This window comes from Hippoglossus hippoglossus, chromosome 7, assembly GCF_009819705.1.
Source record: "Hippoglossus hippoglossus isolate fHipHip1 chromosome 7, fHipHip1.pri, whole genome shotgun sequence".
Taxonomy (NCBI): domain Eukaryota; kingdom Metazoa; phylum Chordata; class Actinopteri; order Pleuronectiformes; family Pleuronectidae; genus Hippoglossus; species Hippoglossus hippoglossus.
The window spans coordinates 1,788,446-1,839,104 of record NC_047157.1 but is presented as its reverse complement, the minus strand read 5'-3'; the positions used below and the strand labels follow the sequence as shown (position 1 = coordinate 1,839,104).

The 50,659-nt window shown below is 41.3% G+C and overlaps 4 protein-coding genes and 1 long non-coding RNA gene across 8 annotated transcripts; 4 read left to right on the top strand and 1 right to left on the bottom strand.

Annotated features, from left to right (window-relative positions):
* Positions 1-2,068: 2,068 nt before the first annotated feature.
* On the top strand, positions 2,069-9,518 carry renbp (renin binding protein). Of its 3 annotated transcripts, XR_004614506.1 has the most exons (12): positions 2,081-2,179; positions 3,914-4,019; positions 4,153-4,228; positions 4,319-4,394; positions 4,811-4,989; positions 5,582-5,809; positions 6,533-6,614; positions 6,744-6,919; positions 7,028-7,159; positions 7,458-7,545; positions 8,693-8,846; positions 9,156-9,518. XR_004614506.1 is itself a non-coding variant. In XM_034591474.1 (11 exons), exons 2-11 carry the CDS (start codon positions 3,919-3,921, stop codon positions 8,764-8,766), a joined length of 1,212 nt encoding a protein of 403 aa, XP_034447365.1. In that variant the 5' UTR covers positions 2,069-2,179; positions 3,914-3,918; the 3' UTR covers positions 8,767-9,518. The 3 variants fall into 3 exon arrangements, 2 of the variants coding, with proteins under 2 accessions (XP_034447365.1, XP_034447366.1); XM_034591474.1 differs by having other exon boundaries at positions 2,069-2,179; positions 8,693-9,518; XM_034591475.1 differs by having other exon boundaries at positions 2,115-2,178; positions 3,907-4,019; positions 8,693-9,518.
* An 8,364-nt stretch (positions 9,519-17,882) lies between these two features.
* Positions 17,883-25,691, top strand: lrif1 (ligand dependent nuclear receptor interacting factor 1). 2 transcript variants are annotated; one of them, XM_034591401.1, is made up of 3 exons: positions 17,883-18,398; positions 21,608-23,147; positions 24,609-25,691. In XM_034591401.1, exons 1-3 carry the CDS (start codon positions 18,361-18,363, stop codon positions 25,473-25,475), a joined length of 2,445 nt encoding a protein of 814 aa, XP_034447292.1. In that variant the 5' UTR covers positions 17,883-18,360; the 3' UTR covers positions 25,476-25,691. The 2 variants fall into 2 exon arrangements, with proteins under 2 accessions (XP_034447292.1, XP_034447293.1); XM_034591402.1 differs by having other exon boundaries at positions 17,886-18,398; positions 23,067-23,147.
* On the bottom strand, positions 19,175-37,219 carry LOC117765189. Its single transcript, XR_004614516.1, has 5 exons — positions 36,810-37,219; positions 34,767-34,771; positions 28,230-28,235; positions 24,367-24,379; positions 19,175-19,185 (listed from the first exon to the last, which is right to left on the bottom strand). It is a non-coding gene; the product is annotated as an uncharacterized LOC117765189 (long non-coding RNA).
* Positions 31,864-36,595, top strand: LOC117765157. The gene is made up of 4 exons (XM_034591483.1): positions 31,864-31,948; positions 33,612-34,133; positions 35,465-35,535; positions 35,626-36,595. Exons 1-4 carry the CDS (start codon positions 31,940-31,942, stop codon positions 35,960-35,962), a joined length of 939 nt encoding a protein of 312 aa, XP_034447374.1. The 5' UTR covers positions 31,864-31,939; the 3' UTR covers positions 35,963-36,595.
* A 1,054-nt stretch (positions 37,220-38,273) lies between the features above and the next one.
* Positions 38,274-45,224, top strand: LOC117765172 (insulin-like growth factor I). The gene is made up of 4 exons (XM_034591518.1): positions 38,274-39,224; positions 41,157-41,283; positions 43,821-44,008; positions 44,518-45,224. Exons 1-4 carry the CDS (start codon positions 39,180-39,182, stop codon positions 44,707-44,709), a joined length of 552 nt encoding a protein of 183 aa, XP_034447409.1. The 5' UTR covers positions 38,274-39,179; the 3' UTR covers positions 44,710-45,224.
* Positions 45,225-50,659: the final 5,435 nt, after the last annotated feature.

The following is a 50,659-nucleotide window of genomic DNA, read 5'->3' as shown; positions in this document are numbered from 1 at the left end:
TTTGCAATTACTAGTCAATACAAACATATGTGTAGTGGTCAAAAGTTTGGGGTGACAGTTGAATGCCAATCGGGTTCACCACATATATCCAGAATAAACGGGAAGGGAGGCTGATGATTCCAGAAATAGACAATGTATTCAAGTCTGACACATGATTTCAAAAGACTGATCAAACAGCACAGGATCATGTGCAAAGTATGGAGTACTGGCCTGTACTTGATATAAATAACAGATTAAAGAGAGAAGTTAAAGGCTCCAGACCCAATTTAACAAAGCTAAATTATCATGTGTAAAACGAGCACAGCACACTTTAAGAATCCCAACACTGGTGTGATTGCACCAGAGGGTTATCACTGCAAGCGATATCATACAATGTAATAACAGAAGAGGATCTCTAGTTTACGGAGCCAATAACTCACCAATATTCAAGCCATTACACCAGGACTGCACAGTACCCGTCAACCATATTGCACGTTGCCCATAGAACAGAACAAAATAAAATAAAACAAAGAAACCAGAAATCAAACAAATTAATCAAAAAGAAAACTAATTCGAAACAAGGCCAAATAATCTAAATGAAATCTTAATGTGGGAAAAAACAGTGACCATAAATATCCTGCCTGAAGGCAGCCCTATGAAACAGACAAGGTCACACAATTATTAAACAAGGTTATCAAAATGTTTCAAAACATTAACAAACATAAAATACATTGTAGTGGAAAATTGCACTGACCAGTGTCTAAGGTATTGGAAATCCCCCTGACCAGGTGTCTAACTGCTGTGATACTGTCTACCTGACAGGATGGAACCCTTATTTGGTGGTGTCTCACTGCTATGACCTTGATCAACAGGGTGCATGCCCTTATTTGGTGATGTTTTTCTTCCAACTGCTACAGCGGACGGACAGACACAGATGATCTCATGTCTTTCATGTCTTTTTTCATATTATGTTTTATCAAACGCCTCTTTGTATAAGTTCTGGCTTTTGTGAACTTGCGGCCATTACATATAGACCTATTTTCATGTGCCATGACTGTGCGCATTTGGTATCTGGGTGACAGGATGTGCATCAGGAAACAGGGAGATTGAGATGTACTGTGTGTGTTGGCGGCGGAAATCGACTTAACCAACCAGACACTTCCCTTATCCTTCCCTTCAAGGAGAGAGGCCACCGCACAACAGTGTAGTGTCACTGAGGGCTGACTGTTCGAGTCTCAGAGAGAGAGAGGGGAGGGAGGGGTGGAAGCTGTCACAAGGTAAATCTGTAAACTATCTATGCCCCCTTTTCAAGTAAATATTTAATTTCATAGGATAAAGCTACTTAAAGGACAGGATAGAAGTATAAATCTATGTCTGGTTATCCGGCCGCTAACACATCCAGTACATCGATATCAGTAATTTAAGTAAAGAACAGTGTCAGGTTGGTTATGTTCGGTTCCAGCAGTTGACACAGGTTTATCATCCCCTCTGATGAGAATCTATATCTTTCGCTAAGACACTTATCAGAGTAGGTCAAAGGATTTTCAGAGACTGCGGACCCTTGTCCTCCTCAGAGACTCTCCTCTCCACACCAGCTCCACGGGATCCTCGAAGAATGCTGATGTCAGGTTTCAAAGGAATTGATTGGTCAGTGGGCAGAGCTTTTATACTGCTTGATCTCTCATCTGCAACTTCACCTGCTCCGGAGCAGGATAGCGTTCAGCATGAGTTACCATGGTGATTTACCCTGATAAGAAGTGAACGGGCTTCGTAGGACCGGAAACCCAAAATGTACCCTGAAGTTACCCCCATACGCGCAAATCCTGCTTCGTAGTACAGAGCCCTGGTTGACTTATCTGTTTGTGTAATAGCCTTCACGTTTTCTTTTTTTTTAAGTGAGAATAATAAATGTTTGTCCTCTCACATTTCCTGGTAAATTAAATAACGGGCTAAGCCTTGTGCCTGTCTACAGATGGATTTAGTTGCGTAGGAACCATAGACTGTAAATAAAGAAGTAGGAACAGCGAGTCACTTCCTCCTCCACAGCCGGAGCTCACTGGTCATGTGATCAAAACTGAGCCGACGGGCTGAGACGCTGTGTGTGTGTGTGTTTAGACAGTGTGTGTGGTGTGTGTGTTTAGACAGTGTGTGTGGAGAGACACTGCGCGTGTGGACACTGAGGGTCTGCAGGGATCTGGAGGTAAGAGCATTTGAATGGTGAGGTTGTTCAAACTGTGTTACTGCTGCAGACTGTGAACACTGTGGAAACACGGAACTGCTGCTGCTCACACGACAACACAACAAGCGGGGAGTTGTCGCTTTTTAACCAGACCAAGAAAACAAGAAACGTCTCGTCTTCGGTCGGACTAATGTCTAAAAGAGAACATGGCGAGTTTGCTAACTTTGAACAACAGAATTTTAGGGCAAGCACGAGACACGGTGTTCCTGTTTGTGTGTGAATGCGAGTTGAGCCGTTTTCAAAACAGAATAAAGAAGAACGATTAAAACGCAAAAATGTGTTTCTCAAGTAAAAACACTAAAATACGTTATTTAAAGTTAAGTAGAGGCTTCTTTTGATTTATTGGGAAGCTACGGTGAACAAGGAACAAGTGAACTGTCAGAGGTGTGTGTGTGTGTACGTGCGCGCGCGTGTGTGTGTTCGTGTACGTGTACTTGTTTTTCAAGAAAATAGACTATCAACCTTTAGCTTTTATTGTAAATCGTAGCCTTTGCGTTGGGAACCACGTGACTGGAAACTACAAGAACCTTTGTCAATATAATATTCAAATTTATCCCCATATATTTTTGTTTATTGATTTTTTTATATCGATGAACATAAGGGCATTTTGTATCATCCAGCTCCAAAGAGAGAAACGAAGATACCACTCCTTAAAAGAGATACACTTCTTTTGTTTAGATTTGTTCCCTCTTTAGGACCTTTTCCAGCATAAACACTGACATTGGACTGGTGTGAGTCCTGGTTAGGTTAGGGTTATGGTTAGGTATGAAGTGGTCATGGTTTAAATTAGGATTAGGTATGACGTTTTCACGGATGAAGTTAGGATTAGTTATGAAGTGGTTAAGGTTAGGAGTCAGAGGTGATTCACAGTTAGGGTTAGGGGTTAGTATGTGTGAAGGCAAGTTTGATCATATTGCAATTTGCACCATTCAAAGTGCTGTACAGAGGAACAGAATAATTAAAACGTTTTAAAAGAACTACATGAAAACATTCTAGGATAAAAGACTAAAGTAAAACAAATAAAATAAATGGTCAGATATTAAAAAGAGGTTGTGATGTATTGGGATCTGTGGCAAACGATAGTGTTTCATGGCCTTCTGGAAAAGAACTGAAGTTTGATCCACAGGGAGCAGAGAAACTAAAAGCTGCTTCACTTTAGCTCAGTGTGGATTCTGGGAACACTGGGCAAACCTGTCCCACATGACCTGAGGGTCTAGATGTTAAGTATAATAAACCCTAAATATGATAATAATTGGCCAACCTCAATGCAAATCTGAGTCGAGTCCTACTTTTACAATTTTATTTTAAAGTGGGTACTTGTTTTTGATGTATTGTCTGGAGGGTAGAGTTAGGATCTGCATACAGATGTCAATGTAACATCTAACAACACTTTTCAATCACTGTCACTATGTGGCACAGAGGATAGACCTATGAGGGTAAACTTTGATATTTTAATATAATTTGAGATACCCTATATTATGACAGGCAACTGTCTTTAAGCTGTTGTTTTTGCATTTACTTACAAGGCAACTCTGGTTGTGAATAATAATATGCTAAATTTACCATTTGATTCCCAGTCTCTGTTCTTTTTCCATAAAATGCTGAGTATTCTCCGAACTAAGGCAAAAGCAAACCATGGAATCTCACATACGATAATGTTCACCACAAACTGATTCCCCTGTTTTTTGCTGAAAGGAACAATGTCTGCCCTGAAGCTGGAGGAGAGTCGACAGCGGATTCGCACAGAACTTGATACTGTCGTGGACTTTTGGCTCAAATACTCTCATGACACTGTACATGGGTACTGTATAAATTAATATATTGCCTGCTCATATCTTTCTAAAGTGCAATAAACCTGAATACCAAGCAATAATATACAACAGTTTACAGTCTGTATCCTTGTGGTGAACTTTTTTCTCCAATTTCTGTTTTAGGGGGTTCTTCACTTGCATTGGGAGGGATGGAAAGGTTTATGATGAGCTTAAGTACGTCTGGCTGCAGGGTAGGCAGGTAAGTTTGGATACTTGCAGTGTAAAACAAACAATCCTCTCTATGGATTGTGGTCAGTTCTGTGATTGAAGTGGCTGGTTTATTTCATAGGTGTGGATGTATTGCCGCCTGTACCGAACCATGGATCGCTTCCGCAAGCCTGAAATCCTTGAAGCAGCCAAAGCTGGTAAGTAGAAACGTTAAGGCTAGTTCTGCTAATTGAACCTATTTAGTCAGAGCAGGTGAAAATCTGATTCAGAAAAGCACAAAAAAGATATGCGCATTAAAATGTCTGGACCTATTTTCTTAATTTAAATCCAGGTGACTGTGTCTGTTTCATTTGGTCGCCTGTCAATTCTGTCATATTCCCTTTGTGCATACCTGTGTGGTTTTTCACTGTCGGCTACTTCACAACGTCATTCAAGTTTTTGGATTGAGATAGCCCTCGCGACAGAAAATTACATTATTCTTATTATTTTGTTTTTAAGGTAGAAGAAGTCATCAGTGTCAGAAATTCATGTCTGAGAATACCTTTATACTCATCGCTAATACCAATTGTGTCTAATCAAAAGCTAATGTTACATTGTTGTGTTTGCATCTTAGGAGGAGTGTTCCTCAGGAGGTTTGCTCGTGTGTCCAGCAGCAGTGGTCAATGGAAATGTGCCTTCTGCTTAACAAGAGATGGTAAAGTGGTCAAAATTCAGAGGACTATATTCAGTGAGTGTTTCTACATCATGGCCATGGATGAACTGAGCAGAGTCACTGGTGACAAGGACATGCAGGTATGAATAAAAAATACTACTATTTATTTATTCGTATATGTGGTTTTTATACGTATGTGTCTCACATTTTTGATCATGCCACTGTTTAATCTAATCTTACATCTTATATAGAAAGATGTACTTTTCCCTCTACATAACAAGCTAGTTTCAGTATGTGACCAATTAAATGGTCATACCTCTTCAGTCTTAATATAGCAATGGACCAAAAACTGAAAAAAGTAAGTAAGAGTAATGCCCTATTTGCATACGCTGTGAATAAGTTAAAACAATTCTGAAAGCCCATTTTCACAGATTCAGCATAAGCTAAAATTTATTTTAACAAATAAAGCAGTAATTATGCAAAAAGCCTATACTAAAGTTCAAGGTAATCCATCCTGTAGTTGCTAAGGCTACCTACCTCCGTAAAACTACGTTTTCGTTTGAAAACGCATCAAATCTGCTACAGATACGCCTGGCGTCCACACTTCTCCAGAGTTATAGAGCTGCCAGAAACTGTACTTAGCTCTGCTCTGTAGAAACCAGGCATTCAAGTTCAAAGTTTGATAAGAAAACTACAGTTAAACGCATGTCAACTCCTCTGCTGTGTTCATAGCTGGAGGTTGAACAGATGATGGAACAGTTGATCTACTGGGTTCGAGTGGACTCCTCAGGCTTGGGCAGGCCCCAGCATCCTGGAGATGTTCCTACCAACAGCATGGCCATTCCCATGATGCTCTTGTGCCTTGTGCAACAGCTCACGGAAGGCCGGGGTCAGGCAGTGGTTCAGAAGTACAGAGAACTGGGCAGCTGGTGTGTACAGCAGATTCTACAGCACATACAGGTATGGACGCATAGGTCAGGCTTGATGCTGTCTGGTCAAAATGACTTGTCAGAATTATGTATTTACAACCAGGGCATTTTGTGACTGCTTAATGAACAAACCAGTTTCAGGTCAGTTAGTTTATGGTGTACATTCACATAAAGCTTTAAATAATTTTTTAATAAAATAAAATTTGATTGATTGATTTTGCACATTCTTGCAAAATAGGTGGTACTCAACGTAGTTACTATTCAAACTGTGAACCTTCTTGCTGTGATAACCACTGTGCCGTACTCTCAGTATACTGCAAATATCATTACTTCTCAGCAATGAAATGTAAATGAGCTTCAGGGGTTTAAGTAGTCGTAAGCACGACATGGAATTACTGCATTTAGCTCTGATGTGGAGACTTCAGTTAAACAAAGTTTTCACCTGAATCCACTCGTATCATGTCACGGTCAAATGTGGTAATATTCTTAAAAGAAAATTACACTTTTATTACAATTTTATTTTCATGGCACCGGCCGTACTTTACTCAAATAATTTCAGCGATCTCTTAACAGGTTGTAAGTTAACACCCATGTTAGTCAAACAAAGGACACACTGAGCAAGGTTATGTTGTAGGGCTTTGGTGCTTTGTTTATTATTATTATTATTAATAATGTCCGGGTGATTTGGTTACAGTTTCACTTTGTAGCAGAAGATTCTCCCATTGATATGCTGTAATGTCTTTTCTTGGTACAGAGAGACGGCACAGCTATTTTAGAGAATGTGTCAGTGGATGCAGCAGAACTGCCAGGTTGCCAGGGCCGACTTCAGAACCCAGGTAAACACTGGACTGCTGACCAGTCAGCCAGATAAGAGCACAGAGAGTGCACGAGACAGCTGTTCTTATTTGCCTAACTCAACATTTTCCCTTTTGGCCATCCCCACATGCTAACCCGTGCTGACTCAGGCCATGCCCTGGAAGCAGGCTGGTTCCTGCTTCAATACAGTGCAGAGTGGGCGGATGAAGAACTCCAGAAGACCGCCATTAACAAGTTTGTGGAGCTGCCTTACCAGTATGGATGGGATAAAGAGCACAGTGGTCTCTTCTATTTCCTGGATGTGGATGGTTACTGTCCCACACAGGTGAATCAGTCATTTCAAGTAAACACATGATAGGATTTTTTAGACAGGTGATGCTTTTGCATTTTGCTTGTAATCATAGATTAAATAGGTGCTTGTGTGTCTGACCAGTTGGAGTGGAGTATGAAGCTGTGGTGGCCTCACTGTGAGGCCCTCATTGCCTTCCTGATGGCCTACAGTCAAACCAAGAAGCCCGAGCTGCTGGACAGATTCTCTCAAGTTTACGAATATACCTTCAGTCATGTGAGTGTACACTACAGTGCCAATGAGGCACAGTAGGACAACTGCACCATTTTTTATTACTAGTTTTAAGATATTCAGCATTTTGGAAAATGCTTATTCTCATTTATGTGAGTGAGATGTTTCTGATTAATCTCATTTCTGTGACGATGACCTGACTAACTTATTTTCATTTAAGATGGAAGCGATCTATCAGAAATGATCTCTGTCCATACTATCACAGCTGAAAACACTTTCTGTATCTGTATATTTGAATACACTGTAATATATCGTACATGTGCCTGATTTTGTTTCTCTGCAGTTTCCTGATGCTAAGAGCGGGGAGTGGTTTGGCTATTTGACACAAGAAGGGGAGGTGGCACTGGATTTCAAAGGAGGCCCGTTTAAAGGTGAGATTGTCATTTAGATGAAGAATAGACTGAATGCCAGAAAGTGACTAATTAAATTAAAACCATGAATGGAATTGTTTTTAAGCTAGCTACAAAGAAGTTCTGTCCTCTGTCAGGTTGGAGTTCTGTATGAATACAATACTTTTTAATTCAGAGTTTAATTCATTGTTGAATTAAGTTCAACAATGAATGAGTTGATCTGTGGCCACATTCTTTTAGCCAGTGTGAACATCAATCTCTGAGGGCATGCACAACTGATGCACCAAACGGGCGGAGGATAAGTGAGGCAGCAATGATGCGTATTCATAAGTATATCTCTGGCCTTTATGTCTTGCAAGACAACTGAGGCTATGATTTGGTCAACTACTTTTCAACAAAAACAGCACCCCCTGCTGCATATCTGCTGTAGATGCATTGCCACTGCTATAGTACTGCACCGTGCTAAAACCACAAATGGACGACTAGTCTACAGAATGCACTGTGTTAACGAATGGTTTTGATCATCAACGAGAGGAAAAGTCTGAAACTCCTAGCTGTTACTAGTATAGCACATGTGGCTCTTCGCCCAAGTTGCAATGCTGTATAACAAAGGTTCCAGGTTTTGACAAGGAGGAATAATGTGTGTGCTATTAAACATAGTAGTTCTTCAGGGAATCAGGGGCACTTTTCTCAAAAGGTTTTTGCACCATTTTGCTGCGGTTTCTGGGCTGAAATATTTAAATTTCAGTTTAACTGTAGTTAAAGTTTTAAAGTAAAAAAACTTGTTTCACCAATTATTATATTATTTTGTTAAGCTCTATGACACCATTAGATCATTGATACTGAAGCAGCTGTGTAAGCAGCAAGTGAAGCTACAGTAAAATAAATTAAAAACAGTTTTATATATTGTGAGAGCTTCTTTCTCCCTTTGATTTGTCTTGAGTTACGGCCTGGATGAATTGGATGTTCTCTTAACTAGGGAACAAAATAGGCTTGTTTATTTTATTAATACGTTTATTAATACAATAACGAGCAACTAAGGGCAAAATATTGAAATCTACATGGGTTAAACTTGGTGCCTCAGCCTCTGGGCCCCAGATGTTTTACAGTACAGCTGACGCCCCAGTGAAGGTCTGTAAGATAATTGTGTTTCTCATCTCTTTTTCAGGGTTCTTCCATGTTCCCCGTTGCCTGTACATGTGTGAGCGTATTCTTGATGATCTGCTGGCAAACAAGGACTGAGCACTCTGACATTGATTTCACAATAATTGGACTGAAGCTGATTTGTGATTCTGTTCACTAAGTCAAATCATCATAATCAGGTTATAAAGAAAAATTGCAGTAATATTCAAATGTGCATTTCTGTTGATTTACTACTCATTAAAAATGTATTGTTACTGACCGACTCATTAAATTTGTTGGTATATGATATTATGGCACCAAGAGGAAATTTGTGGTAAGCTAAGATTTACTTTCTTGGATGGAATAATGTTTTTTCTTACTTTATGCCCACCTGACATCTTATTTTTTCCCCTGTAAGATACTAAAGAGGATATCCTACTGTCAGTGTTAGGTCATAGACATTCACACTCACACTTTACATCTACACCAAATGCATTTTACTGCTTCAGTTGGCCCACTACATGCCTTTTTCCATCATCAAGTTCCATCCCAGGATCAACACTGTCCCTTCTTCATCACACATACTAAAACATTAACTCAACGAACGTGTCAGTTTAGGCCTTAATTCTACATGCTCACTGAGCTTTTGAGCCAGCTTTAAACACATTTTAAAGAACACATATCTGAATACAGTTTTCCAGTATACCAATTCGTTTATTTTAACATACTGGTGAACCTCAATGAATGTTACAGAAGTAAAGAAATCTAGTGTTTTACTGCTTGGCATTAGTACATTCACAGCAAAGTCAATGAATTGTGTTTTGAAATATTACAGCTGACAAATAAATGTGAAATCTTATGTACCCATTTAATTAATTTGTCATTTCTCAGTTTGTCACACTCAAGTTCCAGGTATGTCGGATAAATAATAAAAAGAATATACATAAATATATTAGTATAATAACTTTATTTTTAAAACACTCTTCAAGCAAATAAGAACAAAGTGCTTACAAAGGTTTAAATACAACATACAATATTTAAGGCATGGCTATTTTATTTATAAAGCACCTGTCATACACAGGTAGATTGAAGGTGCTGTACAGGGACATAAAAGAAAATCACAAGTAAAAAATTAAAAGAAAACTATTTAAAATTCGAAAGCATAGTTTAACACAATTATCAAGCACAAAACTACATAAAATATGAGAATAAAAAAGGTTAAAAGAGGTACAAGAAATAAAAATGATAAATCTGTATGAAAGTTGGCAGAGAAACATAATACAAATAAAATAGATGGAACTGTGTAAAATAATAATATAAAAATAGAACTAGGGCTACGTTGTAGCACTGAACGGGCCCGAGCACACGCAAATCCGGACCTGTTGTGGTTGGTGGGGAGAGTGATCGGTGACCGGGCACACGGCTCCACGTTGCATGCATTTTGCGCACTGCGGGAAGGATAACCGCTTCACTTCCTGTGTCTGTCACGCGACATCGATCCTTGCCTACTAATTGCACATTACGGTCCACGCTATCAATTGCAGATCACACAGTGAAAAATATATGTAAATCGATTTATAGTTGTAAAACAAAGCTTAATTCCTGTTGCCTGTAGGTGGCGGCATCACTATTATTACATACAAACTAATAGATCTGTTCAAGTAGGGGCTCTGATGTAGCGTGAGCAATTTTGGTTCAATTGGACAATGTACAGTGGTGTTACAACAACTTCATTTTCACACTGATCAGTAGGTGGCGCTATGACCGTGAATTAATATTAATATATGGAGCTGTGCAGGTCAGGATTGTGATCATATGTCAAAATGTTAGGTTAATCTGATTAAAGTTGTAAAACGAGGCCTACTTCCTGTTGCCAGTAGGTGGTGCCATCACTATTATTACATACAGACTAATAGATCTGTTCAAATAGGGGCTCTGATGTAGCGTGAGCATTTTTGGTTCAATTGGACAATGTACAGTGGTGTTACAACAATTTCATTTTCACACTGATCAGTAGGTGGCGCTATGACCCTGAATTAATATTAATATATGGAGCTGTTCTGGCAGGATTGTGATCATAGGTCAGAATTTGGGGGTCGGTTGGATAATGCAGAGTGGATTTACAAAGTACTTCCTGTTTAATGGGCGAATCAGTAGGTGGCGCTATGACCCTGAGGAAATATTGACACATAGAGCTGTTCAGGCTTGGACTCTGATCATGTGACAGAAGTTTGGTGGTGATAGGACAATGTACAGTGGAGTTATGACAACATCGTCTCCTTTGGCGAAGGATGAACCTTCGCCCCACCTCAATGTTTACATGGTTTGAGGAAATGTCACAATTCTGACCATGGTCCTATGACTTGACTGAGCTCTTTTGAGCTGTATATTGTAATGTCACTTCCTGTTGCCAGCAGGGGGGGCTGTAACGATGAGTCAATATTGACCCATGGATCTGATCAGGGCGGGACTGTGAATGTGTGAATGAGGTTTGAGGCTGATAGAACAATGCACAGAGGAGTTATAATAAATCCCTCTTTTTTGGCGAATCATCAAAATTTGACTCCACGCCACGGTCACACCTTGTGATGAAATCGTATATACCGAGGTAGTTTATATATCCATCTTGTTCAGATGACATTCACAGAATTTTAAGTTGATCTGATGAAAGCCCTAGGACCAAGTTCGTCAAAGTAAAAATGTCTAAATTGGTCAAAATGGCCACTAAAGCCTGTTTTCCTGTTTTGTCTAGCATATCTATCGAATAGACTTTTTTGTTTGTTATGTAAAGACACATGTCCCTACGGATTTTTGTACATGTCGGCCAATCGTGGTGCCAGGGCTGCACTTTAGAGGGCGCTATTCTGTTATTTTGCCACGCCCATTCCTTAAAACTATATGAATGTCTGCAGGGGGGGCTGCTGTTACACAAATGTAGTTTGAGGGAGATTGAACCATGAACACTGAAGTTACAGCAATTTCATGTGTCACGGCAAGTTGATGAACTTTGACGCCACGCCACTAATATGGCGTTTGACGAAAACTCACAATAGTCTTATGCCTACATTATCAATGTCTTGAGACGCTTTTGACACAGTTTGACATGATTGCAGTCACTGGATGGGAGTGTAAGACATGCAAAAAACAAGACATTTCCTGTTGCCACCAGGGGGTGCTGTGATTTTAAGTCATGATTCTGTGTAGATGTCCTCAGGCCGGGACTCTTGTCTTACATGTCTAGTTTGGAGTAGACTCTGTATGTCCGACATACACAACCTCATGTTTTGATGGCGTGTAATCAAATTTTGACGCCACGCCACGGTCACACTGTGTGACGAAAACGAAAAATTCGAGGTATTTTATATCTCCATCTTATTGAGATGACATTCACAGAATTTGAAGTTGATCTGATGAAAGCCCTGGGACAAGTTCGTCAAAGTAAAAATGTGGAAAAAGATTACAAGAGGTGTAAATAATGAAAGACGTGCATAAAAACATACATACTTGAACAAACATATACAGGTATGCATGTGAGCCTACATCCATCTACTAATTCCAGGAATCTGTCTGTCTGTGCCTCACATAAATTGGAAAACATTCATCTTATTGGCTTCATGTGTATCGTTAAGGGTCAGTGCAGTGTCCAATTTGGTTTGTTTTGGATCATGATGTCATGATGTCATTGATACTGTAGATTGTATCTCTAATCTTATTGGTTGCAAAAGTTAATGTACGACTGCATGAAATGATTGATTTTCCTACTTCGTAGTGACGTCATGATGATGTCACTCCTACAATATGATCAGGAATTATGCATTTTTTCTATCTGTGTTGAGGAATGGATAGAAGATAGATAGATAGATAGATAGATAGATAGATAAGCTTGGGTCTATTTCTTGGAAGAATTAGACGTCCTCCTATCAAACTTCCCAGAAAATGGCCCTCCACTTGTCCTTCTGGGTGACTTTAACATCCAGACAGAGAAGTCATCTGACCTATTACTTTTACTGTCTTCCTTTGCTCTCTCACTCAGTCCTTCCCTTCCTACTCACAAAGCTGGTAACCACCTTGACTATATTTTCACCAGAAACTGCTCTACATCTAACCTCACTGTAACCCCACTTCATGTCTCTGACCACTTCTTTATTTCTTACTCTCTCCCACTCTCTCGAACTGACAACCCTACCACATCAACAGCCTCTGTGCCTGTCCGTCGCAACATTCGCTCCCTCTCTCCGGCCTCCTCTGTTTTATCAGCCCTCCCTTCAACTGAATCTTTCTCACTCATGCATCCTAACTCTGTCACGGATACTCTCCTTTCTACTCTGTCCTCCTCTCTTGACTCTCTCTGTCCTCTTATGTCACGACAGGTCCGCAAGTCCTTCCCGACCTGCTCACTTATCAATCTCTTCTCTCCTCTTTCTCTGCCTCTATTTCTGCAGCCAAAAGCTCTTTTTAAAAAACTAGAATTTAATCCTCATTTTCGAACCCCCAAAAACTCTTCTCCATCTTTTCCAACCTCCTGGACCCCCCCAGTCCCCCTCCTCCTTCCACCCTTCTACCAAGCCACTTTGTCAACTACTTTACAAAAAAGATAGATGACATACGCTCCTCATTTTCTAATCCACCTTCTGTACCTACATTTCCATCAACTTCATCTTCATCCCCTTCGCTTTCCTGTTTCACCCCCGTCTCCCAATCAAGTTCTAACCTTGGTAACCACAGCCTGCCCCCTTGACCCCATCCCATCTCACATTCTCCAGTCTATTGCTCCTGACCTTCTTCCTTTTCTCACCCATCTTATCAACACTTCCCTGTCAACTGGCTGTTTCCCTAACTCTCTTAAGGAGGCAAGACCCTCTCCTCAAGAAACCCACCCTCAACCTGTCTGAAGTAAACAACTACAGACCTGTCTCTCTTCTTCCCTTTCTTTCCTAAGCTCTCGAGCGAGCTATCTTTAATCAACTCTCCTCCTATCTTCACCAGAACAACCTTCTTGACCCTCACCAGTCTGGTTTCAAGGCAGGCCACTCAACTGAGACTGCCCTCCTTGCTGTCTCTGAGCAACTTCACACTGCTAGAGCAGCCTCTCTCTCCTCTGTCCTCATTCTTCTAGACCTCTCTGCTGCGTTTGACACAGTGAACCACCAGATCCTTATTTCCTCCCTTCAGGACCTGGGTGTCTCAGGCTCTGCACTCTCCCTGCTCTCATCCTACCTCAACGACCGCACTTACCGGGTAACTTGGAGAGGATCTGTGTCGGAACCTTGTCCTCTCACTACTGGGGTCCCTCAAGGTTCAGTCCTGGGTCCCCTCCTCTTCTCTCTGTACACCAACTCTCTCGGCTCTGTCATTCACTCACATGGCTTTTCCTACCACAGCTATGCTGATGACACCCAACTAATCCTCTCTTTTCCCCAATCTGAAACACAGGTAGCAGCACGAATCTTTGCCTGTCTGACTGACATCTCTCAGTGGATGTCCGCACACCACCTGAAAATTAACCTTGATATGACTGAACAACTTTTCCTTCCAGGGAAAGGCTCTCCCACCCACGACCTGACTATTACCTTTGACAACTCTGTGTTAGTCCCCACCCAGACTGCTAGGAACCTGGGTGTGACACTCGACAGTCAACTCTCCCTTACTGCCAACATTACTGCAACAACACGTTCCTGTAGATTCATACTGCACAACATCAGGAGAATATGTCCCCTTGTCACTCAGAAGGCAGCGCAGGTTCTGGTCCAGGCTCTGGTCATTCACGCCTAGACTATTGTAACTCCCTCCTGGCAGGTCTACCTGCTAGTGCCATCCGACCTCTGCAACTCATCCAGAATGCAGCAGCCTGACTGGTCATTAAAGGGGACATAGCATGCAAATTCCACTTTGTTAGTGCTTCTACATGTTAATGTGGGTATCTGGCATGTCTACCAACCCAAAAACTCTGGGAAAAAAACACTCGCGCGTTTTGTTATAGTTCCTCTAAGTCAGAAACGTCATGCTTGAGCGACTCGATTGAGCTTCCTGGGTTTTGTGTCGTAACAAGGAACTGGAAGTCTCCCTACATGGTCTTGGTCCCCTTCCGCAGTGTTCAGCACTACTGTACGCCGGGTTACAGTAGTTACGCCGGGTTAACACCGGACGCGGAAGTGCCGCTGCGAGGCAGCGCAGCGCCGTTCTCAAGCGCGCAGCCGCCTGGCTGGTCACACGGGACGTGCATTTCTCCGCGCTGGTCAGCCCCATAGACTGTATATATATATAAGGTCAGCCCGCGATTCTGCTTTCTCCGCTTGTTGTTGTACCCGTTGAATGTCGGGGTTCGGGGGTAAATGATGGTCTTCATAGCCCCCCCCCACCCCTCTCTTTCTCTCTCTGTCTGTCTGCTTGTGTGCTTGTAGTGGATGTGCAGAGGGGGACATTTAATTATGTGATTGGGAAAATTAAAACTCCAGGACAACAGAAGGGGAATACAAAGTATGGGATGCATATTTGATAATTTATATCATATAAAATATGTAATTCATATCATTTAAAATCATGGGGGGAGAGGGGAGCTGGCTCATTAGCATTTAAAGGAACAGGCACTCAAAACAGGTCACTCTGTGGAGGGCTGTTTTAGACAGGGTAAAAAGGGTGCTGTTTTAAATGATCCTTGTGGTATTTTGACCAAAGTATGTTACAGACATTTCATTAAGACCCCAAGGAACCATATCAACTTGTGGTAAAATGGGCATGCTATGTCCCCTTTAACCAACCTAAATTCACTCACACTACTCCGCTCCTCCGCACCCTTCACTGGTTACAAGTGGCTGCCCGTATCCGTTTCAAAACATTAGTACTTGTGTAGCCAGATGCGCGCTCCCTCCCTGCCGCTGCGGGGCGCTCTACCTGTTATAATGGCGCAGCAGTCATTAGGCGACGTCAGGCGTCCCGTATTTAAGGAGGCGGCCGTGTTTGGCTCGCCCTCCTTCCGTTTCCGCTCCTCTCCGGTGGGTATTGGATAGCGTGGAAGAGCTACTTCTGTAGCCGCGGCGGAGTGTGGCGTGGCTGTGCGACAGCCAGCGCCTCCCCTAAATATCCCCCCTCATACGCAGCGTGACTGACTGCTGGCGTAGGATCGCTCCGCCGGGGGACCTTCGGGGTGCAGTTGCGGGTCTGCTTTCTGGACTCATCTACGGCTGGGGGAGACTCCCACCCTCCGGGTTGCTGTGACTTGGCTTCGTCGGCCGTCATTGGCCACCACGCCTCAGACGGACCTGCTGTATTGGCTTTTACTGGAAATTGCACTGTCCTAAACCACACCTTTATGAACTGTTGCGGCTGATAAGAGCACGGCTCCACAGTTAAAGACTGCCTGGCTTACGACCAAGGAAGTATGTCGTTCTTAAAAAGTATTGTCTCATGCACTGTGGCTCTCCACGCTACACCTTTATGGCGCGTGGAGTGATCACGGAGGGACGCCTAGTTTTTAGCAACCTTTAATCCCATTTACATTGTGTTCATATTGGTTGGTATTTGGCTTGTTTTGTTGTTTTCGATTCTGACATGTTTTAATTATCCTTTTATTGTTGGTCAGGTGCTGTGGGTCCGAGGCGGCGACCCAATTCCTGGTGGCGGGGTTTTATTCACAACCCGGTTTGCTGTGTCACGGGTGGCGAGTTTATTAATCCTTTTTCTTTGGTTGTCGTTGCTGTGGTAAGTCCCAGCCCTGTCCCTGGTTGCTCATGTCAAAAGTGTTTTATTTCTTATGTTAAATTGTTATTCTGTTTGTATTTATTCCTGTTATATTAAAGTTCTTTCTTGTTAGTACAACACGTCTCCTGCCCCGTGATTCAAACGAAACCTGTGCTGTTGCACTCACCGTATTTTAGTATTTCCTGGCGGTGGAACTCCCCAGGTGGGGTTGTGGCTACCTTTCACTATCCCCGCTAACCCACCACGCTACACTTGTATACCATGCTGCGAAGGGATCTGGTCCAGTCTACATCCAGGACATGGTCAAACGTTACACCCCAGCCCGTTCACTCTGCTCTGAATCTGCCAATCGGCTTGTTGCTACCTCACTGCGAGCTATACACAACAAAATAATAACTGTTTGCTGTCCTGGCTCCTAAATGGTGGAACGAGCTCCCCAATGACATCAGGACAGCAGAAAGTCTACACATCTTCCACCTTTAACTAAAAACATCTCTTCCGACTATACCTTGAATAAAAAAATAAATTTTAGTAGCACTTAAATGGCATTTACTTATAGCCCTTTGTAGTTTGGCTTTCTTGAAGAAAATTGTACTTTCTTGATTCTTGTTGTTCTGGGTTTGTGCATGGTTGAATGCACTTATTGTAAGTGGTCGGTGTAAGTGGTTACACCGGTCGCGGAAGCGCCTCGCAGCGCAGCGCCGTTCTCAAGCGCGCAGCCGCCTGGCTGTTCACACGGGACGCGCATTTCTCCGCGCTGGTCAGCCCGCGATTCTGCTTTCTCCGCTTGTTGTACCCGTTGAATGTCGGGGTTCGGGGGTAAATGATGGTCTTCATAGCCCCCCCACCCCTCTCTTTCTCTCTCTGTCTATCTGCTTGTGTGCTTGTAGTGGATGGGCAGAGGGGGACATTTAATTATGTGATTGGGAAAATTAAAACTCGAGGACAACAGAAGGGGAATACAAAGTATGGGATGCATATTTGATAATTTATATCATATAAAATATGTAATTTATATCGTTTAAAATCATGGGGGGGGAGGGGGGAGCTGGCTCACTAGCATTTAAAGGAACAGGCACTCAAAACAGGTCACTCTGTGGAGGGCTGTTTTAGACAGGGTAAAAAGGGTGCTGTTTTAAATGATCCTTGTGGTATTTTGACCAAAGTATGTTACAGACATTTCATTAAGACCCCAAGGAACCATATCAACTTGTAGTAAAATGGGCATGCTATGTCCCCTTTAACTTAATTCAGGGCACAAACATTTCATTGAGTTTGGTCCAGGGTAGCATACGCTGGAGGAGATGAGATAGGAGACATTAAAGTTTCCTTTCTTAGCTCCTATTATGGCAGCCTTTTACGTACCTCCGGGTCATTACACTCGATCAGGGACCCAGACTATAAACAGTGTTGGACCGCAGCCCTTATGATGTATGTAAATGTAAAACTATTTGGTACATGAGCTTTGTTACATTTCGACTAAAGCCCGGGACACATTTCAGAGCGGAAGCGGAACGTCTGAGCGGATGTTAGCAGACCGGAAGTTAGCAGACCGGAAGTGTTCTGTTCAGAGGCTTCATCGTTTGGTAACACGATCACTGTTATTATGCGGTGTCATGACATTGAGATGGACACTGACAGAAGTAAGAACCATCTTTGGCAGTCTGTGGTTAACATATAAACCTTGATGGATGAACCGAACATTTATGTGTAACGTGCAAATGTTAGCGACGTTGAACACAACCCACGTCACAAACAGGAAGTTGGATGTGACAAACGCGAAAAACAAACGGAAGCCGAGAGGTGCAGCGACCGAAGTGTAAAGTGGGAATTATTAGATCGAAGGAAATGGACACAGGGAAAATACACGCGACTCCTTCTTCGGTCGTGGGGACGCAAACAACGAGGAAATCCATGTAAACACAGTTAGCGCGAATCACTCTCCAGTTTGATTGAAGCTGCTCACTTCGCCTCTTTGGGAACATCACCAGTCCAGTTTCAGGGATTTCACCAGTCATGTTTCCTACTAGTAAACACAAGGATGCAGTTCTCAGGTACAGTTCTGATGATCCTTCCCATTTATTCCAAATATTTCAATATTTCACTGTTTTTACCTCTACGTTTGTTCAACTTCAGGTCTATAACATGTCATCAGCATCAAATGTATATTAGTTTGCTACTTTTACAACCAGATCCGTTTGTGGTTTTGATCACATTCATGTGATAAAAAGCCTGTTTATTAATATCCCTGTGTGATTCTAACGTGATCTACAGTCTAATCATAATTACAGGAGTATACAACCCAACATGGAATATGAAACCTAAACCAATGGCTCTTGTATTTAGCTATGCAGCTTCACAGTGAGAACAGTCAAGTAGTTACTAGTAGAGAGAGGATAATATAATATAGATCAACTTTATTGTAAGGCACCTTTCATACAATAAATGCTGCTCAATTTGTCACATACAATATAGTTCAAAAATAAAAACAAGTTAACATTTCATTGAAACAAGATAACAGATTATAAGAAACACGAGAACATGTTAAAATGACATTTTAAAGTAAAAGAAATAAAAAAGAAATGGATGTCAGCATGGATCTGTGCATGATGGTCTGGACCTGGACAGGATTTAGCCCGACCCTCCTATCTAAACATAAATTTGGGTTAAGAGGTGAAGTTGACGTGCAACACATGACCGTAACAGAAGCAAAGCAACTTTAACATCAGCTAATGTAGCAGGTCCCACTTGAATTGACAAGGTTAGATACATTCTTAAACTTATTCTAGTTGGAGTCAAGCCATTGTTAACCTAGTTTAGCAGGCTAGCCGTTTCCCTCTGCTCTTAGTATTTGTGCTGGTTCACAGCCAAACTCAAAAAGTTAAGGTTGGAGAAGGAAGAGGCGTTCAGGAGTGGGGACAGAGACAGGTTTATAGAGTCGAAATACAGGTTTAGCAAGGAGGTGAGAGAAGCTAAACGTCTGTACTCTGAGAAACTCCAACACCAGTTCTCAGCCAACGACTGCCTGGAAAGGGCTTAGGCAGATTACAAATTGTAAGCCTAGAGCCCCCCACTCCACTAACAACCCACGCCTGGCCAACGACTTGAATGAGTTTTACTGTCGCTTTGAAAGACAGTCCTGACACCATCCCCTGTGACACCACCCTCCAGCCCATCAACTGCACTTCCCCCACCATAGCACCTCAGAGCCCCCTCCCTCCTCCCCTTCCACAGTGACGACTCTCTCCATCCTGGAGAGGGACGTCAACAGACTCTTCAGGAGACAGAACCCCCGCAAAGCAGCCGGGCCAGACTCTGTCTCTCCATCAATCCTGAAACACTGTGCTGATCAGCTGTCTCCGGTGTTCACAGCCATTTTTAACACCTCACTGGAGACATGCCACGTTCCAGCCTGCTTCAAGACCTCCACCATCATCCCTGTCCCCAAAAAAACAAAGATCACTGGACTCAATGATTACAGACCCGTCGCCCTGACCTCTGTGGTGATGAAGGCATTTGAGCGCCTTGTGCTGTTCCACCTCAAAGCCATCACTGACCCTCTCCTGGACCCCCTGCAGTTTGCCTACAGAGCCAACAGGTCTGTAGACGATGCAGTAAACATGGCCCTTCACTTCATCCTCCAGCACCTGGACTCCTCAGGAACCTATGCCAGGATCCTGTTTGTGGACTTCAGCTCTGCCTTCAACACCATCATTCCGGCTCTGCTACAGGACAAGCTCTCCCAGCTGAATGTGCCTGACTCCACCTGCAGGTGGATCACAGACTTCCTGTCTGACAGGAGGCAACACGTGAGGCTGGGGAAGCATGTCTCTGATTCCAGGACCATAAGCACCGGTTCCCCTCAAGGCTGTGTTCTTTCCCCTCTACTCTTCTCCCTGTATACCAACAGCTGCACCTCCAGTCATCAGTCCGTCAAACTCCTTAAGTTCGCGGACGACACCACCCTCATTGGGCTCATCTCTGGTGGGGATGAGTCCGCCTACAGGTGGGAGATTGACCATCTGGTGACCTGGTGTGGTCAGAACAACCTGGAGCTCAATGGTCTGAAAACAGTGGAGATGGTTGTAGACTTTAGAAGGAACCCAGCCCCACCCACCCCCATCACCCTGAGAGACTCCCCAGTCGACACTGCGGAGTCCTTCCGCTTCCTGGGCACCATCATCTCCCAGGACCTCAAGTGGGAGCTGAACATCAGCTCCCTCACCAAAAGAGCTCAACAGAGGATGTACTTCCTGCGGCAGCTGAAGAAGTTCAACCTGCCAAAGACAATGATGGTGCACTTCTACACCTGCATCATCGAGTCCATCCTCACCTCCTCCATCACCATCTGGTACGCTGCAGCCACTGCCAATGACAAAGGCAGACTGCAGCGTATCATCCGTTCTGCTGAGAAGGTGATTGGCTGCGATCTGCCATCTCTACAGGACCTGTTTGCCTCTAGGACCCTGAGGCGTGCAGATAAGATTGTGGCCGATCCTTCCCACCTGGGTCACAAACTCTTTGAGGTGCTTCCCTCCGGCAGGAGGCTGCGGTCCATCAGGACCAAAACCTCATGCCACAAGACCAGCTTCTTCCCGGCTGCAGTTGGCCTTATCAACAAGGCCCGGGACCCCCACCTGACTTGGACTCTTATCCCGCCCCCACGCCTCAAGTCTGTGTTATATTAACACACATTACATTGCACATTGCATATTTCACACTCACATTGCACTCCTGTTTTGCATTTTACATTTTGCATTTTACTTTTACATTACTTTTTATATCTTTTATATATTTTTATTTTATATTTGGTTTTTTTTCTTATGTAAATTACTTATTGTGTTTTTATGTTTTATGTTCATTGTATGCACCTATATACCAAGGCAAATTCCAGGTAGGTGTAAACCTACTTGGCAATAAATACTTCTGATTCTGATTCAAAGCTTCGCTAACCATGTTCCGATTCCAGCTCTGTATTGCCATTAAGCCATGACAGTACAACAGTGAATGAATAACTCCAGGACTCTGAATTTGAAGCAGCTAAGGGAACTCCATTTCATTAATTCCATTATTTACACTTCTAAACAGTCACATTCTCAAAACAGATCTACTGCAGCAGTGAGAAGAGCTAAATGTGTACTGTTTGGGAATTCAGCACATAAACAACATTTCACTGCTTCAAATTAGTAAACTTAAAAAATGTATTTTCCTATTAGTAACCTTTTATGAACATGTTTTTTTGCTCTGTTGTTTTTTCTCTCAGTGGGGCCGGTGTCTTCTACCAGGCGATGCCTGCTGTTGGAGCCGATGGAAAGAAAATCATGACACTGATTCCTGTAAAACTGGTTAATGGACAGTTTATCCGATATGAAATACGTAAACCCAGTGTGGATTCTACCATACAGAAAGCTGTAAATATTTCCTCAGCACCACTTCCGATAAAAAAGATTGTCACGAATGTGTCAAATGTCTTGCCTAGTCGAGGTGGATTGGATCCTGGTAATTCACGGAACAATCATCCTCAACAGCAACAGACTGAAAGTTTAATGTCCAAAGTGCCGACAACGCCTGCAACAAACTGTGTGAACTCTGTAAGACTTCCATATCAGCTCCCAGTGATGGTGAAATCTCCAGCACTCCCCAAAGGACAGCTTCTTCAGATTCCCCCTAATGCACATGTACGAACATTGCCAGCATCTAAACTTCCTCCAGGTATCAAGAAGCAGATTTTTAATTCATCAGCCGATTCCACTCCGGTTTCAGGCGTACCCAGTGTAGTCTTTGTGTCACCGGTCACCACCGTGAGTCAATGTGCTGCTCCACCATGGGATTCTGGACCTCAGTCACCCAGGCTGCCTTCTCAGACAGAAAAAACAGCTAAAATATCGAAGCCACTCTTGAAATTGATTCCAAAAGCTTCACCAGGGCCTGACGGCCCTACAAGGTGGGTAATTGAAGAAGAGGACACCTCAACTGCTTCATATATGCATTCTCATTCTGTTACTTCTCAGATTATTCGAACAGTGGCACAGAGAGAGAAAACTGACCAGTACTACAATGTTTCTGAGTCTATCCTGGACAAAAGTGGACAAGATGGACAACAGGATAATGCCTTAATCATGTGCAACGGGAAGGTATTTTTTGTGGCCAAAAACAGCAGTCTACTATTTCAACAAGGAGAAAACGACTCACCCACAGCAGCAACAAAAAGTTCTGAAATCAAGGAAACCACAGAACCTTTATTCCAACACCCTGTGGAGCTAGCTGTACCTCAAACACAGCAGGACATCAGCATTATTATTTTAGATGAGCCAGATGAAGTAATCGATCTCTGTGATGACAATACTCAGGATGACTCGCAACAAGCACCATCAGTTAGCACGTCAGCAGTCTCTCATCAGGATGATGACAACGTAATATTTGTGTCATATATTCCACCAAAATCTGAGGCTGAGTTGACACATGATTTAACAGTTGAGACACAAACAACAATAGAAAAGGACATTGACCTGCTGAGCACGAGCCGCTCGGACAGTTTGACACAGGAGAAGAGCTTGGGTGGTAGAGCTGAAGCTGATGGATGGGGTGAAGGCGCCACTCTTACTGGAGGAAGGTCAGGCACAGTTGAAAATGTCACACATGTTTGTGCTTCTGCCGGGACGAGTGTGAATGATGACGAGGGCTCAAACATGAACAGTAAGCAGAGCACTTCCACCCAACAGGAGGGGAGCATGGGAGGTGATGTTGATCCAGAAACTCCAGCAGATGGCAGCAGTGAAGCATGCTCTCACAAACAGGAGGAGGTGAAGCCACTTTTATTGTTTCATTGATGTGGAAAACTCTGGAAAACTAGTGATTTTAACAGAAATGTTTAAAAGCAGGGATTAACAATGTGATATCACTATATTGTAATTAGGTCTTAACTTAATAGTTAAATTCATACAACATCATAAAATAGAGAAAACTGTACATTCCAGTTTCACAGATTTCAGGGTGATATCTTCAGACAAAAAAATTTCATTTTAAACATTTTGAACTTTCTGTAGAGCAGATGTAGTCATCAAGCTTCTGAGCCAAAATCATTTTAATGCATAACACAAGATGGCACCAACTTAACTCGCATTCAATTTTATAATCATAACAGGAGAAACTGGTTTCCACACGTGATTCATATAATGAAAGTTACCATCCTGGTTTGGATGACTGGCCCTGTCCTCCATGCCACTGTTGCATATATGGTATTTTTGATCTCTTACAAGCCTTCGCCCACTGTTCAGCTTTTCTGACCACAGCTGTGTCTTAATTCAAGGGTTGCATCCTTCCGAAGCTGCTTATATAGACAGATTGCATCACAGCGACGCTACTAGGCCGTCCCATTTCAAAGGCTCCTTCAAATGCGTCCTTCCATCACTGAGAAATGAAGTCTCTTAATAGGTGGATCCTTCCCGGCTCGACTTAGGGACAGCAATTAAGATTCGCTGCGCGTCATCGACAAACCGTTTAGAGGTATAGGTGCCGGCAAACGACGAGATGTCCGATGCTTGAGTATCAGGCTTGAAATAAACCAAACAGCTAACAACACTTGAAAAATACCAGGGGGCAATAAAAGTTTCTCAACATGTCCAACTTTAGATCTTTATTAGGCAACAGCAATAAGTGTGGGTCAAGCTGGTGATGCAGATCACCTGTAGACCGGACCGTCTTATTTCAGATCGGCCTTTGGGGTCTATGCAGCCCAAAAAGGAGACAGTCTTTGTTTGCCGCGTCCACCTTGTCCTACGAAGGATGCAGCCCCTGAGTTGAGACACGCTCCACGTTAAAGTACCTGTTTGTCACATGGTCCCCTTGCTCCTGTAATGTGTTGCTGTTATGGATGATCCATGAAGAAGCGGATGGCAGTAAACCAGTGATATGACGGGATGGTGACACGCTCTCCTCCTAAATAACAAGAAAACATTTCACTCACAACACATTGAAAAAGAATTTAAAAATAAGAAAGGTTTGCTTTTTAAGTCTTATGACACCATATTCTAACCTCTTGATGCAATAATTTGCTTTGCAATGACAAAAATATATTTGATGATAATACATCCAAGAAACTCCTATTTTTTGAAGTGGCTATTTGGCTTATTTGTCAGAGTATGAATTGTTTCATGTAAAAATAACCATAGGTTTGCCCTCCAACATTTCCACTTCACGATCAGTATCTAAAAAGAATCGCTGTTTCTCATTTTTAAGAGTTGTCTGTATTTTTATATTTGCAGGCCCCTCCAGGTTGTCAGACATCTTCACCGGCACCTCCACCCTGTAAAATGGCTGACCGTCAGCTGAGCCAGATGTTCGGGATTACAGTTGATGTGAAGATTTGCCTGCAGAGGATTGATGAGGCCTCAGCTGGACTTGCAGAGGCTCGGAGTAGTGAGTTTATAAACTCAGCAGAGGATCGGCATGAACCAGCAAATGGGTTGAAAGAGAAGGAACTCTTTCTGCAGGACTTCTACAGGTCCTGTGAAAACCAGAACTTTGATGTGAAGAGAGAGGAAGTAGTAACTGAATGGGAAAAGCCAGCAGATGCGGCCACTGTAACTGCTCACACAGATGTCATGTCTTGTTCACCACAGGGGGCGTCATGTGGTGTTGAAAACACAACATTGATTGGCTATGTGGAACCGATTGATGAGGACTTCCTCAATGCAAACGAAATCGCAGAGTTGCAGGATGTAGCAACCCTTCGACAGTCTCAGACTTGTGTGGACCTGAATACAAACACCAGCAGAATAGGAAGGACGAGGAAACGCCCCATGTGTCCATGTTGCGTCCCTGGTACTCCGGAGCCTGCAGTGAAATTCAAGTCAGAGGAGCTGGAGAAATGGGCATGCAGAACAGAGCAGATCAGTAAAAAAGGGACACGAACAAAAGCTGCTAGAAAAGGTGTGATAACATCTGGAAACAGCTGTCTCACAGTCAGAAACAATCAGAAATCTAAGACTCATGAGGTTCCAGCTGGGGACAGTTTGTCCTCAACATCCACGGACCCAGATGAACTACAGAGAGACAGACAGATCCAAAGACTCAAAGAGCTTCTGAAAGAGAGGGAGGCAGATTTAGAACTGGAACATGGAACAGCATGAGCTGAGACAAGTCTCACCTTCCAAACTAATATTCTAACAAATATGCTAACATGTGTTTTAAAAAGTTTTTAGAATATCATTTGTTTTATTTGTTCTTTGTGAACCAACACTAGGACCATGAGTCAGAATACACAGGCCTTTTGTTTGACAGACACGCAACACGGGGCCAGGTCGGAACCAAACCAGCGATCGCTGCAGGAGGACTCAAGCTTCCATTTGCAGGGCGTCCGCTAGCTCACCTTAGCTGCTTTCAGACATACACACAAATGTCAGAGTGAGAGCCTCCAGAGTTTCTGGGGACTTTCCCCTGCCAGGCTCTTGTAAAAGTTGCATAATGTCTGATTGAGCCGATGTGACAACACATCAGGAGATTCTTCGCAGGATTAAGCGTGAGTGGGTGGGTGTGTTGACGTTTCTAACAAGCGACAGATGCCACTTTTTTTTTCATATATCTCGAGATAAAAAAGCACCGCGATACAGCATTTGGTCATGAGGGTTGACGCCTGTGTTGATGTCCAGTAAACAAAAACACATGAACCCTGGAGCAGAATTTACATGTCACGTCTTGTTTCTGCCTGCCACACCACCCCTTCTGTGTTCTGTGTATGTCTGAGTGCAGAATCTCCTGCTGTGTTGTGTACACTGTGTGCACAATTATTAGGCAAGTTGTATTTTTGAGGATTCATTTTATTATTGAACAACTACAGTGCTCAGTCGATCCAAAATGTTAAAAAACCTCAAACCTGAATATTTAAGAAAATAAAAGTGAGGTTTTGGCTTTCTTAGGAGAATATATATGTGTGCACAATTATTGGGCAACTACTAGTGTGCAGAATTATGATGCAACTAAATGAAAAACGAAAAATGTACAAATAAACATTTCTGACATTTCAAAAAAAAAATCAGTGACCAATATAGCCACCCTTCTTTTCAATAACAGTAATAAGCCTTCCATTCATGGATTCTGTCAGTTTCTTGATCTGTTGACGATCAACTTTTTCTGCAGCAGCAACCACAGCCTCCCAGACACTGTTCAGAGAGGTGTACTGTTTTCCTTCACCGTAAATCTCCCGTTTAGGAAGGGCCCACAAGTTCTCAATAGGGTTTAGGTCAGGTGAGGAAGGGGGCCATGTCATTATTCTTTCATCTTTAAGGCCTTTACTGGCTAGCCACGCAGTGGAGTACTTTGATGCATACGATGGAGCATTATCCTGCATAAAAATCATGGTCTTCTTGAAAGATGCAGACTTTTTCCTGTACCACTGCTTGAAGAAAGTGTCTTCTAAAAACTGGCAGTAGGTTTGGAAATTGATTTTGAGTCCATCTTCAACCCGAAAAGGTCCAACTAGCTCATCTTTAATAATACCAGCCCATACCAGTACCCCACCTCCACCTTGCTGGCGTCTGAGTCGAAGTGGAGCTCTGTGCCCGTTACTGATCCAGCCACGGGCCCATCCATCTGGTCCGTCAAGAGTCACTCATCTCATCAGTCCATAAAACCTTTGAAAAATCTCTCTTCAGATATTTCTTGGCCCAGTCTTGACGTTTCATCTTATGTGTCTTGTTCAGTGGTGGTCGGGTTTCAGCCTTCCTGACCTTGGCCATGTCTCTGAGCACTGAGCACCTTGTACTTCTGGGCACTCCAGGTATGTTGCAGTTCTGGAATATGACAGCACTGGAGGATAATGGGTTCCTGGTAGCTTCACGTTTGATTCTTCTCAAATCTTTGGCAGTTAATTTGCGTCTTTTTCTCAACACGTTTCTTGCGACCCTGTTGACTATTTGCAACAAAACATTTGATGGTTCTGTGATCACGCTGCAATCAGTGCTGCATCCCTCTGAAAGACTTTTTACAATTTTTGACTTTTCAGAGTCAGTCCTTGATATAGGGTGTTGATCTCCTTAGGCCACACCCTCCCTCATTACACAAATACACATCACCTGATATGCTCAAATCCAATAGGCATTCAAGTTTATAGAGCTTGGAGTTGGAAAATATGCATAAAAATGATGATATGGTCAAAATACTCACTTGCCTAATAATTGTGCACACAGTGTATGTGTCAAACGCAAACTCCTGACAAAGTCTGGACCCAATCCTCCAGAGACAGGAGTCTGAAAACAGCCGTAGTTGCGCGGGCGCCCAAATACATTGATTTCTATTTGCTAACACACATCTGGTTCATAGTTGTCAGTTACTAAATGTTATTCCACACTCACCATCCAGTCAGAGTCTTGAGTTTTAATTGGCAGTTGTTGGTTTAGAAACATGTGCTTTTCTACCCCTGTTTTGAGTCAATAAAATGTGTTTTGTATAGCTCCAAATCACAACATACATTATTTCAAGACATTTAAATAGTAAGGTCGAGACCTTAAAAATTAAAGAGAAACCCAACAGTTCGCACAAGGAGCAACACTAACCATTATGGAGAGAAAAAACTCCCTCCTTAACTGGAAGAAACCTCTAGAACCAGACTTATTGTGGTCGACCATCTTCCTCGACTGGTTGGGGTGTGCAGAGAAAAATTGAGGAGAGAGAAGAGGTGGGTGGAAAAGAAGGGAGAGAGGAGAAACAGTTGTGAACCATCATATTTAACAATTTAACATTGATTCAAAGCACATTTACTCTGTGACACACTTTGTGCACTGCTTCCTATAAGCCACCGCTGCTGCTCCTCCACACACACACACACACACACACACACGCCGCGGTGGACACAGTGACTATTGGAACAGAGGTTCCAGCATTCACACTGTGTTCTCCTCTTGGGTCATTTTGTCTTGTTTATGTATCTCGGCAACGAAAAACAGCGCTCATGCAAAAAAAAAATTTCAGGTTATGTCAGAAATGTGAGGAGACATCTGCTGCATATTAGTGTTTTATTTCATTCAAGTTCATTCAGTGATCTATATCAAAATGCACACAATCATCTAAAATGTGACAGAAGCAGCAGGAGATGTGATAATATTCAGCAGGACTACATGAAAAATGGCAGCATTATCATCACAAATAGAAAAATACATATTGTGAAGATGACGCCACTGTCTTTTGCTTTGCAGGTTGTATCGAAAGAACATGTTGAATGTGTCAGTGGCACAAAAGTGAAACAAAAGCCTCCTTTCATCCAAACCACAATGACTCCTACCTCCATCACAGGCTCTGAGAGGACAAACCATCCTCACCTATGAGTGACCTGTGTCACTAAAACAAGTATTCATTTGTTAAACAAAATGTTTTCAACTTGGAATCATGTTCCTGGTTTTTCAAAGATGGTGCTTTGCATTTAGAAGCTCTTAAAAACCTCTGAAGTGAAGGTTTGAATTCTCGGTTTTTGCCCATTTTGTTTAAAATAAAATATGTTCTTAAAATCCCCAAAACAAGTAAAACTAGTACGGCTGCACAGGCTGCATGAACTTCACGTCACCAGTATCACGTGATACACATGCATGCCGCTTGTTGGCAGCGGTAAAATGTCTCGGAAACGAATGAAGTTAGCAAACTCTAGCAGGATGCTTATCTGCATAAATGGCAGACAAGTGCATTTTTATTATGTGTGGCTTTTGACCAACAAATATAAGATGTGGCTCAGTGGAGGCAGACCCTATGCTAAAATATATTGGAAAGTTATGGTAATTAGTTGCTAGAAATGTGTTAACAGATTCATATTTTATATATTAATATTAAGTAAAGATTTGTAGTAATGTCAGGTTCAGATATACTTTAAGCAGAATTGAGATTTTATGAGGTCACTTATGCAAATAAATTCACAGGTTGAAAAGAGACGTGTTGCTGCAGGCAGCAGAAATGACAATATATATGACAATATACAAGTCTAGGCTAGAGTTACTTTCTCACTTGTTATAGATGCACCTTCTGCCCCCTAGTATGAAGTCTGCAGAAAGTCCAGAGGAGATGATGTGGGAACACAGCAGGAGATCCTCCACAGGAAAACAAATGAAAAAAAGAAAACTATTATATCAGGATGAAAAAGCGGCGCCTTACATGTTAACACGCCTGAGTGGAGAATCTCGTGCTGTGTTGTTCATGTGTGACAGGCAAACTTCTTAGAAAGTTTGCACGCAATTATCTGGACTTCCTTTATGTCTGAAAATGGCTTATGTTTTTAGCAACACAGCCTGAGAATGGTGATGTGGTTCACTTGTTTTGAAAGGTGCTTTACAAATAAAGTTTATTATTATAAACAACCCCAGTGTCCCATTCTCAGCAATAGCTCTTTATGACTTGCTCTTTCTCAGTAAGTCATTATGCCGTCCACAGACACAGGACCGCAGCAAATGTTTACAGAGAAACCTACAATGGCACCAAAGTAGATCATAATACAAAATGCTGACATGAGATGTTCATATTTACAGATGTTGCAGAAGAACTGGAGTCTGGGCCCACAGATGCTGATCCCCCACTGTGGGGAAGCAGCTGATCTACTCATACTACTGCCAGCATAACAGTGGCTCAAAGAAAGTAAATTGTTGTGGAGAATGTTGAAGAAATGGCTCATGTGTTATGTAGACTACAGAAGAGGGTTGGATCTCTGCTTCCTTTGGGTTCCTGCTCATTAAGGGGATAAAAGAAAGTGTAGTAACCCCATTAGTAGCCACAATCAGACATTAACATGCCAATGACCAGCACACAAATCAACAACTTTAAGCATTTAGTAACACAAGATGGCACCAACTTAACTTGCATTCAATTTTATAATCATAACAGGAGAAACTGGTTTCCACACATGATTAATATAATGAAAGTTACCATCCTGGTTTGGATGACTGGCCCGGTCCTCCATGCCACTGTTGCATATATGGTCATTTGATCTCTTACAAGCCAGAGGGAGCACCGGTCTTTTTGCTTGACTCCAATGATCTTAGAGCAGACCTTAACTTTATGATTTAATCTTTTATTTGTCTTCCACATACATCCCATTACAAATGGTAAAAGCAATCGATACAAACAGCAAAAGAGTTTAGCTTCCCCGCTTGACAATGTAATGAGTGATTACATCAAATTTAAGTTGTGGGTCAAACACTTTTCCAAGGTAGCTAGTTATATGTCTCGACCTCTTCTGCTGGCTTTTGATTTGACACTGCACCTCCTGAAATCTATAGTGATCGCACCATTTGACGAAGGTAGATAAGGCACAGCCATGGTCAGAGGTTTGGCCCTGTAGAAGAGGGTTCATCGGAGAACTTGACAAGATACTGTAGCTTCCTTCGTGAGACGTCCTGCTGTGGTCGGTACACATAATAAAAAGCAGGGAGGAGAGGACATAGCCTTGTGGGATGCCTGTGGTTGAAATGGGGACAGTGGACATTTATCCATTCACGAATACCTGCCGGATTTGTTCTGTTATCTTTTTAAAAAATGTAAAAGTACAGTAAAATCTGATCAATTAATTTAAAATAAGAAGCCACTCACTCAACTAAAATGTCATTGTTAAAAGCTAAAGAGAAAAAATGAGAAGGCACATCAGCTGAAAAATTATTAAAATACTGTAAGTAAAGCACAGGTTGAAATGGTCATAAAGGATCAGATGAGTAAAACATGGCAGAAATATTTGGTGAAAACTCTCTAACAGTATTTAAAAGGTGAGGGCGTTGGTAGAACCTGGAGCGGGAGCCGTAAGAAAGAGTTGGTTATTACCTGGCTGAGAACAGGACATACAGGTTTACATCCAACCCTGGATTCTGAACATACTGTGATAAACCAGAAACAATTAAACATGTACTGACAGATTGCAACAGGTATCAGCACTAAAGGGTTGGAAAAGGACAACAATACTGTGGAGGATCTGCTGGGAAAGACATCATGAAGTGTATGGTAGTCTTCTAATTAATTACTAGAGTAACAGTGATATGTTTTCCAGCCAGTTAACTGTTCAAGCTCCAGTACAGTAGGTGGAAGATAATACCATTGTAAAAAGACAGCAACACAGAAACGTGTCGGTGGTAGTGCTGTAAACAAAAGGAAGAAAATGAGAAAAGGCGGAACAGGATTCAACGTTACATGAAACAGGTAAGCACCAGCCAAAAACTGAGGAGCACACAATACACTCATATGAGGAATCACCTGTTTAGTCACCAAGGAAAGCAAAACACTCTGACTTTAAATTGCATTTCTATTCAATCTTATCCACACTCCAGTCCAGTAGGTCGTGGTAATGCAATTGTAAGCACTGATTTTCAAGCACATTCAAAAAGTGTTTAAAAAGCACAGAAAATAATAAGAATAATTAAGGTAACAAAGTAATATTTAAAAGGTTTTAGAAAACACGAGAAATAAGGAAAATTATTTATTCCAGTCACATTCATCAACTCTTCTGATCCACACTTTCCAGAAGGTGGCGGCAATTCGCCTGTAAGTTGTTTGCCACCCGCCATTGAAGAAGAAGAAGAAGAAGAAGAAGAAGAAGAAACCGAAACAAGAAACAGAAACAGAAAAGTCGGATTGAATGAAGAAGGTAAGAGCAACATTATTGTGAACAACAGTATTTAAACACCTTCAGCTCGGAGCTGTGGTGAAATGGCTGCCTCATTCAGGACAGAGACATATCCTTCCGCCAAAAACCTGCGCTTTATGACCAGCGAACATGTTTAAACTAGTCCAAGTTATACTGTTACGATCCTTTTCAGCTACGCCACTGGGATGTGTCAGTATATGTATATATATATATATATATATATATATATATATATATATATATATATATATATATATATTAGGGCTGTCAAAATGAACACGTTAACGCGGGATGATTAATTTGTTGAATTAACGCGTTAATTCATGCGCAGAATGACCCGCTCCATATACCCATACCCGCACCCACTCACTCGCTCGCTCAGAGCGACACGCGCAGTAAGATCAGGGATTGGGATTCATACTGAAAGTGTGCGTGCGCACAAAAGCCGGAAATGGCGTACGCAAAAGAAAATTCCCATTTATAAAACCGTGCGCACGCACACCTGAACGCAATGTTCGCTTTATAAATCACAGTCCACCTGGAAACGTTCGTACGTGGATCTGCCTTATACGCCGCCCTCCACACGCCCCCTTTCAACCATAAATGATCAATGCAAAGCACGTCATGAATATTAAATGATGCTGCTGACCAATGGGTTTCCACGGCGAGTCATGACAGAGTCACGGCATCAAGCGATGAGAAGAGGAAGCGAAACTTTCTGACACTGACATCGAAGTGTTTGTTAGTGAGGTGGAGGTGAAGAGCGATTTTATGGGACAGCAGTGATGTCACTAATAAAGAAAATACATTGATACTCTGCTGCTGCTGAAATGTTTCTTCATTTCTTGTAAGTGATCTCCTGTGCGCTCTGTGCGCCTGATGGCACAGTCCCGTTCACTGCAGCGATTTAATACACGCACAGTGTTAGAAGATATTATTAAAACCTATTAATGACTCGGCTCCGTAACTCTGCTGTTAAATGGAATCTAAACGTAATTTGCTGTAAGTTGTTTTATATATTTTTTAATTAAAAGGTTTGTATGGAACAGATATGTTGCGCGAGCACAACTAAGCTGTTGGTTTTAATGTAAATGATGAAGTGGATCAATAATCTGCTTCAGTTCACCACCTCACGTCTGCGTCGCCACTTTCCCGTCTCCAAAACGTTCGTACGCATGGGTCAGAGTTTGCGTGGAAATACTCTAATTTTCCCTCAAGTTTGTTTTTATAAATCCCAACGTTTGCGTGAGGGTTAAGTGACGTACACACGTTTCAGGCCCCGTTTTGTGCGTACGCAACGGTGATAAATGAGACCCCTCATTTATCACCGTTGCGTACGCACAAAACGGGACCTGAAACGTGCGTATGCCACATCATAGTGATCACAGATATGCATGTGAATACGAGCAGCTATGAAGAAAGATTTTACTCATTTAACAAAAGTGTCGATCATAATGTGGTGATCGGTGTTGATATTGTGGTGTCATTTCAAACAAATTGATGTTTAAACTTTAACCCGATTTCATTGTGTTTCATTCCATACATTATCATATGCAAATTAAGCCCAACCCCATTTCTAAACTTCAATATTTAGCAGGCAGGAAGTGAAGGGGAACTCATTCCGGCTCTATAATAAAAGTCAGTGTGTTTTGTGTTTACACAGGGAAATACACAGAGCATGGATTCCCTCAACAGACTTGAAATCTTCATCCCAGAGGAGGCTGACGCAAAAACCATCCGTCTGTGTAGTTTACCAGCCGTATTGCTCAAAAGAATGGGCCTCCCCCTGCATGACTCTAAAGACTCCAAGAAACTGGCAATATGGATTAGTCCAGCAGTCTTACGGAGGAAGGGGCAGAAACTACCGTCCAACACAGGAAAGGATGCACTAGAAAATGTGTCCTCACTGCTGGGCAGAAGGTTCCGGCCTCTTATGGGTCCTTTCAAAATGCCTATTTCCTCTACCAACCGTGCCATTTGCAACATGCTGAAGGATATGAACCAAGGGAAAACATGCAAGTCTCCCACCCCCTTGTGTCCCCGGGACTCACCACCACAGACTGGCTTCCCTGCTATTGTCATCTACCATGGATGCATTTACCTGTGCATCAGTAAGAACAATCCAAGCAAGAGTCGACAAGACACTCCCTCTACTCACTCATTGTCATCTAAAAGCCAGAAGAAGGTAACTTGACATTTCAGTTGGTGAAGTCACAGCATGGGAAAACATGACAATTCATTTGACATGTATAGCTTTACATTCACACAAATGCATTCTCATTTCAAAAACCAAACTATTTCCTTTTTTTTGAACTAACACACCAGAAAACACATGATATGATATTTCACATACACTCTGCATGTTCGGGTTAACAGGAAGCAGATTATACACTCTGCAGTTGGTCGCTTGGTTGCATAAATACTGCTAGGAAGGAATAACCGTGATGATGAAAAGTAGGAACATCGATTTGTTTTCTCGCAGCAACAACGCAGATAAATTGTTAGTTACACCAAGTGTTGGTAATGCTCAATCAGAAAGACAATGTGAGTGTGTCAACGTTTCCAAAAGTCTGTTTTATGGGTTTGAAGACTCAGGAGAGGTGTAGGACTAATTTTAAAACAGTTTAAAACTAAAACTTGTTTGGTGTGGAGTGGACGTAGCTTTAGCATTGGAAGTGAATCAAGACTCACTCAGTTTTCAGACATGTCCTGCGAATGATCTCCGGAGAATTGGGGTCAGACTTTCTCCGCAGTTTTCCTTTCACTCATGCACAACGCAGTGGGGGGTTCTCTGCTCACATGCGTTCACAACAGCAACAGATCCTCCACAGGATTCAGGTTAGGGGTGATGCATCAGACAGAGGCAGGATGTAACATTCTGCTGTGGAGATCATTTGTTTTTGTTTACAGCACATCAACACCGGCGTCGGCTGTTATCACCACAAACTCTCTTCGTCTGTGTCTTTCTGGTGTTTAACACTGCTTTTTAATCCAAACACACTCCTGCAGACAGAGGTTTCTTCTCGCAGATTATGACGCAGGACAGTGTTTTAAGTTCATTGTTGCAAAAGAAGCGAAGCCCCGTTTATCCAGGAACATAAATATGAATTCAGCAGGTTTTTATATAGATCAGTTTTAAGTGTGATGATTAGAAAACATCAGAGGACCAGAATCACTTGTTGACCAGCGGAGTAATGTGCCTCAGTGGTGCTGATTTAAGTTAAGAAAAGATACAGCTTTATTGATCCACACACCAGGGAAATTCAGATGTTACAGCAGCAGGTATGTCATAATGAGGTAGACAAGAGAATAAAGAAATATAAAAAGGCAATAGAATACCAAAATTATTGTGATGAAATGTATCAACCTTGACTGGAGTTGAATTTATTTTACTGTAGATGCTATATTTTCAAAGTAAAGAAAATTAGGATGTACTTGTTGTAAGTCTGTGGACAGAATTTTCTGTTTACCATTTTCCAAAAGTCTTATGTGATACTACCTTATTTTGTCCTCCAGGAGCTGCACAATGACAAAAGGCCCAGGAAGATGCACACCACAAATAAGAATGTGCCCTCATCCAAGGCTGCTCGCTCTGTCCGACAGTCCGCTGACAGCGGGCAGCAAGTGGATGGCCACAGTCACAAAGATGCTGCAGGACAGCAGGCAGCAGAGGAAGCAGCAGCAGCCCCAGAGCCAGCCTGGTTTCATCCTGAGGGGGGCCAGGAGGTGGGGGCCAATGAGGACAGTGGTAACTGTGAGATGCAGGACCTGGCCAGTGATGAAGCCGAGCGCACCAGTCAAAAAGATGAGGGGGTCGGTGATGTGCACATGGAACGTGGTGCAGTGACACACAACAGCAACCAAAGCTGCACAGGGAGGGAGTCTCTGGGCGCCACCTCGCTGGTGAGGGAGTGTGACTTTGATGAGCTGGTACAGGAGGAGAAGATCGCTTCAATGAAGGCCAGACTCCGACTGAGTGAAGCTGCACTCAACAGTCTGCATTCTTCACAGTAACTGCTTAGTCACACTCAGCAGTAATGATGTGTCAGTTTCACAAAAAATCCCAACTTATGTTACAACTTTGATAGATTGGACACCTACTTCTTTCGCTTTTGTGTTTACCACTTGGTACAGCCCTAAGAATTATTTCTAGGAGAGACCCTGTGAATGTACGGGAACAGGAATTTCTCCTTGACTGTTATTGGGACATGGATATATATGTTGTTTTGTAAGAATCAGTTGGTTATAAGCACACATGAATATTTATGGTTTATGAATGACAATGTGACATGTATTCAATATAAATGTGAAGCCCAGAATATAATCAGAAACCACTGTGCATGTTAATAACCTGATAGCTTAACAGTCATCACATTCCCTTGACATTTGCTCTAGATTAGGATTTATATTTTTCCTGAAACCTGATTTGTTCTCTAGCACAGCCATCAGGCCAAACTTAACAAATGCACATTTACATAATGCTGTTGAGGTTCTAAGAATCTTATCTCCTCTTGAATCATGTCTCACTTTGTTTTTATCAAAGGTTCAGTGTGTAGGATCTAGTGACATCTAGTGGTGAAGGTGCATGTTGCAGCTGAATGCCCCTCACCTCACCCTCCCCTTTCCAAACATGAAAGAGAACCTGTGGTAACCTCCAGTTGTCATAAAAACTCAAAAGGGTTTGGTTTGTCCAGTTTGGGCTACTATAAAAACAAAACATGGCGGCCTCCGTAGAGGACCTGCTACTGATGCAAATATAAAGGGCTCATTCTAGGGTAGACAACAATTCGCAATTTCAATGAAACACACTAGTGAAAACATCACTAGGATTTTTTTATGTTCAATTTCTGCAAACGATAACTTTAAGTGTAACTGCATGAACCACCTTCAGGGGACAGAAGTGGGACTTTTCGTCTTAGAGTTGCCCTGTGGCCTTGAAAGACTGAAAACTCCAACAGAGCGATAGAATTATAATGATACACTGTCTGTATCTGTTTGTTTACTGTCATGTCACTGCTGACACAAGGTTTACTGTTGTGATGTAGTTCTAACTCAGAAAAAGCATTATTTTTGGATCACTGCTATAATCTGATAATATTTTTTTGCTATCTGAAGAAATTGGCCTGTAACAAACCTGAAATAAACCCAGCTGGAAACAATGTTATAGTGTTCAGAATTTGTTTGGACCTGAAGCCAATTTTCATCACATTCACACAGAAGTGACCACTGCACTGTTTTTCAGTCATTAAGTGCCACATAGCTGACAACAGATTTCCACCGAATTTTACAGCATTTTATTCATTCATTAGCCGTACTGTTTATCTGCGGGGGCAGGAGCCCACCCCAGCAGACTTTGGGTGAGAGGCAGGGTACTGCCTGGACAGGTCACCAGTCCATTACAGTGCTGACACAGAGACAAATAACCATTCACAATCACATTTACCATTACGGCAAGTTGGAGTCTCTAATGAACCTGCATGTGTTTGGACTGTGGGAGGAAGCCAGAGTGTCAGGAGGTCACAGGGCTATCCACAGACTGGATAGCACTTCACATTATCACTTCAATAGGTTTTGATATTTTCCAGATGAGAAAGGTACTATTTCATTTTTTTATCAGTTTATTCAAATACTGACTGTTGGCAAATTAGCTGAAAAAGAGAGGTCCTCACCATAGACTACATAAAAGGAATGAGGGATGGACAACATGACATCTCCCCGTCAAAGCCAAAGCATCTCGATCACCCCCTGGTGGTTGGCTGTAGTATATGTCTTTAACCCAGTCTCCTCTTTGTTAATGGATGGGACATGGACCAAACTGAACGGTGAAAGTACAAGTACATTTTTTCTCTCAAAGATGGTTCTTGTATTTTTAGGTAATTAACAGCACACTGATGTATGTTCAAGTTTTTTATTTATATAAAATGTTGTGATTGACAGCTGAGACTGAGTTGCGATTGGCCAAACTCGTGTATCAATGGCACCTCGATATCGTCGCTCCATCCCCTGATCGCTACTGCTCCAAATGCAGTAGATGCCGCAGTGTCTGGATAGTAAGATCATCCATCTTTATATAGTTTATGGTCTTCTCCAGCCAATGTACGCCTGCATCCGAGGAGAAGAATTATCTCTTAAGACCTCCTACGACAGAACAACAGGCTCTGTTTTCTATTGTTGTTTTGATATGTGATGAAATTCATTTTGTAAAATCTAGTTTGGCCTCAGAGTTGAGATCTAGAGAAGATGGGGCTGAATACATAATAAATATATGATTTGTTGGACAGTTTGACAGAAGTGTTACCTCTGTTGACAGATTTACCACAACACATAGGGTTGGTGGTTTGAGCCCAGTCTCCCCTATTCTTCATTCTGAAGTGTCCTTGGGCAAGATACTGAACCCCAAATTGCCCCTGATAGCTGTGTAATAGTAAGAAGTAGAGATAGTGCTGCACATCACAATAGACACTATTTACATTTCAGTATAAATATATTATTCCTATGGCTGGAGATGTTCTAAGGTCAGACATGTCCCATTCTTATTAGTGCAATATATCTTGAACAGTGGGAAGAAATTTCTTTAAAATCCCAGTCCACCTCAGACACAAGAATTCATATGCTAATAATGAATTAACAATGAAATGATTTAAAAAAACAAATATCTAATAGGGGAAACTGACTCGCTAACTTCTAAGTGAATTGACCTGTTAAACTCTTTAATGTTCATGTGTTATCAAACTGATGAAGAGCTTGTCTTCATGTGCTATTGTTTTGTCTTTCAGCAGTGCTGTGCTCTCAGGGCCACTACTTTCAATTCACTGTCCAATAATGAACAGGAGTGAACTTAGTGCTGCACAGTTTTCAGTGGGACTTTGTCTTAGAAAGGTTCATGATCATTTTGGAGGGTGCAGTCAGTGTTGTTGAGTTGTGTTGTATAACACAAAATAATAGAAAAACCTCGAAGTCGAATCAACAGATCTAAATCAGTTTTAATACAACCAGAACATGAGTGAGACATCATGGGATATCATGTTTGTGAGTGTGTGGATATCCTGTCACATTCACAGTAGGAACAGAGCAGAACAAGTTCAGCCCCAGTGACAGAATGTTAAATCATCTTATATGAGTTGTGGATTAGATATGAGTGAGGGGGAGGAAACCTCAGTGCTGTGGTCCTCCCCTCCTGCTGCATGAGTATAAGTCTGCAGGTCGGCTGAGGTACGTCCCCACAGACAGGATGCACTCCACATACTGCTCCTCTGCCAGACCATCGACACTCACAGTAAGACCTGCTTTCACTCTGCTAGTAACTCTAGACCAGGACTGGCAGGAAGTTAATGATGCCATGTTGTAGCACAGCTTTCTCTGTAGTGCTGACATTAATCTGAGATTCTAAACCTTCTCTTCTCTGTGTCCACACTGGTGAAACTTTATGTCATGGGACCATTATTTTTTTCCTCTAATTCCCCAAGAACCAACTGATTTGTAACGTTACCTTCACTGGGTCAGTTGGATTTAATTATAGGACATTTTGAGAAAAGTTAATTTGGTTTACTCGTATGAATTTTTCTACTGCAAAGCAGAACAGCTGAACTTGCACAATTGTGCTGTCTCTTGACGAGTGCAGTGTCCGTTCTAAACCTGCCTGTTTTAAATGTTCTTGTCCTGTGTTAATACTCTGGAGCTACTTCAGAATTATTCCTCCTCAAACTGTTCTATAATATACTGTCACCTGTTATTGTTTGTGTGCTGGACGTTGTGTGCAGAGCTTTTTATAAACAGTCTATGGTGCAGAGTGAAGTTAGAAAACTTTGTGTTCATCCTACCTGGTCTGTCTGCAGTGAAGATTTTATAGTCAATGCTTTTTTTTTTTTTTTAAATGAAACTGAATTTGGTTTATTTCGGTTCACATGTGTGGCTTTTTATGTAAGATTGAATGATTTACTCAACATGTGTTAATTTTTCATTCGATGGGATGTCGGCTCTTTCAGAGGTCTTTTAAGCGACGGACATAATCTTCAGACCCAAGTTCACAGCTTTTCAAAATGAAATCTCAGCAATTCAGCTTGATTTAAAGCATCACAGCCACCACAAAATTACCTTTTAAGTTGTGCTTTTACTTTGAAGTGATTCTATGAATGATGCTACTATGACAGAGCTCTGCACTGGTGACACCCGTAAATGTCTGTGTCAGTCTGACATTGTAAAATAGAATAATCAGATAATCAAAATGATCAGGTGGGTCGAGTATTATTGCTCGCGGGCTGCCAGTTGCTGTAGATTATCAGAGGACGTAGAAGAAGACATGGTCAACTCTGTCCACAGACTGAAGGCAGATACTGCTACAGAGTGCTGGTCGTTTGTTTATTCAATTCTTATTAATATTGAATGTATCACTTTTGTTGAATTAATCGTTCATATATTTTATTAGAAAATAAATTGGAGCAATTTATCGTTTTCCTCTATTTATTCAAAATTATATTATTATTATTATAATTTTAGTCCAATTTTAATCAAATAATTTACATTTCAGGACAGGACAGAAAGTGGATTCATGCCTTGAACCACACCTCGCTGTCCTAAATGTATTGAAATGTCTATGTATTGAATCCACTGAGAGCTCACTCTCTCCATGCTCAGTAGAAATCACAACTTGACATCTGTTACATGTGACGATGCGTTCATGACCATTTTTGCAGTATCATTGGAAGAAATGGGCAAAACAAGCTGAGGCTCCTGTTTGAATGAAACAGGAGTTTTGCAATATTTATTGTCCATCAACTCTGATACAATGTAATTAAATAAGAAATCAAAAATGAAAAGGTGACCATTGACCATGATTTCATTTATAAAGGGCAGGGCCAGGATTTTGTATTTAATTTTAGGTCAAAGAGAAGAAGCTTATAGAAAGTCATAATGAATACTTTGTAGATTCATTTGTAGAGGCATTGTTTGGGTTTTGATGTAGACAGTCGATAAGAGGGGGTGATAATGTAAAATAAAGGTCCTAGCTGAATCCAACCAGGAAAGTTTAGGCCGATTGTTGACACCTCAAACTTCTTAGCTTAGCCTGAATACATGAATTAAATATGGTATGTTGCAGATTTTGTATTGAAGAGTTCGCTCCGACAACAAGTCCAAAGATACCATGAGCAGGATGACTGAGAATCTTCACAGATATGTTTTGTATTGAAGTTTCTCTTCTCGTCTTCAGGTGTTGTGTGTGCAGCTCATGTGTCTGGCAGGCTGGCCCCTCTGCTCAGAGGCAGCCAGACTCCGCTGTGGTTCGGATCTCCTCAGCGACCTCATATTTGTGTGCGGTGATCGTGGGATATATTTAGGTAAGTCTATCTTCATATTATCCACTATCTATCTAATGTCACCAAAAGAAGCTGCCGAGGAGATTTAGACTTTTCTAGTAGACAAGGTGACAGTTGTCGCCTTATTGTGTTGGGAGTGGAAAGGTCAGGTGTCTTTTGGACAGTTTATAAAATAATCTTCCTGTGGTATCTAACCTCATTCAGGTTCTGGTCATGTCATGTAATCAACATCACCAACTCTTATCAGAACCATAATCAGCATATGATGTGAAACATACAAAAACATCATCATGCATATCCCTGTTTGTGATTATCAATGCAGGACGTTTCACAGTGTCACAGTCTGTCCTTGTCATTTCTGTACTGAGGTGCAGTTGTAAACAGTATCAGACTTTTAATGGAGACATTTCAAATCCAGTTATTAATTAAATTCTAATTAAATAATATTTTTCTTAATGATTTGAACAATTGAAGCCTGCAGTAATACTGCAAAGATGTTTTCAGATGTGTATTCAGAAAACATTAAATACTCATATTTCATTAGTGTCCTATACGATTTTATAAGAGAGGATGTCAGTGTGGATCTGTTGCAGGACAGTTGCTCTGGAGAGGACACTTGTACCTCAGCATTAAAAAAGTATTCAGTAGCAGTGCAGAGATGTAGTTAATCTGAAAAATGTAGTTAATCTGAAAAATGCTTGGTAAGAATTCAGACACTAACAGTCTTCCACAGTACTGTGTATATGAAAACAGGCAGACATTTGGCAGGTTTACTGGTTGTATGCTGACTGTCTGTCAGTTGATCTATCGCAAATGTGTTGAGAGAGTCACGTAACTTAATCACTTTATCAAAACTGCATTTGACAAAATAAACCTTTCTGGAGTTCTGTCAAGTTTGATGAGCAACTTCTGTTTATTCATCTATCTACTAATTCCAGAAATCTGAGCGGAGCTGTCTGACTGCAGAAGGCATATTATCTGCTTGGCATACGTATCATTGATGCTAAAGAAAGTGCAGTACCGAGTTTTGTTCGATTTGGACATACAATACGTTTCATATTAAAAAACTTTGAATAAACAGGTGACCAGCGCTCTGTAGCAGTCAGTGGGGGCAGCGTCTCTTATCAGGCAGTCTATGGACCGAGTTAAACAACACAAGCAATAATACGTAGCTATTTTGATCATCAAGATCATTTTGATAATTTGAATATTTTTATTTCACCATGTTGGACAGACAGAAATTCTGGGTGTCACAGGTGCAGATCTCATGTCATAGCAACAACAATCATAGAATCACTTTCTCTTTAGTAATATGTCCACAAAGTAAAAACATAACAAATGGCTTGTTGCCGTAATGCATTTATACAGGGAAGAGTTGTGGTTGAAGATTGTGTTGATGGCTGACATGTAATGTGTGAAAAATAACATCAGTTGAGTAAATCATTCAAACTTAGATATAAAACACACATTTGAACATTAATCAAGCAAATTTGGTTTAATTTGATGAAATATATTGTATAAAATTGGTAAACAGAAAAATAATATTTTGGAGATATAAGGATGAACACAAGTTTTCTAACTTCATTCTGCACCATAGACTGTTAAGAAAAAGCTCTACACAGGTCCAGCATGTAAACAATAAAACAGTTACAGTACATATGTTGTCGATTAATCATTCATGACAGTACTGGATTCAATACAATACTATTCTAGTATTTTTGAATTACAGATTATGGCCCAAGACTCTATATAATGTAGATTTTAATCAATATAAAAAACACTAATGAGATAAAATGTTATCGGGGTTATTCCACCCTTTGTGCAACACTTTCTCCAGCAGAGGTGTGTAATAACACAGATATGGTCATGGTCATGGTGTCCACAGTTAAACATTGTAGTTATTCTGAGCACGTTATCAGCTCCACGACAACAAATCATGCCCTGTTTATGTATTTATATTAAAATAAGCCTAGGCCTCAGCAGTAAACTAATATATTCTGATTGACTGTACTATAAGAGATAGAAACGCATGGCATTGGATGAGCTGGCTGCTGCAGCATGTTGGAGTAACAGGGGCCAAACACTTCACAGCAGATTTGATGAAGTGAAGCATCTTCAACAGTTCATTATTATGAGATTATAATTTCTCCCACAGGACCAATAGAATTACCAAGAGGCCCTTTCACCTGATTACCTTTCCCCTGTTCTGACCAAGGCCACCCTCTCCATCTGCTATCAGAGTGGTGGCAGTCCACCAAAACTGGTAGCGTGCTAACCAGAACACTGTGCCTCGGTGTGTGATAGCTTTATTGTTAAAACACTTGTTATCTGAGATGGGTCCAGCTTTCACACTTACAACGAAGAAGAGCGCACAACAATTCAGAGTGCTAAATCATTAGTCTGGTTGTTTTATCCAGTAAATGTGAACGGCAGTGTGACGAATCAGGAGAGGTTTTTTTCAGAAACATTGCATACAGACTAAAAAAGGTTTAATTCATGTTTTTTTAAGTAAGGAAGATACTGCAGCTTGACATGAGTTGCCTGGATTACCTCTGCAGGTAAAGGAACGTGGTCTGGTTACGGTGCTCGGCCCAGAGGGAAGGGGATAGTAGATCAGTGCTGCCGAACAGGTGGCTGTGACCTTCAGCATCTGGAGAAGTACTGTGCCAAACCAAAGAGCCGGGAGCATACCACCGCTTGGCCAGTCACAACCACAACAGCACACACCACGACACAGCTAGATATGGTAAGAACTATTTAATAAAAAGTAATCTTCACTCAATGTTTACTTACTAACTTTATGTACAGCTGTCAAATGCACTGAATAGTTTTACACTTAGACCAATCAAAGACCAATCGCTGAAACGAGTGCAGGGGCACGATGTACTGACAACTAAAGCAGAAGTAATGTTATCATGCTCCACTGCAGTTTAGAGTAAAACACAGTGTATAAGGCAACGACCACCACAAAAACCCCAATACCCAAAATCTGAGAAGGAGTGGAGAATCCCTTCTCACAGAGAAATTGGCCCACACACACCACAACAAATACAGCTAACGGTGAAAACAACTTCAACGTAAAAATAATGAGTTTAATACCACGGACAAAACCGAAGAATATACTGTAACTAAACTGATATCCCCGATAAGCTCTTGTGGAACAGTGCAGGTCCCACAGAGGGCCAAGGTTTCCCTTCTACCTCCGAGCTCCATGTCCTTGAATCAACTCATTTTTGTCCTGTCTTTGCTTTGCAGGCACAGCAGTTCGAAGCAGTATTTCACAAGAAACTTTTAGAGCACCTGGGCACTCCCAACAGTCCAAAGAGGGAAGCTTATAGAAAGAAAAAACAGCCTTCAGTCCAAAGGAAAGCCAAAATGTCCTCATCAAAAAGGAGGATCAAACCAGCACATCCAACAGGCCTCCCTCACCCTCTGAGAGAGCGATGAGATTTAACCCTTGACCTCTGACCTCATGGAAATAAGCATATTTATAGTTACTGGATCGGAATCAGAGGAACATTTTGCTGCTCACAATTGCCTTTTGTTTGTCTCATGAGAAATGATCTCTTATTTGAACATGACTAAATTCCAGAGGTGGGAAGTAATGAATTACAAATACTTTGTTACTGTACTCTTTCAGGTATCTGTCCTTTACTTGACAAATGTTTCTTCTACTTCCTACAGTTCAACACAAATATCCATAGTTTCGACTTCCTACATTTTCAAAACACACCATTACTTTCATTTTAATGCATTTGATGGGAATTATTCGTAATTTTTTTTATTTTGCATCAACGAGCGCCACCTTCCCAACATTAAGACAGATTTCAACCTAAAGAGACAGTAACACAGAGAAGGTTATTCCTTATTGTGTACCTATCAGCGCATATCACTCACAACATACAAAACACGGCTTAAAAGAAGTATCAAACGAAACAGACAGGAGAGGGAGACTCAACCGCCAAGAGTAACAACATGGAAGAACTTAAAGAATCGACCAACATTAATAATAACGTTGATAATGTTTATGACAAAGCAGAGCAACAAACCATTCCACATCACTGGCCTCATGTACATTTATAATACTTCTTTCAGCCCAGCCTACACATTTCCTTCTGGACATTGTTTATAATTATTCATTAATTTTTTATTTCATTTGGAGTAGAGTTGCCTAAGTTAAACAGTCTTTGTTCTATATTAATTTGACATGATTCTCAGTTTGATTTGCACAGCCGGTAGAAAATGTTTAACTTTTATACTTTGAGTACATTTCAGAACCTGTACTTTTATACTTTTACTTGTGTAAAGAGGTTATACTTTTACTTGAGTCATTTTCAACTCAAGTATCTCTTCCTCTACTTGAGTAAAGAAGGTGTGTACTTATAACACCTCTGCTAAATTCTGACCCGTTTCTCCTTGGGAGAAATAAGGAGCAAGAGACCACAGCAGGCCTATTCAAATAGTGGCCCATGGGCCTGATGCGGCGGCCCTTTTGAAAATGTCCATGGCATGCAAGACTGCCTGCAAATCAGTCTCTCATGTGTGAGATGTAATAAAACAAAGGTACATCTCTGAGCAGCCTTGTTTTGATCTGCTCCCGTTCGCCCTGATTGTCACTGCACACTGGTTAGGGTTATGAGAATATTTATAGAGAAGCTTTAATGAACGCTGTCTGTCTGTGGTATGAGTGATGATGTTAGCTTGTCATGAACCTGGTCAAACCTTTCTACGCCCCTCTATACCTGCAGACAGTTACTTTCAGCAGCAGTGGATACTGACTCATGTCACGTTATTTAGTTGTTATGTCCGATTCTCCAAATCATGTTTTACACAGTGAATGTGTTGTAATGTATTTCTCCATCATATTTGTGGTGTATCTTGTCACTGTATCCTTTTCTCCTCCATGTGAAAAGTTCATTCTTAGTTTTGGAATTCCTTTCATTTAAATTATTCACTGCATGCAATCATGCAGTTTCTTTGTTAGCCACTGCAGCAAATTATGTTTTCTTATTAGTCTGTTTCACACATATATAAAATCTGGGATAGTCTGAACAGACTATCCCATCAGTTGAATACAGTTACTACATCTGTTCACATGTATTAGTCCTTTTGTACTTGGTCATAGTACTTTGACGGAGTGACGGTGTGTAGCTTTTGTAGTTGTGTGTTTTAGATGAAGTCATTAGCAGGGCAGAATGTATATATTAAATATTTATTAAATGGTTCGGATTGAACTTGTCATTTCTACTTCAGTGGTTTCCTCTGTCTGAAATGATCTTGTATGTTTTTTATCTTTCATATTGTGAGTATGAACATTATTTTTTGTAAAAAACTTTTTTGCATTCATTATTTATTCCACTGTGACTGTAATAAATTAAAAAACTTGTTGTATGTCAATGTTACATGTTGATTTGAAGCCACTGCAGGAGAAAAAACTGTTCAGGTTTGACCACTCCGTTCCATCTTGAAACATTTTATAACACTATCAGGTTCAACATAACTTATCTGTTTGTTTTGGCGTTCAGCTTCAGTGAGATCATAAACAGCTGACTCATTTCACTTTGACATGGCTGAGGTTATCATCTCTCCAAGTTGTGAGGGCTATCTCAGCCCTGTGTGGAGCAGCCTGATAAATCGAATGGCTCTTTATGCTTCATCTGCATCACTGTGAGATTAGTGAGTACATTCATAGTCTCAGCTTTATCCAGAGGTATCTCATGTTGGAGAGGAAGTTGTTGCCTCGGTTTCTAAGCAGACACAGTATCTGGACATACGTATGCAGTTGGAGGAGTTGAAAACATAACCTACAGCCTATCGGTTAAAAAAGAAAGTGTAAATAATCAAACATTGTAGGCAAATACAAGCTGTAAAATAAATGTAAAGAACAGCAACTCTTTTTCATTGTGCCAACACATTTTGTAGAAGTATTTCTTGTGCAGTAAAAGGAAATACCTCTTCTTTCTTACATTAGTATTCTTGACTTACTTACTGACTGCACTGGCGGTGCACATGTGCAGCAGAGCACTACAGGAACCATCCAGCGTTGGTATTATAGCATGCTGGGGGGTCATAAGTTGTGTTATGAGACATTATTTTACTTGTCACGCTATCAGTAGTATTTCAATTCAATTCAATACTATTCAAGGCCGTAGTCATGAAGTGAACATTGGGGGGGACCAAAATCTCACAACTCATTATTAACACACAAGATGAATTTGTATGTATTTTGTTATTTAAAACAATGTTTAATACTGTATTGTAAGTCTAATGTGTGATTGGTAATATAAATATGTTTATATGTATTTTATATAACTTTATATATAATTGTTTTATATTTTCAAGTTATATAGAATATACTGTATATAAATATCTTTAAATTCAACCAGATTACTGCTCACTTTTCTCCTCTCCTCTCAAGTCAGCGTTTTTGCTTGTCGTCATAGCATAACAGTTTTGTTATTATTATTAGTCCAGTTTACAATTCAGTTTATTGGGGGGGGGGGGGATTTGACCATATTTAAATATTTAGGGGGGGCGTGTCCTAATTTTATTTGTAAAGCGCCAAATCATAATATACATTATCTCAAGGCGCTTGAGATATTTCAGCTCTTTTCATTATTGTAGGTGCAGTTGCTGTTGTAAAGGATGGATTTTGGTACCACAAGTGAAGCTATGTGCAGGGTTAGTAAAGGCCCAAAATAGGCATGAGGATTTTCTAGTAAAATTACTGTCATTCATTAGGGAAGTTGACTCCATTCCAGGCCAACCCTTTTCATGCAGAGCACCAGACGTCTAATTTTGCAGACTAATCCCATTTGTTGATGTTACGGTTCCCAGACCAGTTGTAAATTTGGCCACTATGTTCATCTGGTAGGAAAGTTAACTAAATCACAAAATAAATAAATCTGGGACTGACCAACAAGTAGTAGGTTGAAGGATTAAAATATGAATACAGCAATCATAGGACACACATATGTAGACACAAAATAAATAGTCTACATATTTAAAAGGTGAATGATATACACTAGCTCAAATGTTAAACTTATTCAAGCATCAAGAATATCAAAAGTATCAATAACTTCACACACACACATTCACTGATATTTAACATAAGCTACAACAATGTAAGTAAGTAAATAGTTTAAGATTACAATGTTCACTCACTGGTGTCCATAAAGCAGACCAGTGAGAAAAGCAGAAACTCACTGCTCTCTGCCATCGTGTCGATGACGTCATGCGGCAGCTACAAAGATTTTAGAGAGCAGAGCTGCTTTGTGTCTTGCCGAGAGAAGTGATGATGTCCTTTGCCTGATAAATGTATTTGAGCGGCCTGTCAACTCGTTCCTGCTTGGTATATTATCGCTGGTCAAGTTGACTGTTCTAGGCAGACCAGAAGGACCATCAGGCCACAGGGAAATGTCCCGGTGCTCCAGATGTGCAGCCCACCACTGAGTCCTTGAAGGACCACTGTGTATAAAGTGAAATATACTTTATTGCCTAGAAAGGAGAAGTCTCCAAATGATAAGGGAAGGAGTTTCAATGCTTCCTATCTTATTTCCTTTAGCAGAGGAAACACTGTACCATATTTTATGAAGGGGGAGGAGAAAATTTAATCCCATAATTCATAGTTGCACAAGGACAGACACACGTACATATAAAAAAAACAGAACAGCTCTTTTGTTCTTGTGACACGACCGAGAACAGATGTGAATCCTCACATGTTCGTCTGAGCTCCTGATTTCTTCTCTGTCACATCTGTCCAGTCAGGACTTATAGTTCACAATATAAAAATCATAATTAAATACAAATATGAATATACAAATCATAACTAAATACAAATATGAATTTAAAAATCATAAGAAATCAAAACAAATATAAAAGTATTTCCAATCCCCCTATTGTGAAATGTGCAAAAAAAACAAAACTCCATTTAACCAACATGTAAGAAGGTCAAAAGCACTATACCAGGAAACTGTCTGAATGTTATTTACTCTGGCCCCTTGCTCATTTGTATTCAGTTATTATTTTAATGGATCAACTATATCTTCCGTTGTTTCTCCCTTTGAGTAAGTGCTGGTTACATTTTCTCTATTCCCTGAAGAGAGGGAAGAGTGGGATCACATACAGCCATAATAATCCGATTCTATCAGACCATAATTTAATAACCTTCAATATCTCATTATCAGAATATATGCCACTGATAAAAAAAAAGCTAAATTTAAGGAAATAATCCCAACTAGGGCTACGTTGTAGCACTGACGGGCCCGAGCACCCGCACGTTGAAGCCTGTTGCGGTCGGTGGAGAGAGCGATCAATGACCAAGCGCACGTCTCCGCGTTGCACGCGTTTTGCGCACTGCGGCAAGGACAAACGCTTCACTTCCTGCGTCCGTCGAGCGATGTCGATCCTTGCCTGCTAATTGCTCATTACGATCCACGCCATCAATTGCACAACACACTGTGAACATTTTATGTAAATCGAATGATAGTTGTAAAACAAAGCTTACTTCCTGTTGCCAGTAGGTGGCGCCATCACTATTATTACCTACAGACTGATATATCTCTTCAAGTAGGGGCTCTGATGTAGCGTGAGCAATTTTGTGTCAATCGGACAATGTTACAACAACTTAATTTTCACACTGATCAGTAGGTGGCGCTATGACCCTGAACTAATATTAATATATGGATGTGTTCAGGTCAAGATTGTGATCATAGGTCAGCGGTTCGGAGCCGGTTGGATAATGCAGAGTGGATTTACAAAGTACTTCCTGTGTCATGGCGAATCAGTAGGTGGCGCTATGACACTGAGGAAATATTGACACGTGGAGCTGTTCAGGCTTGGACTATAATCATGTGACAGAAGTTTGGCGGTGATGGGACAATGCACACTGGAGTTATGACAACATCGTCTCCTTTGGCGAAGGATGATCCTTCGCCGCACCTCAACGTTTACACGGTTTGAGGAAATGTCACAATTCTGACCATGGTCAAATGACTTGACTGAGCTCTTTTGAGCTGTATATTGTAAAGCAGCCAGGAGCAGTGCATCAAAGTATAAAACATGTCACTTCCTGTAGCCAGCAGGTGGCGCTGTGATTTTAAGTCATGATTTCTGTGTAGGTGTCATCAGGCCGGGACACTTGTCTTACATGTCTAGTTTGGACTCGATTGGTCCATGTATGTCCGAGATACAGAACCTCGTGTTTTGATGGCGTGTAATCAAACTTTGAGGCCACGCCACGGTCACACCGTGTGACGAAAAATCGATCTTTGAGTTAGTTTTGATCTCCGTCTTGTTGTGATGACACTCATCTCAATTTGAAGTTGATCAGATAAAAGCCCTGGGACAAGTATATCAAAGTATAAATGTGGAATATGGCCAAAATGGCCACTAAAGT

Coding starts and splice junctions, on each gene's coding strand:
- renbp (XM_034591474.1), top strand. CDS start 3,919: ATGTCTGCCCTGAAGCTGGAGGAGAGTCGACAGCGGATTCGCACAGAA. Junction 4,020..4,152: donor TCTCATGACACTGTACATGG/GTACTGTATAAA, acceptor TTTCTGTTTTAG/GGGGTTCTTCACTTGCATTG. Junction 4,229..4,318: donor TCTGGCTGCAGGGTAGGCAG/GTAAGTTTGGAT, acceptor TTTATTTCATAG/GTGTGGATGTATTGCCGCCT.
- lrif1 (XM_034591401.1), top strand. CDS start 18,361: ATGTTTCCTACTAGTAAACACAAGGATGCAGTTCTCAG. Junction 18,399..21,607: donor CACAAGGATGCAGTTCTCAG/GTACAGTTCTGA, acceptor TTTTTCTCTCAG/TGGGGCCGGTGTCTTCTACC. Junction 23,148..24,608: donor GCTCTCACAAACAGGAGGAG/GTGAAGCCACTT, acceptor TTATATTTGCAG/GCCCCTCCAGGTTGTCAGAC.
- LOC117765157 (XM_034591483.1), top strand. Junction 34,134..35,464: donor CATCTAAAAGCCAGAAGAAG/GTAACTTGACAT, acceptor TTTGTCCTCCAG/GAGCTGCACAATGACAAAAG. Junction 35,536..35,625: donor GTGCCCTCATCCAAGGCTGC/TCGCTCTGTCCG, acceptor AGCAGAGGAAGC/AGCAGCAGCCCCAGAGCCAG.
- LOC117765172 (XM_034591518.1), top strand. CDS start 39,180: ATGCACTCCACATACTGCTCCTCTGCCAGACCATCGACACTCACA. Junction 39,225..41,156: donor CCAGACCATCGACACTCACA/GTAAGACCTGCT, acceptor TCTCGTCTTCAG/GTGTTGTGTGTGCAGCTCAT. Junction 41,284..43,820: donor TGATCGTGGGATATATTTAG/GTAAGTCTATCT, acceptor TTACCTCTGCAG/GTAAAGGAACGTGGTCTGGT.